At 36.3% G+C, this 71111-nt stretch overlaps 8 protein-coding genes across 10 annotated transcripts; 6 read left to right on the forward strand and 2 right to left on the reverse strand.

The window, feature by feature from the left end:
- Positions 1-4782: 4782 nt before the first annotated feature.
- Positions 4783-8398, reverse strand: LOC112775351 (uncharacterized). Its single transcript, XM_029295456.2, has 3 exons — positions 8260-8398; positions 6737-7141; positions 4783-5190 (listed from the first exon to the last, which is right to left on the reverse strand). The coding sequence occupies exons 1-3, from the start codon at positions 8305-8307 to the stop codon at positions 4978-4980; spliced, it is 666 nt and encodes a 221-aa protein (XP_029151289.2). The 5' UTR covers positions 8308-8398; the 3' UTR covers positions 4783-4977.
- On the forward strand, positions 8277-11378 carry LOC112775352 (ras-related protein Rab7). Its single transcript, XM_025818927.3, has 7 exons — positions 8277-8434; positions 8552-8578; positions 9162-9261; positions 9354-9500; positions 9935-10015; positions 10086-10231; positions 11008-11378. Exons 1-7 carry the CDS (start codon positions 8382-8384, stop codon positions 11072-11074), a joined length of 621 nt encoding a protein of 206 aa, XP_025674712.1. The 5' UTR covers positions 8277-8381; the 3' UTR covers positions 11075-11378.
- A 70-nt stretch (positions 11379-11448) lies between these two features.
- Positions 11449-15891, forward strand: LOC112775350 (uncharacterized). 2 transcript variants are annotated; one of them, XM_025818923.3, is made up of 9 exons: positions 11449-12390; positions 12543-12594; positions 12803-12876; positions 13097-13198; positions 13707-13853; positions 14377-14428; positions 14983-15056; positions 15355-15444; positions 15647-15891. In XM_025818923.3, the coding sequence occupies exons 1-9, from the start codon at positions 12257-12259 to the stop codon at positions 15687-15689; spliced, it is 768 nt and encodes a 255-aa protein (XP_025674708.1). In that variant the 5' UTR covers positions 11449-12256; the 3' UTR covers positions 15690-15891. The 2 variants fall into 2 exon arrangements, with proteins under 2 accessions (XP_025674708.1, XP_025674710.1); XM_025818925.3 differs by having other exon boundaries at positions 15355-15427.
- A 1620-nt stretch (positions 15892-17511) lies between these two features.
- On the forward strand, positions 17512-19377 carry LOC140181840 (uncharacterized). Its single transcript, XM_072227296.1, has 3 exons — positions 17512-17658; positions 17772-17862; positions 17946-19377. The coding sequence occupies exon 3, from the start codon at positions 18282-18284 to the stop codon at positions 18846-18848; it is 567 nt and encodes a 188-aa protein (XP_072083397.1). The 5' UTR covers positions 17512-17658; positions 17772-17862; positions 17946-18281; the 3' UTR covers positions 18849-19377.
- A 721-nt stretch (positions 19378-20098) lies between these two features.
- Positions 20099-20767, reverse strand: LOC140182408 (uncharacterized). Its single transcript, XM_072228604.1, has one exon. It carries the CDS (start codon positions 20765-20767, stop codon positions 20099-20101), a length of 669 nt encoding a protein of 222 aa, XP_072084705.1.
- Positions 20768-55197: 34430 nt separating this feature from the next.
- On the forward strand, positions 55198-59719 carry LOC112775944 (polyadenylate-binding protein 5). Its single transcript, XM_025819866.3, has 7 exons — positions 55198-55870; positions 56622-57400; positions 57496-57573; positions 57667-57756; positions 58210-58509; positions 58605-58814; positions 59164-59719. Exons 1-7 carry the CDS (start codon positions 55621-55623, stop codon positions 59386-59388), a joined length of 1932 nt encoding a protein of 643 aa, XP_025675651.1. The 5' UTR covers positions 55198-55620; the 3' UTR covers positions 59389-59719.
- Positions 59720-62285: 2566 nt separating this feature from the next.
- On the forward strand, positions 62286-65764 carry LOC112777695 (pentatricopeptide repeat-containing protein At3g26540). Of its 2 annotated transcripts, XM_072227206.1 has the most exons (2): positions 62294-64414; positions 65618-65764. In XM_072227206.1, the coding sequence occupies exons 1-2, from the start codon at positions 62376-62378 to the stop codon at positions 65637-65639; spliced, it is 2061 nt and encodes a 686-aa protein (XP_072083307.1). In that variant the 5' UTR covers positions 62294-62375; the 3' UTR covers positions 65640-65764. The 2 variants fall into 2 exon arrangements, with proteins under 2 accessions (XP_025677876.1, XP_072083307.1); XM_025822091.3 differs by lacking the exon at positions 65618-65764 and having other exon boundaries at positions 62286-64530.
- A 2065-nt stretch (positions 65765-67829) lies between these two features.
- LOC112779597 (uncharacterized) lies at positions 67830-69531 on the forward strand. The gene is made up of 3 exons (XM_025823917.2): positions 67830-68258; positions 68927-69091; positions 69247-69531. Exons 1-3 carry the CDS (start codon positions 67959-67961, stop codon positions 69343-69345), a joined length of 564 nt encoding a protein of 187 aa, XP_025679702.1. The 5' UTR covers positions 67830-67958; the 3' UTR covers positions 69346-69531.
- The last annotated feature ends 1580 nt before the right edge of the window (positions 69532-71111 follow it).

The following is a 71111-nucleotide window of genomic DNA, read 5'->3' on the forward strand; positions in this document are numbered from 1 at the left end:
TAGCCTTCTCCTAACTTTATCGAAAACTTCATTAAAAGAGGCTCGATTAACTCTGGAATGGTTGAGATTAATCCCAAGATAATTCCCTAAATCCTGCACAAATTTTATAGAGGATACACCTATAAGCATATCTCTTCTCTTTGCTAATACATTCTTGGAGCACAATGCTTTGAATTTTTCAACATTTATTTTCATCTAGAAGTTTTGCAGAACTTATTCATAATGGACAAAACATTTTTCACTTGACTTTTCCTTGCTTTACAAAAAAGAAGTAAATCATCAGCAAACATTAAGTGCAATATCCTAGGTCCTTCTCTAGAAACTGCCACTAGATCCTAACTTCCCATCTCAACCTGCTGATTAATAAAGCAAGCCAAACGCTCCATACACAACACAAAAAGGTATGGTGACATTGGGTCATTCTGCCTAAGGCCACGCCTAGGAGAGAAACCCGTCAATCTATCACCATTCCAAAGAATTGATAAAGAGGAAGCTGTGATCAATTCATAATCAGCCTGACAGTGAGGTTAGGAAACCCAAAACTTTGCAGAGTTTGCTCCAAAAATCTCCAGTCAACCCTGTCATGTACTTTTTCTAGATCAATTTTAAACGTTAAAGTACCTTTCCTCGACTTAGTATGCTTCATGAAATGAAGAATTCTTGTGCAATAATATTATCAGAAGACCCCCTTCCTGGTATAAACCGTCTTTGAAGAAGACCCACAATGTCAGAAAGGTAAGGACGAAGTCTATTAAGCAACACTTTTGTGATAATCTTGTATAGGGGTGAACGCGGATCGGATTGGATATAGCTAAAATTTCGATCCGATCCGCACTAAAATCATCGGATCAAATCCAATATCCGCAGTTTTTAAGTTTGGATCCGATCAGATCCGATCCACACATTTGCGGATCCGATTGGATTGGATAGGAAAAATATCCGCAAAACGTAAAAATATTTTAAAAGGTTATTTTTATTTAAAAATATCAATAAAATTTATTTTTTCTATTCTTTTAAATATGTTTACTCTTAAAATAATATTAAACACACTTTTCTTAAATAATAAGTTAAAATAATACAACATATATGATAATTATTAGTTGAAATAAAACATAAAAAAATATTTACTTATTAATTTCTTTATTTTTGCGGATACGCGGATATGTGGTTACCTACATAAAATCCGCGATCTGATCCAATAGCCTTGTGGATCGGATCCATATCCGCAATTTTTGGGTCGGATTCGGATAAACACCGCAGATATGCGGATTGGATCCGATCTATGAACACTCCTAATCTTGTAAATCACATTGTAAAGACTAATAGGTCTGAAATCTTTCATGGATGTGGCACTTCCACCTTAGGAATAAAGACAATTAATGTTTCTGTCATCTTAGGATTGATTGTATCACCTGAAAATGCCGGCCGAATCATGTTCCACATATCAACACCAACTGTCTCCTAGTACTCTTTAAAGAAAAAAGCTTGGAAACCATCAGGTCCAGGGGTTTTAAAGGAGCTCGTGTTAAAAACGGCTGACTTAATTTCCTCCATGGTAACCGGCGCTATAAAACCCAAACAAGCTTCTTTACTAAGAGAAGGCATAGGAGCACTGCCTAAGCTTCCCAAATCGACGTCCTCTATATGGCAAAATAAACCTCGATAGAAAAACTCTGCTTCACAACTAAGTACCTTTGAATCTGTTTTCCAAACACTATCATTAAGAAAAAGATCATGAATCTTGTTATTTTTCCAGTGCACTAGAGTCTGAATATGAAAAAAAAAAAACTTATATTCTTGTCCCCAAACCTACCCAGTGTTCTCTTAATTTCTAAAACTATAGAAGTTCTTGTACTAAAATGTTGTTATAAGCTTCATTCAACCTCTGTTCTTTCAATCTCAGAGATAGGCTATCAACCACTTCCAAGTACTTTTGAATGTAGCTAATTTGCCACTTCATATCACTTTTTCGAATAAAAATGTTGCCGAAAACCTTAGAATTAAACTCAGACGAATTCTTCTACACTTCAGACAATTTGTTATGGATCCCAGAATTACCTGACCGCCAAGATCGGGCCACAATCTCCTTGTATTTGGGGTGAGTTGTCCAAGTTGCAATGAAACGAAAGAGTTTATTCCCTTTAAGTTGCGAATGACTTTTACAACGCACAAGGATAAGACAATGATTAGATTGAAGTCTATTAAGAATTTCAGCATAAGCCTTCGAAAACCCAAATGACCAATCACCATTAATAAAAATTTTGTCTAGTTTTTTTGCCACATCAAGAGAATTTTGAATGCGGTGATTAGGGATGTCAATGGGGTGGGGCGGGGGCAGGGGATGCCTCCCTGCTCCCCGTCCCTGCCACGTTCCCCGCCATGAGAGAATAATTGTCCCCATCCCCATTCTCTGCATTCCCCGCATTTTCCGCGGGGCCCCATTCCCCATCTCCCTATGTTTAACATTCATATGAAAATTATAATAAAGAATATAAAAAAAACCAAAAAATAAACTACAAAATATTATTACAAACACACAAACATATCTTATCCAAGATTATAAGTCTAGAAATATAACATAGCAAATCATAGTTCATAAAATAAAATCTTGAACAATAGGGTTAGGATTTTTCAATGAATGAAATTACTAAAAGAACTCCTATATTAGAAATAAAGTAAGGGTTATTAAGTAAGTTAAAAAATTCGGGGAATTATTGGGGATGGGGCGGGAATCCCCGCTTGGATCCCCGCGCCTGTCTTGGGAGAATTTCGCTCCCCATCCCCATTTCCACAGAAAAAATTCTCCACCACTAAGGCCCCATTCAGGGCGATCCCCGCGGGGATTCCCACCTCCTAAAAATTTTTGACACCCCTAGCGGTGATATCACAAAAACTTCTTACCAATCAATTTCAGATCAAAGAGTCTACAATCACCCAAAATTTGACAACTTTTAACTTCATACGAGTAAAGAACTTTATTGAAATCACCAAGTAAAATCCAAGGTCTATGATAAGTTGACTATGAGAAACAAGGTTATCCCAGAGAAGGACTCTATTACTAAATTGTGAGCTGCCATAAATTCCATTGCACCTCCAAGTTAAATTGTCATACTGAACATCAACCGTCAGACATTGCTCAAAAACATCAATCACTTTACAACTGGCACCCTGCAAGGAGGATAGGAACCAAATTCCTCCCTTGTGCCTCACAGCTTCTACAATCCCAACCTGGAAATACCCAAGACGCTCCCAAAAAGACTTCAAAAGTTTCCATTGCAACCTTTCTTTGAAGAGATGGATGTGATTTTGCGGGCATCGGTGCCCCCGTTTGGGTCTTTTCTACGTCATGTGGAACGCTTTCAACAATAATCTTTTTAACCATCGGTAATTCTAGATTAATTTGAACATATGGCCTGTTTCTGGTAGTAGCATATCGAAAGACCCAATATCCGAATCCACACTAAAATTGAACCAAAGGTTTAAAAGGTCATTTCTCCTTTCATACCAAATGCACAAACTGTATCATTGAACCACATAATGATGCTTTACGTATCATCAGTCATTGCCCATCGTCCTCCTCTTACCATACGCATTGGCTCCTATTGAGGATGTTGTGTGGCACCGTTGCAAAGAATAATGAGCAACTTAGCCAATGCCGTCAAACGCCTTCCTCCGCCGCCACCAGTCCTTCTAGATGAGCTGATAGCTGAAATATTGCCGAGGCTTCCGGCAAAGAACGTCACGACACTCAAGATTGTCTGCAAGTCATAGACACCACCATAATCTCCGGCCCTCAATTCTCATGATTCTATTGCCTTTACTTTAACGATGAATGTTATGTTTCATGCAGTGATAGATGATCTTTTTTTTTTTTTTTTTAATTTCTAAAGTCAAATCCTCGTAAGATATACTGGTTCCATTGATTCAATTTATGTTTAAATTTAAAATAAAATGAATAACCACTAAATTGTGTTAAATTTGATTTAGATTTTAAAATTTTAAACAACAAAATCAAATGTTATAGAGTATTAATCATCAAATTCAAGTTTTTTAAATCTAAAATCAGTATTTTTTTTTTCTTGAATTTGAGTTATAATAGTTAAGAATAATCATTTTTACTGTGAATAGTTATTAACTTATATCTATACTTCCTATATAATGGGTATTGAAAAAGTTTTGATGCACAAATTTTTGTTCTTAAAATGTTATGTTATATATATCCATAAAAATTAGTTTTTGTAATTCTAAGATTTGAACCAAGCCCTCTTAATTATAGTGTAAGGTGATTTTTATCTTGACTAATCACAAATTTATTATTTTGATAGTAAATAAAAGAACAAATTAATAGACACATTACGCTGGTATATATATGTATATATACCTATTTGATTTGCACCAGGTATCCATCAAGTCGGAAGTCCAATGACTAATCCCTCAAGTACTACAGAAATACAAAGTGGGCGACCCTCTCAAGCAAACAAGTTTTATTGCCATTCCCTCAAGCAAACAAGTTTTATTGCCATTCCGTAGTGAATATCAAACCCGGGAGAGATGGATAAGAAAATTTTCATTTTCATTTATTTTCTCGCCATTCTAATCAAATAATTTGGCTGCATGATATAAATACAGAACCGATTATCTGTTTTATTTTTTGCTTACCCAGATCGTAACTTGGCTCATAAGTAAGATTCCTAACGTAAGATGCAGAGCACAAATACATTGTTTTCCACTCTCATCAGATATGCTTCTAAGGATTTAAAAAAATAACAAAAAAAAAGAAAGTAGTACAAAAATGGACAATTGTATGCTTGCTGAACAAGAGCAACTATTATGCAGTATCATCAGATAACGTGACATTTATCCTATACCATTGATGATGACACATTTCATCGTAAAAAATGTCAACTTCTTGAAAGAACTGAAAGCATAAACAGAAAAGCATGAAAAGCCTTACACAAAAGCATCCATCCCTTCCATTCACCAACCATACTTTTTCAGAAAATCTTTAGTTCTCTTCCTCATGCGGGTGAAAACAATCACTATACAAGCCAGCACCCATGGAGAGGAGTTTGTGCCCAAGATGTTATATTTCTTGATCCATTCTGGAGTGTCCCTTGAAACTAGGGCTATCATAAATGTTATTACAAGCACCCCGATCAAGATCCTGGTCACTGGTTTAAGTACCGAGTCCTGCAATTGAAGGTTACACAGAAGAGAAACACCTTTAGTTTGATGGACCTCAGTTAATAAGAAATGAAACAAGGTGCCTTATTACCATCTAAGTTCCTCAGAGTGCATTTAACTATAGAGATACTTAAGTCCCCATGCTTGTTTAAGCATTGCTTATTTTCAGAATCTTATTTCCTATCACCACTTACATAAAGAATCAATCACAACTAGGTGTGGTAGATTACATAGATCAAACAATACCATTGCGTCCTATCATGTATCATGTCCATATTGAGATTATATTTCCTATCACCACTGACATAAAGCATCCATCTAGAAAATGTAAAGAATGCTATATCTTATAAAGGTTTTATCTTGGACGTAGGAAACTCATCATCTCCTCCATCCTTCTTATTCAACAAAGATAAAGTCCAAAAAGGAATGGATCAACCGCACAAAAACCACATAAGCAATCCAAAAAGGTACCAACATAAACATGTATAGAGCACCCCCTTTTTTTTTGAAAAAAAAAAAAAAAACTGAACGCACAAACACACCTAGAAGAAAGATGTGCTGAGTCCATATGACATAATATAGATGAATCTTAAATCCCACGTTAAGAGAAACCTTGCAAGAGTATTTTTCTCATTAAAACCCGGAAAAAAAGAAATTGTTTTTTGGTCCTTAAGGTCAAGTACATAAATTTCTGTGGCTACCTTCATACATAATTGCTTGTTCAATGAAGCCTCTAATGGTGAATGTTGGCTATACACATTCTTCTCTATACTCTGATAGATAATATAGGTAGAACAACTCATGAGCCAAAAAAAATTGGATAGTTTTATTCATAGTAAGATACCAAAAGGTATTAAATACTCGCCCTAATGTATATGTATAAAAAATTTCAGAGCTTCAAAAGACCAACGCAATCTGTGTTTCTTCTCGTTATGGTAACCAATCGAATTCAAACTATTGAATTCCCCCCTCAAATGGATGAAACACACTTGAGGTTCTTCTTACATCCATTACCTATGAGCTTTTATTTTTTTCTCATTCCAATGAGTATTGCCATAGACTTATAGGCACAATTTCTAAGGAAGGGTGTACTAGAAAGAAGGGAAAACTAATTTGAGAAGGGCATGTAACATGTTTAGTGTGGTATGGCCAGCCTACTCTATGAACCTTCTCCAGTTCTCCTCTCCCTATTCTGAATTTTGACCATAGTTTCTCCAAATTACGGCGAATGCTTCTGCTTCTGCTTCTACCGCTTCCAATTTTGATCCTGTTTATGGAGAAGTACTTTTCTCATCACCACAACTAAAAGTAGATTTTCATTGTTCTGTTACTTGGATTGATGAATTGGGATGATCCCTGTCTTAACCGATCTGAATATAAGTTTCGTATGATTGGATTGTTCATCTTACAAGTTACACTAAAACAGCTAAATATCCTTTCTTTCCCCAATTGTTACCAACATAATAATAAAGCAAGCATTAAACTCAAACAAAAATATCAAATTTCCTTCTTAGTTAGATCCCAAAGCAATCACTCAGAAAGGAGAGGGTACCTTAGGTTCGCCATCAACATAAACAGTAGCACCGTCGTGGTAAGTGAGGATGGACCTCCCATTTCGGTGGAAGCGGATGGGGACGCCGCGACCGGACTGAGGGTTAAAGACGAAGATGGATTTGAGTCCGTACTTTTCGAGAATTTCACGCACTTCCAGCTGGTCCTGTTCCCAACCACCAAGGTTCGACTTGAACACCGCTATGGGTCCCTTCCCTTGCCGGTACAGATGGATCTCCACCTCCGGCACCTTCGTCCGCACCTGCTTCTTCGGCGACACCTCATCCGTCGTCGTCGTGGGGGCTGTGGCGGTTGCGTCTACTTCCTCGATTTCTCCGATCAAGGGTGCTTTCTCTTCCTCCATGGAGTTTATATATGTTTCCGTCGTAACGCTCTGATCTGAATTCTGAATTTTTGAATATGGAAGATGAGTATGATTCTATGAGTAATTAAGCTTCACACTCAAATCTAATACAAAATAGTGAAAATACAAAACCCTTTTTTTTTTTCCTCCTCAAAGTAAATATTTTAATCAAAACTTATATTTTAATTATTTTAATCAATATCGATGTTCTTTTTAGCTAATTATAAAATGTAAGTATATAAATTTTGCTAGTATTAATCATATATACTAATAAAGTTTGAGAGAATGGGGATTGGGGAAGGTTAGATGGAACAAAAGAATATGATTCTTTTTTTTTTTTTCTTCATAGAATTGAAAAAAAAAATTTAAATCATCATCATATATCATATATGAAATTAGATGGATGATTGTATGTATCAAAATAGACTATGTTGCTGTGTACGGAAAAAGGATTATGTAGCTATTCTTCTCTTCATTCTAACGAACATATAAAAATATTAGAAATGTGCAATTGAAATAATAATAAAATAGTCAAGATGGTAATTATTTTGTTACTTTAATTAATAGTTTTGATTAAAATTTTAAAAATTATAAAATAATTTTATAAATATATCTGTATTTTCATTTCATATATATATACACACGCATGTGTATGTTTTCTAATTTTTTTTTAAATTAATATATATATATATATATATATATATATATATATATATATATATATATATATATATAGTAGATAAATTTATAGATTGTAGGATGCAATATTGCAATTGAAGAATTAAAAAAGGGTAAAAATAAAAAAAGGGAAAAATATAGGGATAAGAATTCAATTATAATATATATAGTGATTTAAAATGATTTTATACTTCACCTTCAAAAAAAATTACTTTATTCTATTAATTATTGGATATAGATGGAGCCCAAAAAAAATATTGGATATACTAATATAGATGATTTGAAAGATTGATTATTTATCCGAATAGCAGGGGAAGCAGTTAATTATAAATGATTATGTGAGCTTTAAAAAAGCATTCTTAAATGCATATATAAAGTAAACTTTTATTTATTTTATTTTATTTTATTATCGTTTTTGGCTGTAATTTTTTTTTGAAAGCAGTTGAAGTGAATAGTGCAGAGACAGATCGAAAATGGCGTACCTTTTTCCCTTTTCTGCACGAAGTTGACCTTGAAACCAATCGCCCCATAAATACACAAACCCGCAACAACAATAACGAGCTTCAACGTGAATCCTCGATTTGGGTCCCTACCGTAACCAGCTATGTCTTTGCGCAGACGAACCTTGCTCAAGGTCATCGTCCTCGGCGATAGCGGGTACGTTTTCTAGGATTAGGGTTTTTTTTTTTCTTTTCTTTTCTTCATATTTTATTTTCCTCCCTCAAATGCATCCAAAAATTTAGTTTTTACAAACCCTTTTCGTTTCGTTGTTAGGGTGGGAAAGACCTCATTGATGAATCAGTATCCTGACCCTCACGTGCTCTTCTCCCAATTCCATTGCTGTTTGGTAATTTCATGCGTTATTGTTGGAGGGTTTGTGTCATTTCACTTCGTCCTTGAATCCCTTCGCCTGTTACATTGTTGCACCTTTGGCGTTATTACGCTTGATTTGTTATTTAACTAATTTACTTAACTTTTTGTTTACGTTATAGTTCTAATTCGTGTTAGTGTTAGTTACGCGAAATTATTCCAAAAGTGACTAGTCTTATATATGATTTTTTTATGTTGAAAGTAAACGTTTCACCTAAGAGTACTAGTGCACGTTTCATGACATTCACACAGTGCCTTATCTAAATTATTGCTTTAGTGAAATAATAAGGTTTCAGTTTGAGGTCCTTTTGATGATAATAATGTTATTTTCTTATTGGAGTTTGCATCTATTGACCGCTAAGAGTGTGTGTGCACAAGAAGTTAGTATTAGGAAGTATTAGTCAACATATTGTGTAGACTTTTTAGTTTTCTGTTTGGACAAGTTGTCAAAAAAGATTTATGGTTATTTCCTTTTCTTGAGTTATCCACTTTGGAACCTTAACTACTTACATAGATATGTGCACAAGAAGTTTAGTCAGCAATATAAGGCAACCATTGGAGCTGATTTTGTAACTAAAGAACTCCAGATTGATGACAGACTAGTCACTCTTCAAGTGGGTTTGTTTTCTTTCTCAATAGTATTTTTGAATCTCTATATATATTATGTGAAAATTGTGTGTATTTCAATTGTATGTTTGATTGGTAGATATGGGACACTGCGGGGCAAGAGAGATTCCAAAGTCTTGGCGTTGCATTTTATAGAGGGGCGGATTGCTGTGTTCTAGTTTATGATGTGAATATAATGAGGTCATTCGATACCCTTGACAATTGGCACGAGGAGTTTCTCAAGCAGGTCCTTCCTGTCCTTTTCTAGATGATAGTTTCATTTGTTGTCCTTCATGACCGCATCCATATTGGGTTCTGCTTGTAATATTTTCTCGATGTTATACTTTGTGGTTATTAGAAAATGGTAGGACTCCATTTTGATTTTCTGGTAATATACTGGAAGCATATTGTTATGATTATGATTGTAGTTTGTAGTCTAACATGGGGAATCCGGATTCTTTACCTCAACAAAGGGCAAGAAACACAGTTTTCAGACATTGTTAGTTTACTTGCATTCTTCCATCATTTCATAACCTTTTATCTGTGGCACTATCTCCCTGGATACAGAATTGCGAAATGCATTGTGATTTGATTTGTCTCACTTTCTTACGTATTACTTACCCTTATTAGATTTTTTACAAATAATGCTCTATTAAGACTTGTATTCTTATTGTGAGACAGGCAAATCCTTCTGACCCGAGGAAGTTTCCGTTTATATTGCTTGGAAACAAGATAGATATTGATGGTGGGAATAGTCGAGTGGTAGGCAAGTTTAATTACAGATTCATGATTCCTCATCTCATGCATAAATGACTAATTATCTTAAAAGCAGGTATCTGAAAAGAAAGCCAAGGATTGGTGTACTTCAAAAGGAAATATCCCCTACTTTGAGACGTCTGCGAAAGAAGATTACAACGTTGATGCCGCATTCCTCTGTATTGCCAAGACTGCCCTAGCCAATGAACATGAGCAGGACATGTAAGTTTTGCTTTTGAAAGATATGGACTTGCTGATGAGTTTTACTGTATGAATTTGTACATTATCATATGAATACAAGTCACCACTATTATGTAATTGATGAGTTTGGATGAATGCATAATAACCATGCTTAGAACCTGTTGAAAACTTTTTACATAGACAGTCCCAGTCTGGATAAAAGAGGATGTTGACTGGCTCTGCTGGGTCTTTAAAAGCCAATGTAAAACTTTGTTGAATATCTATGGCATGGATCAAACACTATATCATAGGACTATTGTCGTTAATTTATTAAGTTGTACTTTTGACTGTATGAACTTGTAATGGAAGAAGACATTGATGTTTCGTCCTCACGTTTAGAGGCAATGAAGATTCCTTAACCTAAGATCTTTGAAAAGTATTTATGAGGAAGTTTTTTATCTCTTTCTGATCTCCAAGTATTATTGGTATGTTCTGTAAATTCCTGAACTGTACCATTAGTAGTTTGTACAATTCTATTTCTAACTATTGGTGTTCTGACCTCTGAGCTCCATTTTATTATTGGTATCTGAAATTCTGATGCCTTCCAAACATTAGTTATTTGTACAATTCAGTATCTTATGTTTAGGGGAAAAAAGACGGATATCTCAGAATCCAGTTTTCCTGTTCTATACAATTTCATCGGTTTTGTGGAAGACATTTTTGTACTAAATAAGTTTCCTTCTTTCTTTTGGAGATTTAGATATTGACAGGTAGCCTGCTAAATTAACTTCTGAATTGTTTCAATTTCAATTGTGCAGATATTTTCAAGGGATTCCTGAAGCTGTTACACCAGAGAATGAACAGAGGGGTGGATGTGCATGCTGAGATGGAAACAATGAATAATTTTACGGACTCCCCCTAATGTCGTGGCTCAAATTCTTCAAATTCTTTTTGCTCAAATAGTGATATTTATTCCTTCTTGTATACTGTATGCTATGGTTCTGTGAGTAAATTGTGTTTGACTTTGTGCAAGTGTAGCTTCCACTATTGGAAATGTTTCATTCAGTAGAATGGCTACATCACTTTCGGCATGTAAAAGCAATGAATATACTAAGGTGAAGGATAACACGCAGAGTATGAATTAGAGCATTTGGAGTGAGTAAATTATATTCCAAATGAATTTATATAATTTATAAACCTTAAATTCTAAACTCTATTTTTTTTATAAAAAAAAAAAAGAAAAAAAATACTGGACGACAATAATTAATTACGTTTGGGTCACATTTGTGATGAATTAATATATTCGTGCATTAATTTAAAAAAAAAAACTAAATTCACTAATGATAAACAGTTAACACTTAGGCCTAGTTTGGGTAATCAACTTAATTAAGTTTTTTTTGATAAAATAATTTAAACAATAAATGACTCTATTAAAAGTAACTTATAAGTAAGTTATTTTGTGTTTGGATTTTTAACTCTAAAAGTGCTTATTTTATAGAAATATGATGAAAAGTAGAAGTATTATGAAAGAAGTCAGTTTTTTTAACTTCTCTATAAGCTCTTAAATAGCTTTTTAAAAAGTTACCATTTGGCTTTGAAAATTGTATCAGACATTAATATTACCACTTTTCATAAGTCAAAAATTAAAAAAAGTTATTTCTAGAGTTTTCCAAACAGGCCCTAAAACCCTGTATCTATGCCGCTAGTATATTTTAAATACTATGGAGTGAGATAGTTAAAAACTTAAAAGTGAATTCTATGGTCTGCGTTTTCCTATCAATTTAGAATGAAATTTACAACCGCCTCAATTACGTGTAGCATGAGTGGTTAATTGCTAAAATAAGTGTAATATATATATATAATTTGAGTATGGAGAGATTATATTATTTCAGTTATAATCTAGTTATTCAACTAGCTAGTTTGAATATTCCTTTTTAAATTAGATTGATATATTTCATGCATGCTTGTTTAATATACATACAACGTGGCTTCCTTAGGTCCCCATGTTTCTACCATTTTCTTTTTGCATCTTCTTATTCGCTTCTTCTCTGACAACAATTAGAGGCTATGGCGGAAAACACTTGTTCACTTGCAGTTGCTCTCAGAACTCTCTTCTCTCTCTTGGGAGCTTTCATGCTCGCCACACTTCTTTACACTCTCTTCACCGATGGTTCTCCTTTCCGCAAAGAACTTCTCACCCCGTAATAATCCCTGTCTCTCTCTTTCAAAATCTTACTTTGATTTTGTTGCCTGCAATTTACAATATTCGAGAATAATCCTTCATTAATCTACTAAGCATTTTATGTCGTTGCTAATTAATTATCAAACTTCTATTCTTGCCTCTATTTTTCAGGTGGATGGCAGCAACTTTGATTGATTTCTATATCAATGTTGTAGCTTTGGCGGTAAGTCAACTCAAAAGCATCATGTATATAGTGATCCATGGAATACCAATACCTGTTGAAGAGTCTTTTATTGTGCTTTGCTTTTCTTCTATAGAACCCTGCTTGTGATTTTGAATAATCTAATTAAAACATTGCCGATTTATTTAGGGCTCAGTCTCAAAATTCACTTCTGAAAACTAAGAAGTTCCACCTTTGTCAATCATATCAGGTATGGGTTGCATACAAAGAATCAAACTGGATCAGCTCATTTCTGTGGATAATTTTCCTTATCTGCTTTGGAAGGTACCACTATCTGTTATGATTCGATCTTATATCTCAGCTATGAGATGGAACTTACTTTTCAGCAAGACTTCATATTATTAGAACAACGCAATGGTGTTTATATGGATAAAAGTTAAGATTGATCAAGAGTTTGTGGTTGTTTCTTATAATTGTTTATGATCATTCAATGGAGTCTCGGAAGTGCTAACTTATTCTCACTAATATTTTTTGTATGTTCCAGCATTGCTACATGTTCCTATATTGTTTTACAATTTCTGAAGCTGTCACCTCAAGAATCTTCACAGGATCCTATGTATTATGTTCTGTTGCGGAATCCAAACAAGTATGTAAATTGAAACACAACTATAGAATCAGATTTTCTCTTCATGTGCCTATAATGGAATTACCCCAGCTTGTATCTTGTTTCTGCTTCAACATCTTTTATTAGTTATTTAATATGGGGTTTGACCAAGTTGCTTGCTTTTGATTCTCGCTATACTGATGTCTTATTCTATTCATAATAAGAAAATATTATTAGAATTCTTGAGTTTGATTAACAAATTGTGAAGCCTGTTTCATGTGAAAGAAGCAAATAAAATATATGCACCTTTCAACTAGTGATGCTCTATGGTGTTTTTTAAGGGTTTTATATATAAATGAATTTTAGGGTGTAACTAGATGTTGTTGTTTTCTTCTCACTAAATTTTATTATTCAAACTGCTATTTCTTATTCAAATTGTGTAAACTATTGCTATCCTTTTGAATTGGTCTTTCTCTAGAGATTCCAATTTCATCATGATCTAGGATATTATCCTCTGTTCTCTGATTGACTCAGAAGTTTTGTCATATAGGACTACTGCTGCAGAACCGAAAAGGAAGAATTCTTTTGTTGTGGCTCTAACAGCCCTTTTTGGCATCTTGGGTGTTTTCATGCTTGGAACTATAGTGTACACTATTGTCACTGATGGTTCTCCTTTCCGGATGGAGCTTTTAACTCCGTAAGTGCTTCATATTTGTTGCTGTGATCTTTATTATGGAAGTCATGATACTTTTTGTCAATATAAGCATGGTTGAGCATAAGCATGAATCAGTGAACTCTTTTTTGTAGTCAACTCTTTCTGTTATAATACATAAGCATGGTTGTCAATATAAGTCATGATATTTGTTAATAAATGAATGCTTGGTCACAGTTCTGAAACGTTCAACTTTCAAGCTTGGTCACAGTTTTTTGTAGTCAACTCTTTCTGTTATAATACATACTTGCAAGCAAAATGCATCTGTTGTTAAACATTTGAGGGGTTATGCATAATTAAAGTACATCATGAACAACATTGATTTTGAAATGCTGCAATATACAAGTTTGTTACGTTCATTATTTTCCTAAATTAGTGTTCTCAAGGCAAGAGCATACGCTTTCTGTGCTTGATATGCAAGTGTATTTGCAGCTCAGTGTAGTAAATTATTTCTAAAGTTTATGCTTTTATGTTTCTTTGTGAATGTCATATGCTCCAACATTTGCAGGTGGATGGCAGCAACATTAGTTGACTTCTATATCAATGTTGTGGCTATATCAGTAAGTTTGTATATCCTCATATCACAGGCTCTATAAATTATACAAAATCTAAATGTCTTGTCATCAACTTGAAGGATTTAAGGTTTGAGGAGGCTCTTTAAATTGTTTTCTTTTGTCCAAAAAGAGAGATCATAGAAACTCCTGTTAATATACACAGTTTTACACATATTTACAATAATAGGGAAATCTAAACTTTCATAAGCAAAGTTTTAATGGAGAGTGAGAAGCATACCCACACACTTTAAACTTAATGGTCTTAGCCTATACACGAAGAAACCAACCATCTCTAAGAGTACGAGTGAAATTTGAATTAACAAGTGAATCTTGCATCTTCAACAAAAAAGACTTGAATTATATCAGGAACACAGGCCATGTCATTGTGATGGTTGTGAAAATATTACTGGCCGGTGACCATTAAATAACTCTGGGATAATCGAAATCAAAATGTTTCAGCACGATCACATAATCAGTATTGAATACTAAAGAAAAATTTTGAGTTTACCGTACACTTTTTTCAGTCAACATGAGTATACTAATTATTCATACAATATCAGGTTTGGATAGCCTACAAAGAATCCAGTTGGATTAACGCAGCTTTTTGGATAATTCTATTGATATGTTTCGGCAGGTTAGTTCTTTAGCTTTGCTTCTTGCTTGGTGATTAAAACTAGTTGTCATTACTCATTAGAAAATTTCTCTATCAAGAATTTTAACCTCTTTGATTATTATAGTAGAGATTCCATCATCTATTTGCATTGTTTTTAATATTTCACACTTCTTTGTATCATCTTATCTTCTGAGAGTATCAGGTTTTTATATAGTAAGAAATTTTACAACTCAAGATCCTTATTTAATTTTATTTCGACTATTATTTGATCGATCATAAAATTAAGTTCAAACTAAGTAAACATTGTTTTCTTTATCAGCGCTGCTACAAGCACCTACATTGTGTGGCAGCTGTTCCAGATTTCTTGCCAAGACCCTGTCTACCTTATTTTGGTACGTCATGGTGACAGGCAAGTATATAGCACTGGTTTACAATGATGTTTAAACATTTGACATTTGATATTAATATTAGTTAACATGGCACTTGCCCTTTTTAATGTTATAACATTCTTCAACTCTTGAGTAGCTAGTAATGTTGTATTGGCGACTACTTCACCATTACTAGGATATTGTGGATAGTTTGCTTAGAACTTTAATAATTGCTCATGCTAGGGCAGAAAGCAAATATAAGGGGATTCCTAATGAGGCACAATAGCAATGGTGGTTATGAGCAAATGTTCTTGCAAATCTCACTCCGGATTCAACTATGTAAAATACAAGAATCATATTGTTTCTCCAAATGCTAGAGTAGCAGCTTTATGATCTAGTTATCCATGTAGTGTGATCATGTAAAAAAAACTGGTAAATACTATACCATTGGATTTTACACAATTGAATAGAACTACATTTATTTAGAAGAGCTTGTTGCTGTTTCTCCTTTCACATTAAAAATAATGCGTGAGTGAGTTTGTATATTGTGTATGAAAAAAAAAAACAGAAATAACCGTCCTCCAAAACAAGTATCGGACAAAAAAAAGAAGAAGAAGAAAGTATTGTTATATTACAAGTTTCTAAGACTATGAAGTAATAGTTTCTTCATTCACACGTGAAGCTCTGATCCCTCAAATATTATATATATATATATATATATTAGAACTTTTAAACTGTAAAATTTGACACTTTTATGATTATTACATGGTCTTTTTATTACATTTTCTTTCCAAAATACTTTTATTAAGGGATAATTTTATCAATGAAGTCTATCATACGTATTTTAAGAAAGTAAAATTGTAAAATAGATGCAAAGTATTATAAATGAAAAATAATTTGAAGTTCTAATTCATCTTTTTAATTTTAAATTATTTTTTATTTTATTTTTTAATATTTTTAATATATACATATATTAAGTTTTTGCTTATTTAAAAATTAAGAAGATGAATTAATATTTTTAATTATTATTCATTACAAATATATATACATCTTTAAGGAAGTAGATAGCAGATTTTTTTATTTAAATTAAATAAATATAGTATTTATGAAAATGAATAGATAGTGAGGTAATTACAAAAATACATTTTGGGACACATCTCGGATGCTGAGGGAGTAATTACAAAATGGGCATATCTCGGATGTTTTGACTACTGTGATATGGTTTAGGGTTTAGGGTTTTGTTGGTTTCTTTGGTATACCTAGGATCGATGTATACGTTGTATAATTGATTGTGATTACTTAAGTTAAATAAATAAAATAGGTACCTAATTGTGAGTTAAGTTAAATAAATAAAATAAGTAACTCTCATTTAACCTGTTAGTCCAATAAATAGTATCTGTTACATTTAGCATAAATGATTATCTAGGTGGATTATAAGTTTTAGTAACGTTTAGCAACAATTAATGGTTTAGATGTAATTAATATGCGCTAGTAAATGTTTTGAAAATTGCAAAGACCATGATTACTGTTGCCACGCCGTGTGACCCTGGATCTCTCGTCGCCGGCCATCTTGTTGCCCTGTATAAGGGAGGCTGGATTTGGACATTAAATAGAGTTGAGGGATTTTATGTTTGACAATTCCTTGATCTCTGCACTTGTCGAGCAGTGGAGGCCTGAGACCCACACGTTCCACCTTCCATGGGGTGAGACCAGCATTACGCTCTAGGATGTTGCCTACCACATTGGTCTGCGCACTGCTAGAGAGCGCGTTAGGGGTTGTACCAGAGACTTTCAGTGATGGCATGGACACTCGATATGGGAGTGGGTTGAGGATTTACTAGGCGCCAGGTCGCCACCACAGCCGAAGGGAGGTAAGCAGGTTTTTGGGCTGAGGATGACTTGGCTCAGGGACCGGGTTGCACACATGCCTGATAGGGCAGCCCCGGATACATTCTGTCAGTATGTCCGATGCTACTTGATGATGCTGATTGGGGAGTTTCTGTTCACGGACAAGTCTGCTACACTTGTGCCTTTGAGACGATGGCTACCGCTGCTGGAGGATTTTGATCGTTGCAGCCAGTTGCCATGGGGTCTACACTGCTCTGTCATACCTACCACTTATTGTGCACCACGGTATCGCGTGATGTGACGGACATTGTAGGGTGTATGCCGCTCCTTATCTCGTGAATCTATCATAAGTTCCCGTCGTTTAGTCCGGCAGGATACGACGTCGTCAGGTTTCCACTTGCTTCTAGGTACGTACATATTGTAAATAATTTTTAACTTACCAAGTAGTACACATTGAACACGTGTTTTGTTATGGAATATAATTAATTAAATTCCGTTAAACTATTTTTGTTGTGCGTAGGTTGGCAGGGCTAGGGCAACAAAGCAGAGATCGTCATGATGGCAAGATCCAGAGTTTGCGTCGTCGCATCAATGCACTGACATTTGACCATGTACAATGGAGTCTAGTTTATGTATTTTTTCCATGCATTGGTATATTATTTATAATTAAGGTACTTTAACCTGATGTGAACAGTTTCGGTGTGCACCTTACGATGATATCCAGCTATGTCAGATTGCGCCCGACTGACTTATGGGTGACACAGAGCTTTATACATGGAGGGCTATCGTCCCTATCGTCTGCTTTCACTTTGTAGAGTTTCATCACGTTGACAGAGTGAAGAGGCAGCTAGGAGGCAGCAGCACAAGCCAGTGGATCCGGTGAACGTCAAGGACTACCTTTTCAAGACGACCAGAGGAGATGACACATGGTGGCCTGAGCAGCACCGTTTGTGGTACCATCTATTCAGGGGCCGTTACCAGGCACAGCACTTGATTACCATCAACGGCCATCCGGACCTTCGCCCGACACATGAGTACCTTACCTGGTGGCAGCAGACTTGCAGAGTCAAATCTCTCGGGGGAGGAGGTCTTTGCCGATCCCAGAGTAGCAGCCCCACCAGACGATATCCTCCCTGTGGCTCCTGGTCAGAGAGATGAGCTACAATTACCACGGGATGCCCCAGATCAGAAGCGACGGGTGAGGAGGCAACCTTGCGATGATGTCCGGAGACTGACACGGAGGGCACGCGATCAGCGCGTCAAACAGGACGGTGGAGATCCTCAACACGGTAAGGGAGACCAGCAGTTGTTAAACGAGGAGGCTGAGTATGCACGGCAGAAGGATATACTTAAGGGTGACATTCTAGCTGCACATGTAGAGCTTTCCACCGATGCATTCTTTGTTGACCATGAGGCCGACATGACTAGGAGGCTTATGTCGGGTACCTCCATCCCCAGTCACCACTCGGCTGATGACACTGCCTGGGACCAGGCCCAGTTCAACATTGGATCTGATGTTGAGATAAACATCAATGACATGTTCCAGATTGTAGGTGCGACTGGGGATGCGATGGATGAGTTGGCCAGCCGTTATTGATAGCGAAGAGATGATACCGACATACCTGAGTCATCGAGCGGTAGGTGTATCCACCCAGCATGGTAAACTCCGTCATTATATTACCAGACTCCTCCTCCACGACCCCACTAGTCTGGATCCACACCATCACTTTACTAGAAGACTCCATCCTTACCACCACAGCCACCTTTGTCGGGATCCGTCTGGCCGCCACCTCCTCCGCCTCCTCCTGTGCATGGAGCAGCTCCTACACCACCACCACCCCAACTGCCACCACCCACTGCGAGCCACCCAACTGTTCGTCCTTGGCCATACCGTCCTCTGAGGGTGTCTCGTCCTCGTGGATGTGGGACTAGATACCATTTGGATCCCGTAACCGGGCGGCGTTAATGGTCATTATGACTATGTATTTTGATCATTACTTATGCTTTTAGTTGAGTATCCATGTATGACTCTTTTAGTTCATTATTCATGTATGACTCTAGTTGATTATCCATTTTCGTGTATTTTTTTTACGAAAATATTGCAAGTTGTTTATTCATGTACAACTATGTATTAGCCAGTATCAAGATTACTAGTGATGCATTCTTAACGTTAATGATTGAAATTGGTATGAAAGCAACGAAAGTAACGAGTAACAGCTACACTAGTTATAAAAAAAATCATGTTTCATTGCACATTAAATACAGACATAATAGATAAAAACACAGATTGTTTCATTATATATGAAACTTACAAACTTGCAATCCAAAGTCCTAAACCCTAAATTGTATGCATCGTCATGGATCCGAGTGCAGCGCATTGGAACACCCATGTTTGGTGTGACCTTCTCCATGGCAGAGCCCACATCTCTTTTCCGCACGCTCAACGGCATCCATCTCATTCCGGATCCGAGTGGATACCGGTCTTCCCGATATCTTCCGTTGCATGGCTGGGTTGGGCTTCAGGCAGCACCGTACCATAGAGACCACATCTTCTCATCTGGTATCGGCGGAAACTCCCTCTCGTAGACGTTGAATATAGGTACCATTGTGTACACGGGATCGACGAATTGGCACCACTCGATACTCGTAGCTGCACATGCCGCCAGGGCGTGTCGACATGGGTAATGCAATGACTAGAACAAGCCGCAGTCGCATGTATGCGCGTTCAACCGAACGCGATATGAAGTCTGCGACTAACCATCCATCGGCTCTAGCTCCTCTACAATGAACATGGATTCCCTACGATCACAATGAGTGACTCGCATCATCGGCAGGCTCTCTCTGTTCTTATCTATATCTATCAACAGCCACTGAGTATATCTGTCCACCCTTTAACTGAGCATGTGCTTCGCGACCCCTGCACACAAATAACTGTTGCAAACGCTCATATGTTGCCCAAACAATTGCAGCTACTGGAAGATTCCTCGTTCCCTTCAACACCGTATTTATGCACTCTGATAGGTTCGTCATCATGTGACCATACCGACGACCTTCGTCACAATGTTGCAGCCATAAATCCTTCCTGAAACGAAGAGCCCAATCTACCATCTCACGGGATAGTGTACCCAAAGCATCCAAGTACCAATCGCAACCCTCCTTACTTGGACTGTACGCAACATTTACAAGGTACCCCTTACCCTCGGCTGATTTGAACCATAAATTGAAGTTTGAAGCCATTTGCCGGATGCAGTAAACATGATATGCCGATGGAGGATGCCATCCACTGTGAGGTGCGTTGATGGTGGTGCGAATGGCCTGTGATCTATCTGATATGATAAGGATTCCTGGCTGTGGAGTAACATGTTGTCTCAAATTCAAGAGAAAAAACGTCCATGTCTCTGTTGTCTCAAACTCAACTAATGAGAAAGCTATAGGAAGAATATTGTTGTTACCATCTTGAGCCACAACAATTAAAAGCATGCCCTCATACTTTTCATACAAGTGTGTCCCGTCCATAGATACAAAAGGCTTGCAATGCTTAAACACTTCAATACATTGAGGAAATGCCTAAAAAACCTTATCAAACTGACTCCACTCTTCGTCAACCATGTTTCCGTTGTAATAAGGAACAACAATGCATTCGTGAATGGTATCTGGGAGGCACTCCTGCAAAGCTTGTAAGAGCACAAGTATCCTGTTGTACGACTCTTCCCAATTGCCATAGATCTTGGCAATCTCTTTCTGCTTTGCCATCAATACATTTCGATACGAGGGCTTGAAATGGTAACTCTGATACACATCACTTTGCAATACTTGGATAGACACCGATGAGTCAGTCTTTATCATAGGTAACATGACCTTGCAAATCAAACCACTATCCAGTTGAGTATGGTCCTGAGACATGGTAGGTGCCAGACAGGTATGTGATCCACCAAACCGACGCACCGCCACCGCTGGGAGTCTCCGGCACATACTCATCTTCGGATGCTATATCGCTTGACGACCTGGACCCGACAACATAAGCTGAATCGCCCTCACTGTCGTCCTCGTCGACACTATCATGAGGCTAGGCATAGTGGATCGGTGTCGCCTCGAGCGGCACAACTTCAGTAGTCGAAGGAGACGGCCCACCATCAACTACCACATCACAGACCGCAGCATACAACTCCATCACAAGTTGCGGCATTAGCCGTACATGTACGTCGAACATTACCCTCACATGCTGATCCCATCAATCCAAAATAACCGGTTGGTAAATCCACCATTCGGAAGGGCATGCAGAAATCTATATGCAACCCGTCCAACCTCCTTCGTACTTACTCCCTCCATATTGCTCAGCATGATTGTCTTTAGTGCATCCAGGCTATCAACCCGGTAAGTGCACAACATGACAGTTTTTTCAAACTAAAAAATCACTCATTCATCAATGTGTCTGACTATCCCATTGGGATAAACCACAACAAAAAAGAATTGATTATTCTCCATCAAAAAGAAGAGAAAGAAGAGATTGGTTTGTGAAATATGTGAAGGGAGGTATTGGGATGAGCTCTATAAATAGACTTATTTTCCAACATATCTTAGGTGCATAAACATCTAAACCATAATACACATATCTCGAGTGTTGAGACCCTAGTTATATCCTTGACTATATCTCGGATGCCGAGGAAGGAATTAGAAAGTTGCTCTTATCTCAGATGTTGAGATCCCATCACAAATTGCGCATATCTCGGATGCTCAGTATTCGATATCAGCCCATAAACATATTCTGAGTACATTCAGGATGTGATTCGCTATGACCCTATCATAGTACGATGTCACAGCATTCAAAATATGTCCATTTTGTAATTATATTCTCAGCATCTAAAATGTATTCTAATATACTTTTTATAATTACCTCACCGGTTATTCATTTTCGTAAATATTATATTTATTTAATTTAAAAAAAAAATCTAGTAGATAGCTCATTTTGGATTTGGATCCTCTAAAATTTGAATTTTACTTTAGAGAATAAAGTGTGATCTCTCACCATTGATTTCATAGGTGGGACCAAAAATAAATATGAAAAAGAAACTATTTAAGGGTAGAAGATCATACTTTATTCTCTAAAGTGAAATTCAAACTTTAGAGGATCTAAATCCGCTCATTTTAATCAATTTCAAAGGGCAATAGTTATAGAACTTTTCAAACAAAACATGACATCATCTTTTAATATCTCATTCAAAGCTCCTACCGTAGAACTTACCAAAAAGCTCCCCTGGCCGAAAGCGACCTTCCAACACGTGTCATCCAGCAATCATTCCAAAGTCCAAACCCATTAAACAAATGACAAATTTCATGCCTTTCAGTGCCCGATAAAACGGGAATAATAAATTAATACTCACCACAAAATTTGATTACAAATATTTTTATGAAATATAAGTGCACATTAAAGTTATTTAAAATGATATATATATATAACACAAATTATCCACTCTTAAATTTTTACTTAAATTTAAAAGTAATAAAAAATGTGTTATAAACATAAAAATTTCATAAAAGTTACCTCTTAAACTCATAATAATTTCCTTTTCAATTATATTTTTTTTTCAAAGACGATATTAATTAATTGGTGATACTAAATGATTAAATTATTTTAGTAACTAAATTTAACAAATTGGTCTAATAACTTATTGATACAATAAAAATTAGCCAAAAAAATACATAAAAAATAGAATAAATTTGATTATAAAAATAATTTATTTATCTAGTTTTTAAATTAATTATTTTAAGCAACTTCAAATATCTACCTGAAATAATCTCTTAAAATGAATTTTAAAACAATAAAAGAATATATTTGAAACTGTTCAACACTGTTATTAGTATTCTTTTCTTATTTTTTAATGAAGTATAAACATTGACATGAATACAAAATAGAACACAATATAAGATATGCAAACATATAAATTTTAATTTTTTTATAAGATATAAGGACATTGTATATATATAAAATCTAAGTTTAGCTAACATGTGTCATAAGAATATATTTTAAAATTCTTAATTAAAAAGTTCGTATAAAATTTACAAAGTTTAAATTTTTAATGTATTTATTATTTATTTATTAAAATAAAAAATTTAAAAATTTCTACTAATGGTAATTTTAGTGCTTATTTAGACGTTATTAAATCGATAAAAAAAATTTTAATAAAAAAATCTTTTTATTTTATAATGTGTTTAGAAAATTTTTAATAGTAAAATTAAAAACACTAAAAAAATAAAAAAGATTTTATTAAGAAGTTACAATTTATGTGTTTGTTTGGACGTTATTAAATTGATAAAAAAGATATTTTTTCAACGAAAAATATCTTTTTTTTTTTAATTTGCAGTGTGTTTGGCAAGTTTTTAATAGTAAAAGTAAAAGTACTAGAAAAAAACATCTTTTGTGGCAAATTTCTAATAGTAAAAGTAAAAGCACTAGAAAAAAATTTCAACGATTATGTGTTTTTTCTTCTTCTTTGTTTGATTTTTTTTTGTTATTGTTAAAAGAGTAAAATAAGAAAAAAACTTAAGAATGTAAAATAAAAAAAAAAGATGAATAAGAAAAAAAGAAGAAGAAGAAGATGGTGATGATGATAAGAAAAAGAAGAAGCAGCAGCAACATAAGATGAAAAAGAGGAAGAGAAAGAGTTTTGAATTATGCATAACTTATCAGCACACATACACCGAAAATTCTTAGATAATACTCTCGAATATCTTTGTGTTACACCCAAATTTGCTGCAAATACAGAAAAATATTTCCTCTAATACTGCATTTTTTCTTCTTTTTTTTCTTATTTCTTTCTTTCTTTTAGTTGAATGAATATAAGTTCATCATCTTCCAAGTAATTTTGCAGCATTATATACTTTTTTCTTCCTTGTTTAATTTTTTTATTTTTATTCTTGTTAAAAGAGTAAAACAAGAAGAAACCTGAAAAAATAAAACAAGAAAAAGAAAAGTTGAATAAGAAAAAAAAAAGATGATAATGATGATGATGAAAAAGAAGAAGAAGAAGCAGCAGAAGATGAGGAAGAGGGAGAAGAAGGATTTTGAATTATATATACAAAATGTATCAGCATGCATATACCGAAAATTCTTAAACAATACACTCAAATATCTTTGTGTTATACCCAAATATCTTCGTGTTACACCCAAATTTTGCTACAAATACAGAAAAAATATTTTTTTAATGCAAAACTTTTACATTACATTCAATTCAAACCATCAACGATGAACATTATTCACCTACAGAATCATAAACTACTAATGAAAAAATTAACTAGAATTGAACCACACCTCAACCACTTGATTGGATTCAAAACAATAATTATTTTCGTTCTAGTTCAATTGACAATCTGACAATGAAATAACTGATGATGTAGGAGAAGGAATAAGAACGTGCGCACGTAAATATAAATAACTTGTAAGGACTTGTATAAAAAATGACTTGTATGCAGAGAATAACTCTTTTTTTTTATATGAGATATCCAAACATAAAATCACTTTTACTTTTGTAAAAGATCTTTTAAAAAATATCGTTTTAAATTTTTTTTTTTTGAGAATAACGTCCAAACAAATCCTATATATTTTTTTAAAAGATATTTTTTCTTAAAAAAATGTTTTTTACATAATAAAAAAGTACTTTTAACTTATTTTATCCAAATATAATTAATAAATAAAAAATCTTTTTACATAAGATATCCAAACATAAAATTACTTTTATTTTTATAAAAAATCTTTTAAAAAAGATCATTAAAGATATGTATTCTTAAAATATAAGTTAGCTAAATTTTAAATTATAAAATATTTTTTAGATAAAATATAATAATATTTTAATATTTTTTAATTATGTAAAATATTTAAAAAAATATTTTATTTTAATAAATAATAATATATATTATTTTTAATTTTATTTAAAAAATATAAATTAAAAATAAAATTATATATAATGATATTTAGATATATTTAAATGTATTTATTTATTTTTATTAAAATATAATTAAACACAAAATACAGATATGTCAGAGAATGTTAAATGAGGGTGGTTCTTTTTAGCTTATTTTCAAACACATCTATACAATCATTATGTGTTTTGTCGATTTTTAGCAAATCGATAGTGGTTCGATTCTAATGGTCTGGGAGCGAAATCCACTCCTCTTTGCAGGTACCAATTCTTCTAAAAATGCATCAAAGTGTCTTCTATTAGATAAGTTTTGAGAGAAAGGATAAATTAAACCTTGTAAATTGAAAAAATAATATAAAAGAAATAAAATTTTCAAAAGGAAAATCGCTTACATATAGAAAATAATTTGCATTGGAATTTAAAAGAAAACAATAAAATGCCTTTGATTGAATCGAAGGGCTTTAACATGCGAAATTAAGATGCAGAAAGATAAATTGAACAAGGAAAATAAAGAACACTTGAAAAATAAATTTATTTGAAATGTTAAAATTTACAGAAATGTAAATTGAAAGAATAAAAAGATGGAAGGAACCCTACAGAAAAGATACTCGATTGCAGACTCAGAAATTTTCTGGGATGTGAGTGTGCTTGAGTGTTTTTCTGAGTAAAAGTTCCAACCCCAATTTCCTAACACTTCCTAGTATTTATAATCTATCTTACATAACTGACAATTAATTACAATTGATTACAACTTTGAATATAATTCCTCTTGGTAACCGTTCCCGCCGCTTGATTATAGCCATTTCCCATAATTTCCTCATGTGATAATAGCCTCTAACCGTTCCACTACCATGACTATTCGACCCACCTGTCAAAGGCCTTACTCGATTATGCATATCGAATATCTTATTCAATTAGACTTATCTGATTAACAAATCATTTGAGATCCGATTTTACGCCAGTCACTTTCAACCTCACGCTTATGCGTACATCTTCTTGAGAAACTACCACTGGCTTATTCTGAATCGACTTATCATCATCGAAAATATTTTTTCGATTAACAAATTGCCCTCTTGAATTAATGTGTTTACCTTCGAAAATATTATTATTAGAAGATAAAACACTTAATCCAAAATTGAAAACGTCAGTTCTTAAGTTAGTAATAATTATCATTTAAACTCCCCATTAATACCGACCCACTCGACACGTTTTCTGAAACTTGCACTCTCTCTTTCCACCACTTCATCTTCCTCATGAAGGTACCTCTATTTGCATCCCTTTCACACTAACGGCTACAGTGCTACTTTAAATTCATCATTTTTCCCTTTGTTCAAATCTTTCGAATACCCATTACTCTTTGAATCTTCCTTACATTAAGAATTTCCTCACCAAATCCTCAACCTTTAGTCTTCTTTCTCTGTATTCAACAATGGCTGGTTTCTCTTCTCATGCTGCCACCCAAGACAAGGGTAAAGAACTTGTAATAGCACCGTCATCTCCACCAGCTCTTCGCATTCTCAATCAAGTCAATGATAAAATCATTGACGATCCCCATTTGCAAGTTAATGATACCAGAATCTTAATCCCCTTCACAATCGGTGCGGATACACACTATTTTCTCGGCCCGATTGAATCTCTTGAGAAAGCAAACAAAAAACTTTCTTTCTTCTGAAGCACTGAAGGGGAAGATTTATTAATAAACCAAGATTTTAACATCTCTCATTTCATTAACCAGAAATCCTTCAAAAATAATCCAAAAATCAACCCTCGAGAATTCGATTTCACAGCTTGGTACCAACGCCTTGAACTGACAAAAAGTGCTACCTGGGGAGCCCTAGGAATACAGGCACTACTAAGGCTCTCTCATTTCTCACTCACAACATATCATTGGATGATTGGAGCAGTGACTTGTTTCTGGAATAGCACGACCAACAACTTTCATCTTCCTTGCGGAATGATCAGAATGTCTCTACTCGATGTAGCTGCCATTACAGGACTCCCAATAGATTCTCCAAATTGTACCCCTGACATGCAATCTAAACACTGGTATAATGTTGTCTTAACCAACTCTTACAGCGACTTCATTGCCCATAACATGGGTGAAAATGGTACAGAAATCACAGATAGTGAACATGTAGCCTTTTTGTTTTATTGGTTAAATGCAGTCCTGTTATGCTCTCGAAGCGTACAAATGTCAAAGTTCTTCCTTCCCTTGGCTACTCTTCTTCATGAAAGGAAAGTTCTCAACTTGGCCAAACTTTTTCTAGGGCACATTTTCAAAGAGCTTGGTCAATTTATTTGTGACCTCCGAGACAATAAGATAATCAGTATAGGAGGTCTTCTGTGGCTCCTTCAATTATGGCTTAATGCCATTTTCAAAAATTTTATGACAAAACCTGAAGGTGGCAGTACTGACAAACAACACATTGAAGGTTTTCGAGATTCCAATTACAAACCCACTTTCCTAAACACCCAATCAGATGAAGACAGATTCTGGGCTGTTTTCTCCCTTTTTCATTCTTGCAAGGATTTTGACAATGATCAACTCAACTTCACTCCCTTTTTGTGTCGCAATTGCGGTCCTGCCTGGCTTGATCGTTTACTCTTTCCTAATACCAATGAGGAAAGTGAACTTGCAAATCGAAATTGGGCGAACCTACTGGCTGTTCAGGTAATACCGATAGGGCTACCACAACACAAAAAAGAAAAGTTCAAAATAACCCTATATGTTCCTCACTTAACAGCCAGACAGTTGGAGTTTTCTCAAGCTATCCCAACACCACAACCTCGACACAGTGATCCATTCTGCCACATTGTTTTAACATCTCAAGAAGATTTCAACACCGGTCTCTTAAAAAATCAGCAAAGTAGAGACCGCTTGAACTTCTTGATCTATGAACGCAGTTCATTCATCACCAAATCTTGTTTCGAATGGTGGACTGCTTATTATTCAAGGTACACCCGTACCTTAGAAGAAATTCAACAAACTACTGTTCGAACGGTCCCTATCGTTGAAAGTTCCCCAAAAAGAACTCATAAAAGGAAAGCTGACACTGCTCGACTACCACCACACAAAAGCAGAAGGACTCCTACCAGAACCTCTCGAAAAGTAACTATTTCATTCATAAATTTTCCTTTTAACCTGAAATGTTCTGCAAATTATATTTTCTTAAACATACTTAATTCTGAACTTTTTTGCCAGTTACTGCTGCCATCATCAAGCGAAATCTGATGAAAGTGAACCAACCAATAAGGATACTCTTGCTACCTCTTCTCAATAAGAAGATGCAGCCGATTCTGACCCTGGCTCTCAGCTAGTACGGAGATCCAGACTTCCTCAGGTAACACGATTATCTCTATACATATTTCACTTAGTTTAAAATAAAATTCAAATTTATAAATGTGTACCTTTTATACCAGCCTACCAATGTTGCTCATTCAATTTCATCTACTGGTGCTCTTGATCAACCAATTCTGCAACAACAAAATGACCTAGAGCACTCCACATCACATGATTCAATTCAATTCACATGGCCCATTCAGTCGATTCCAGTTGTTTTTCCACCTCCTCTAACACAGGTGGTTGATCTGACAACAAATTCCTTGTAGCATTCTCCAGAAGACACCCACATACTTGAGTCAATTTCACCAAACAATCAAGTTGCATTGTCTGCAGAAAATTAGGCAGCTCCAGACTCTGACTCTGCTTCTAGAATTGCTGACACCACCAATTCAGATTCTTCTCGATCCAGGATCTTAGAAACTCCTCCCAAACTGCCAAGTCCTTCATTCCAAGTTGATCTTCAGACTTTTCCTGGACCAAGACCCGGAACATCGAGTGCTTCTACCACCCCCACAAGTCCTACCTTGGTCGACTTGATTTCTGTGTTAAATAAAGTTATCCAAGAAAATAAAGTACCAGTGTCTGTGCCAGCAATCTCAAGACCTGCTACAACATCAAGACCTTCATTTGAATTAGATCCTGGCACTCGAGAACAACTTCGATCACTCATCAAGCTCTTGGATCATCCACTACCACATGGGTTAATGATCCAATTCTTAACCAACTCCTGGCTGATATTTTGAACTCCCAACTAACACACCAAATTCTGCCTAAATTCAAGAATTCAAACAACTCCTCAATGAGAGCGTTACATCTCAATTTCAACTCCAAGAAACTGAGACTGAAAAAACCAATATCAAAACTAATATAGAAAATTGTTTTGCAGCCGCTCAACTAATCCAAGCTTCTCGTGAGGAATTTGATCTGAGAATATCCCATGCTATTTCTGTTCAAGCTTTTCATGACCAAGAAGAAGCAAGACTTGAAGCAGAATTAGCTCAGATTAAAGAAAAGCTTACCACAATACGCCAAAATCGAGCTACTATAGCCAAACCTCTGGCAGCAGCCCAACAAGAACAACACCACCTTATTCAAGAACTTGTTTCAATTGATACCAAGTGGGGAGAATATGAAAAACAACTTGAGAAAGTCCAAGCTGACAAGTTCAAACAAATTGAAATACTTTCAATTCTGGACAACAAAAGGGCAAAGCTACGCTCCGATTTAGTAAAACTAGTGGCACCTTGAATTTCTTTTCATCTCAAGTTTTATTTATTTATTTATTTAATAATTTCCATCTTTTCTAGACATATGCATGTTGAACTTATACTTTTGCCAACAATAGTATTGCTTCAAGTATTTTCCATTAACCGAATTAATTACTCTTTCTGATTCAATATCTTTAATCTGGTAAGCATTTCCAGAATATGTTCCCATCACTTGGAACGGACCTTCCCAGGTATGGGACCATTTACCAAGAAATTTCGATTTCTTTTTCATTGGCAAGATAACTTTCAAAACCAATTCACCTACATTAAAAGACTTTTCTTTGATTCGACGATTATAACTTCGAGCAATACTTTCTTTTTGTCGAATCATATTATCGAGTGCCGAAATTCGTTCTGAGTCTAATTCATTTAACTCATCAAATATTGCATTCCAATAATAATCAACTGGCAAATTATTCTGTCTTAATACTCTTAAAGTATTCAAATTAATTTCTAATGGTAGTATTGCATCATGACCATATACCAATTTATATGGCGAAGTACCTGTCGAACCCCTTGGTGAATTTCGATAAGCCCATAACACTTGACTTAAAGTTTCATGCCATGTTCGAGGCTTATTTCTAATATGCTTTTTAATCAAACTTATTAAAATTTTATTTGCTGCTTCTACTTGCCCATTAGCCTGTGCATAATAGGGAGTCAAAGTAACCATACTAATATTTCTCGAAGATGCAAAATTTTTAATCCGCTGACCAATAAACATTGTTCCTTGATCAGTACTTAATGTTTGAGGGATCCCAAATCGATGGATAATATGTTCCTCAATAAAATCTATTATCTCACCTTGACTTACTTCTATCAGGGGAATCGCTTCAATCCATTTGGTAAAATAATCAATTGCTACTAGGATAAACTTATGTTGTTTTGATGAAGGATGATGAATTAACCCAATTAAATCCAAAGCCCAACCTCTAAATGGTCATGGCTTTATTATCAAATGTAATTCAAATGCTGGAATTTGTTGAATCGAGCCATATTTTTGGCATTCTAGACATGCTTTTGCATAATCAATACAATCTTTAATTATAGATGGCCAATATACATGATTGCGATATAACACCCATCTCATTTTCTTTTCAGCCTGATGAGCACTGCATATCCCATTGTGAACTTCACCCAAAGCAATATTTTGGTCATTTTAACCTAAACATCTCAATAGACTTCCATCGATACCTTTCTTATACAATTCGTTAGCCATTAAAACAAAATTCATTGCTCGCAATTTCATTTTTCTATCAACTGGAATATTGGGATCTTTCAAGTACTGAGCAATAGGCTTCCTCCAATCAATGTCCTCCTATTCATCAACACACAAAATTTCCCTTTCACTTGCAGGTACTAAGATCTGATGAATACCTACCAAAAACTCAAAGGTTCCTGAGCCAATTTTATACTTCAAAGTAATTTGGGCTAATTCGTTAGCCATTTCATTCTGAATCCTTGGAATATAAACTAGAAAAACTCTTCGAAAAGAAGTTAACAACTCCCAAGCAGTTGTCAAATACTTCTGTAACCTCTTATTATTACATTTAAATTCTTTGGACAACTGCTTTAAAACCAACTGGGAATCCCCTAATATCTGAACTTCCAAAACTCCTTTATTAATTAAGATTTCAAGGCCCAAAATCAATGCTTCATACTCTGCCTCATTATTCGAACAAGGATATTTTATTTCAAATAGAAATTTTGACAAAATTTCTTCTGGTGAAACAATTAAAATCCCAACTCCTGCACCATCTTTATGTTTTGATCCATCAAAATACAACTTCCAATAATCGATTTTTACTTCGATTACATTTGCCCCCTGGTCATTCAGATCTTTCGAATTATCCACAAGAAAATCTGCAAAGACCTGTCCTTTTACAGCCTTGGCTGGGACATATTGTAAATCAAATTCCGTCAACGCCAGCATCCATTTCCCTAAATATCCCCTTAACATAGGGAAACTCAACATATACTTGATTAGATCAGTTTGCGCTATAACTTTCACCGATTTAGCCACCATATAGCACTTTAATTTCATACAAGCATGATATAGAGACAAACACAATTTTTCGATTGGGGAATACCTTGTTCGATATTAGTTAAAACTCGACTAAGGTAATAAATTGTCCGCTCTTGCCCATGTTCATCATCTTGGGCTAACGTACACCCTATAGTATTTTCAAATGCTGCAATATATAATTTTAAGGGTTCAGATGGTCGAAAATTTGCCATAATCGGAGCTTTAGACAAATAAGTTTTAATCGAATCGAACGCTAATTGATGCTCCATAGTCCATTCAAATTGTGAATCATTTTTTAATTTCACTAAAGGTGCAAACACTCTAGTTCGATCTGAAAGATTTGAAATGAATCTTCGAAGATAATTCACCTTACCCAAAAATGATTGTACTTCTTTCTTCGATTTCGGTGCAGACAGCGCTAATATCGCATCTGCTTTGTTCTTATCGATGGAAATTCTTTTTTTATGAATAATAAAACCCAAAAAATTTTCAGCCGACACACCAAAAGCACATTTCAAAAGATTCAATTTTAACCCATTCTTCCTCATAGTAAGGAATGCCCTTCTTAAATGATCAATATGCTGGCTTACCAAAATCGATTTAACCATAATGTCATCAATATATACTTCTATAATCTTTCCAATAAACTCATGGAAAATAGCATTCATTGCCTGCTGATATGTTGCTCCAGCATTTTTTTAAACCAAAAGGCATAACTACCCATTCATACGTACCCAATGCCCCAGGACAACAAAAAGCAGTTTTAGTCACATCATCTTCTGCAATGAAAATTTGGTTATACCCAGAATAACCATCCATAAAACTAAGTATTTCATTTCCTGCTGCAGAATCGATTAACATATCTGCGATAGACATGTAGTATTCATCTTTTGGAGTAGCATTATTTAAATCTCGAAAATCGATGCATACTCTCAACTTCCCATTCTTCTTCATAACAGGGATGATATTCGACACCCACTCAACATAGCGTGCAGTTCGAATAAATTTTACTTTAATCAAGCGTTCAATCTCTTCAATCTTTATATTAATTTCAGGAGCAAAACGTCTTGGAGTTTGTTTCATAGGTCGAGCATTAGGTTTCAATGCTAATCGATGTTCCACCAGTGAACGATCGAGACCAGGCATCTCATGATAATCAGTGAAACAATCTTTAAACTCATGTAAAAGATTAAAGAGTTCAATTTGAAAAGGATCAACAAGATCTTTACAAATATATGTAATTCGAACATCATCAGGAGTCCCTAGATTGATTTCCTCTAAGGGATCTTGAGATTCAAACCCTTTATAATAATCATCATCATTTACTGAGTATTTTTCAAAACCCAATGGTTCTAGATCATAAATGCAATCAAAAGTGAAATCAATGGAATTATCAGAAACAGAAAAGACTTGATCATTGATAAAAACATCATTACTTCTATTTTCCACGCAATGAGCCTCTGCTATTAAATCGGCAGTTCGGCTTGCATCATTATTTTTATTACAAGAAATAAGGAAATCATAACTAAATTCGACTGAAGACGTCGAATCAAACACATTATAACTAATAAGATTACTAACCCTATGTGATTCAACTTCATCAGAAGAATCAACTTTATTTTTGAGTAACTAAAAATTATTTAAATAATTATGTAATGTTACCAGGTAGTCAGAAACTTCCTCAACCTGGTCCATAAAGCAGTTCCTTTAAGGTCTTCAAGAAAGACAATCCCAACCAGTCGGCTCTAAACCCAACTCTGGATAGCATAACTTCACCGAGAGGCCTTCCGAGGACAAGTAGCACCCTTCACAATTATAAGGGCTCAATGATCGATCAACATTTAAAGGCTTTAACTTATGATTAAATATCCTGAAATCAAAATGTATTTGTTCGACATATAAATTCGAATATGCATTGACGGTTTCAGATTTAGTCTCCTTAGTCCATAGAAGTACGCTCTGATGTACAGTAGAAGGTATGACTCCACACCGTGGATCCAATCTCGCCCCAACAAAGCATTATAACTTGCTCTTGAGGGAACCACCACAAAGACAGTATTACGCTCAGATGAGCCGACCTTCACAGTCAGAGTAACCAATCCTCTGGCTGGGGTCGAAGTTTCACTAAAATCTGTCACAGCAATGTTTGTAGGAATAAATCGTCAGGATTCTTTCCCACCTTGATTAACATCCTCTCTGGCAACAGACTAATTACAGCACCACCATTAATCATAACTTTATTTACCTTTTGATGAGTGATTTTATGCCGGTGTAGAATTTATCAATAAATCCAATCGTAGTATAGTCTAAACTGACACGTAATTCCACATCAAACAATCTAAAATCAATAACCGAGAGTATAAGTCCCGAGTTGTTCTCCCTAGGAGTGATCCAAGATGCACATTGTTGATTAGAGAGTGTATTGATGTTTGGAGTTTCATATAAGAAAAGAACAAGCTAGCAATGTGAATGAAAATCAAATGATATAAAAGCCTTGGTTAGAAGTGAGAATTAGACTTTCTATCATCATTATTTCTATCAATTGTAATCACAATTAGTTATTGCTTCACTTAGTTAACCTATAGTATAAAGGAAAGTCAAGTGAAAGTAATCAATTTAGATTCACAAGTCCTAGCCTAACCCTAGGGAAGTCTAGCTTTAGTGACATGCAAATCAATTAGCAGTTTCCAATTGATAATCAACAAAAGACATTAATAATTCAAGTGTCTCCAATGTCTCAACTCCCAAGCCAAGTAGGAAAATTCTACTCCATAGTTAAAGTTGGCATTTTCTCAAACACTTGGAAAACAATGATGAGAGACATTGTAAAATTGAGAATGAAATTGAATTCAAAGATGTCCACTACAAGAGATTAACAACAAGCAACAATTAAAATTAAGAACATGAAATTACCTCAATGTATTAATGGAAATAGAAGTAACAACATCCAAAAGCTAAGATCCACAAGTAACTTGAACAACAAGAACTAATTTGAGAGTATGTGAATCTAGATCTACAGTTGGAAGCAAAGTAGAAGTGAATTGACAATAGATCTCACCAATGGATACAGAAGAGTTCCAAATTTGAGAAGCTAAACCCTAGAGAGAAGCTAGAGAGAAGTTGGAGTTTTTCTCTCTCTACAAAATGTAACTTCCAACTAAAAATATCTAAAAATGAGTCAATAGATGAGAACCCCTTCATCCTTGGTCTTCTTATGCCTTTTCCCGCCAGAATTCTGCTCCAAACAGGGTCTGTAACTACCCTGAAATCGCTAGTCATGTTTTCTCTTTAAAAGTCACGTGCGGCATCGACACGTACGCGCACAGCACGCGTACGCGTCCCTAAGGTTTTCACCATCCACGCGGAAGCATCAATTGTGCGTGCGCGTCCATGAGATTCTGGCTGAGCCACGCGAATGCGCCGGCTTCTAGCGTTGGCTTTTCCGCACCGATCCAGTGGCGCGCATCTATTCATACGCGCAAGGTATGCGTGCGTGTCGCTGCTCAAGCTCCAAAACTTCATTTTCCATGCTCCTTCCTTTTATGCATACTTCCTTCTCCTCTTCTAGGCCATCCTCGCCCTAAGAACTCTGGAATCACTTAACAAACGGATCACGGCATTAAATGGTAATAGGAGATGATTCAAATATGATACATTTAGTGTAAAAGAGGCATGTTTTCATCCATGAGGCAAAAATCGGGAAGGAAACACAAAACTATGCATTATTTATGAATAAGTGTGAGAGAACATCGATAAAACCCTTAAAATCCATACAAGATAAACCCTGAAAACGGGGTTTATCAACCTCCCCACACTTAGACCAAGCATGTCATCATGCTTGAAGGAAACCAAAGATCAAAGATTCACAAGGGATTGGGATTTATAAGATGCAACCTACCTACATGAATGCAGCTAAAATGAATGCTATTATTTTCTTGGTCAAGAGCAAATTATCCTTCCAAGGCACATCTATAAGCAAGCAGGGCAAGATGATAAACAATATATGAACTCTACCAATTTCAATCATCAAAGTGAAGTGCGCATAACTTGCATGAAGAATGATCGCGAGAGCCAGGAACAAGGAATTGAGCCTCGAACCCTCACCGGAAAGTGTTTGCACTCTATCCGCTCGGTGTATAGGATTGATCACTCGATTCTCCTCTATTTCATGCTTTCCAAAATTTGTTCTTCCTCTACAAATGAACACTTATTCCAGGCATGCATACACACAGCATGAGGTCTTTTTTTGAGTTGTAATGGGATTAGGTCAAGGTAGGGATATATATGCACGGATAAGTGTGATAGAATTTGAATCTTTGATTAGCCTAAGCGTCCCACCTAACCTATTTACAACCTATACATTCGAGTACTAACCTTACTACCCTTTCCTCACTTTTCCATGTACTCACGTGTTCACCTTTGGTCACTACACATATGCATTGATGGTTATTGAATCTTACTTTGGGGCATTTTGTCCCTTTTTTCTTTCTTTCTTTTTCCTTCGTTTTTCCTTCTATATATATATTTTTTCTTTTTCATTGTTCATTTTTCTTTTCTTTTTGTTTTTTTTTCTTTTCTTTTCTTTTGACGTATTTATATACAAAAGTACCAATGCATATGGTTTACATATTCAATAGACACATGAGTACATACCTGCTCCCCAATATTTTCTATGAAACAAAAACATGCTCTTACCTCAACCAATGTCCCCCCCCCCATTTCCCACACTTGAATAATGCACATGCTAGCCTAAGCTAATCAAGGATTCAAATAAGGACATTTATGGTTTTCCACCTTAGTCTTGTATTGTGCTAAAATTTAGAACAAGTGGGTTAATCATAGGCCCAAATTGGCTAACAAAGGTTGTTGTAAGGTCAGGCTATTTGGGTAAGTGGTTAAGTGTAATGATGGCCTCAATCACATACATGCATTCATACACACAATAATGGATATATAGAGTCAAGCAAATCAAGGATCACAATCATAGAAGGAGAACTTTGCACACAAGAAGGAGGATAAGTGGTTATAAGATGTAACCACGCAATTGGCTCAAGTCTCACTTGCTTGTATTCTTAACTCTAAAACCATGTTCAAAAATACATTTCTCAAGCAATTTTAGCATAAAAAAAATGTTCAAATTGGTAGGGTTGTCCAAAAATTATGCCAAAAAATTATAGTTTCTTGGAAAGACAATCATGACATTAACCAAGTAGACCTAACAAGAGATAACTAACATGCAAAATGTATTCAAAAAGCAAAACCTAACCATGCAATCTATCTTAATTTCCTAAAGAAAAATCAACGTTTATTCGGGTGTTACATACGGAGGCCGGTCGAACGACCTCCCCACACTTAAGAGTTTGCACCGTCCTCGGTACTATTGGTGAGGCGCAAGGGGCGATCGGCCTTGTAGCTTCCATTGTCCACTCCGTCCAAGCTATCTTCACTCACGTTCGAGGTAGAAGTAGAAATCTCCAGTTCCTCCATAGGTGGGGTCGTACAACTCAAAAGCTTCTTTATGTAAGCAAACCGGCGTTGGTTCCGCCGCTCGTATCGGTCCATCTTCTTATGGAGATCCTCAAGGCGTTGGCGGGATGATCTAGGTGGTACGGATGAAGTGGCGGAAATGCCAATGGGATTGGTGATGTCAAGGTCTCCGGTGTACGTCGGGGGCTTGAGATATTTCCCGGATGGGACGATATCGCCATCCATCGGAATTAGTGCCTTCCGATTCTTGGTCTCCCGGGGAACACCAACGGCAGCAACTAACTCAGTCACCAAAGCCGGGAAGGGTAAGTTTCCCCTAGCATGGACATGACCCATGGCTTGTCGGATGAGAAGGGGGACATTGACCGGTTTCTCTGTAAGGATACACCAAACCAACAAGGCTAGCTCCGCAGTGATAGATGACCCGTGGGTGCTTGAGAGCACATAATGGGATAAGATTTGGGCCCAGGCTTGGGCATCCACAGTGAGGTAACGCGCGTCAATACCCTTGGATCGGGATCTCATTCTCCTTTGGATCCAAATTGCTCCCGATGTGGCAATTACCCAGAGGACAGCATCGCAATCGAAATTAAAACCAAATTCACATCGCTGCTTCAAGACCTCTTGGTAAGCGTCTATCCCATCCACCAATGGTCCGGTCTTAAGCACTCCTTGAATGGCTTCCGCCGAGATGGAAACTTGCTTTCGGCGCACAAATACGGATGTGAGAAAAGGTGAGTGGAAGTTGGAGTAAAACTCCACCACCCATGAGAGATTAGCCTCCTGCGGTCTTCTCAAGAGAAACCCTCACTGCCACCGCTCAATGCGGGGTGTGACAAACTCAATAACGTGGGCCGGAGGGTTGAAAAGAGGTTCCGGGTGATAGTTCCTTTCAGTCATAAGGGGGAATATGAGCTCACAATACCGGTTGAAAAACTTAGTAGAGTCCCTCACAGGGTTTTCCTTCTCTTGTTCATCAATCTTAATGATGCTCCTCACTTTTTTGAGGAGGGGCTTAGCCGTCGGTGCTAGGTGTGCCTTGGTGATGGATCTTTGAGACGCCTTCTTGGTAGGTGGCTTCTTTGGTGCCTTTCCTTTATCTTTTGTGATAACCATCCTAAAAAGAAGGAAAGAGCATACATCAAACTCAAAGAAACACATATGGAAAATGTCATGCAAGTGATAAAGAGAGCTACAAAAAGATAGGTGTCTTGGAGACATGACAGCTGCAACATGTAAGCAAGACAACAATAGAAAATAATGACATGTCACTTAGCATGGGATGCAAGAGGTGTATAAGCATGCAAAGAAAAAGCATGAGAAGTATGTACCCAAGCATCAATAACAAGAGGCAAGTCATAAAGAGTGAGCGTGTGAAATAAGAAGAATGAAGAATAAGAGGCTCAACGCGCATAGGAGTAGGCAATGGAGTGAGAAAGGGAACTAAGTTGAAAGTATTATGTCAAACTTGAAATAAAAACTCATAGGTACCTTTCATCAAACACTTGGTGTGTAAGTTTAAAGTGATAAGCAAATGGGGGAAATGTAACAATGTAGTATCCCATAAGGCATTAACAATCATTATATAGCACCACATAGCATAAGGGAAATCAAAACATAGTAAAACAACCCACTAAACCAAGAGAGGACTCCACCCTCAACACCCATGGCAAGTAGAAAAGAAGAAGCAAACAAGGAAACCAAAAATGCATGAAAGAGAAGCTAACTAAGAAGGAGCAAGAAAATGTAACTAAAGAGAGAAAAATGAAACAAAACAAAGGGGAAGAAAGTGAGTGTTACCTCAAAATGGAGAAGAAAGTGATGTAGAATGTAAGGGAAGAGAAATGGGGGAAGAAATGGGAGGAAGGGAGGAGAAAGAGAAGTGTGGGACCGCCGGAGGTGGTGGTTGCCAGAGGTCAGTACCACCGGTGAAAGGTGGTAGAGGTGGGTGGAAAAAAGGAGAAGATGGAAATAGAAGAAGAAGAGTAGATTATAAGAAGAAAATTTGAAAAGAGGCGCGCTGCAGGTGAGTGATGTCGTGGTAACGACGCGCGCACACCATCCACGCGTACGCGTGGATAGGCATGAAGACAGTAGGGACGCGGAGGCGTCGCCCACGCGTACGTGTGGGCAGCAGAAGAAAATTGGACACGTGCGCGCCAGGTGCGCACACGCATGAGAGGTAGTTGTGCTAGTGGCACAATGCGGGCCTGAAACTCGCGCAACTCTCTAGTCGAAGTACCAGGAGTTGGCTGTAGTAAGAGCGACGTGCACGCGCACAGTGCGCACACGCGTGGAATTTGCATGTGGCATATGGACGCGCAGGCGTCATGTACGCCTGTGCGTGAAGGGGGGTTGTGCTCCCAGCACAGTGTAGGCGCAATGTTTGCGCAACTCTCGGGAAAAATCTACCAGGAGTGCGAATTGCACGATCAACACGGACGCGGCAAGCATGCTTACGCATTGATTCGCAAACCAGCAGAGGGACGCATACGCGCCAGGTGCGCGCACGCGTGAACTAGGTTAGGCACAGGGCATAGTGTCAGCCCAGAGTTTGCCTAAGTCTCTGGAAAATGTGCCAGGGGTGCAGGTGGTGCAGTCGACGCGGATGCGTCGTCCATGCGGATGCGTGGGTTGCACATTCAGAATCATAGACGCGTACGCGCCAGGTGTGCGCACGCGTGAGTGGGGTAGGCGTGGGGCTCAGTGCTGGCCCAATGCTCGCATAACTCTCTGGATTTTTATACCAGGAGCTGTGAAGACCATCGACGCGTACACGTCTAGCACGCGCACTCCTCCCCCCCCCCCCCCTCTTTTTTTCATAGACATGAAGAAATGCATTTTTATCACAAATTTCATAGGCAAGCAAGCCAAAGGGTACAAAAACACCCTAACTCCATATAATACCCAAAATGGCAATAACTCTACCACACTATCAATCCACCTACTTAAAATCAATGCAAATTTTCATAAACAACCTGTCTAAGGCAATCAAAATCAAATCTATGCAAACACAATCCCTAAAACTAAGCATTTACCAAATCAAGCGAGAGTTCAAAAGTATGTACAAAAGAGAGAAAAAGGGTAGATCTCACCATGGTGAGGTGTCTCCCACCTAGCATTTTTGTTTAATTTCCTTAAGTTGGACGGTTACTAGCTCAATTTTCTTTGCTATTAGGTGCATCTTTCAAAAGGAACACCTCCATCTCCTTGTTGCTTTTCATCTTTTCACCAAGATACAACTTTAGACGATGCCCATTAACCTTGAAAATGTCGAAGCTTGAAGGATGGCGCAAATGATAAACTCCGTATGGCTCTGCTTTTTCTACTCTATAAGGTCCTTCCCGCCTTGACCTTAGCTTTCCGGGCATCAATCTCAATCTTGAATTGTAGAGGAGGACTAGGTCACCGGCTCTAAATTCTTTTCCTCTTATGGTCTTATCATGCACGGCTTTCATCCTTTCCTTGTAAAGTCTAGAGTTCTCATAAGCTTCTAAGCGCAGACACTCCAATTCTACTAGTTGTAGCTTTCTCTCAAGTCCGACCCCTCCCAAGCTTGAGTTGCACTCCTTGACGGCCCGATATACTTTGTGCTCTATCTCCACCGGTCAGTGGCAAGCTTTGTCATAGACCAACCAAAAGGGGCTCATGCCAATTGGTATTTTGTATGCCGTTCGGTAGGCCCATAGTGCATCGGTGAGCTTAGCACTCCAATCTTTCCGATGAGGCTTCACAATTCTTTCCCTCGGAGGAGTGGTAAGCTTCCAAGATTAGTTGAAATTCGGTTTGTGGAATGCACATCCGAATTACTTGATCTGCTCCACATCTCCAAAGGTATGGGTCATCCCATACATAGTATTTGAATTCGCTTTTTAGCTTATCCTTTTGATGTTTGGAGAGATTAGGAGGGAAGGTGCGGGATACCAAGTAATTGGCTATTGGTGCATACCAAGGAATGACTATCGAGATTGCTTGCAAGCCCTCAAGGGGGAAAGAATCATTAATAGGAGTGGTATCGCCTTTGGTGTGTTCAAGGCGACTTAAGTGATCTGCCACTAGGTTTTGCGAACCACTCCTATCTTTGATTTCCAAGTCAAATTCTTGCAATAATAAAACCCATCTAATCAATCTCGGTTTGGATTCCTTCTTAGCTAACAAATACTTTAACGTCGCATGATCCGAGTACACTACCACCTTGGAACCAAGTAGATATGCTCGAAATTTATCCAAAGTGAAAACTATTGCCAATAGTTCTTTCTCGGTGGTAGTGTAGTTGGATTGGGCTCCATCCAATGTTTTTGATGAATAAGCTATGACATACGGATTCTTACCCTTGCACTGTGCTAACGCGGCTCCCACGGCAAAGTTTGAAGCATCACACATTATTTTGAATGGCCGACTCCAATCCGGCCCTTTCATGATGGGAGCTTGGGTCAATGCCACTTTGAGCTTGTCAAAAGCCTTCATGCATTCTTTGCTTAGATCAAATTCAATATCTTTTTGCTACAATTGAGATAGAGGCAATGCTACCTCACTAAAGTCCTTTATAAATCTTCGATAGAAACCTGCGTGTCCAATGAACGAGCGGATTTTCCTCTCGGATGAGGGGTAAGACAAGCTAGATATAACATTGATCTTTGCCGGATTCACAGAAATACCATCTTTGGAAACAATATGTCCTAGAACGATATCTTGCCTAACCATAAAATGACACTTCTCAAAATTTAGGACAAGGTTCGATTTAGTACATCTTTCCAACACTTTTGCAATGTTATCCATGCATTGATCAAAAGAGTCCCCATAGACGGTGAAGTCATCCATGAATACCTCCATGCATTGCTCTAGAAAATCCACAAATATGCTCATCATACACCTTTGGAAAGTTACCGGTGCATTGCAAAGGTCAAATGGCATACGCTTGTAGGCATAAGTTCCAAAGGGGCACGTGAATGTTGTTTTTTCTTGATCCTCTAAAGCAATGTGGATTTAAAAATACCCCGAATAGCCATCTAGAAAACAATAATAAGGTTTACCAGATAATCGATCCAACATTTGATCGATAAACGGTAACGGGAAGTGATCCTTCCTAGTGGCCGTGTTCAAACGCCGGTAGTCGATACATACCCTCCAAGAGTTTTGCACCCTCGTAGCTATAAGCTCTCCGCTCTTATTCTTGATTGTGGTCACCCTGGACTTCTTTGGCATAACTTGGACGGAACTTACCCATTCACTATCCGAAATGGGGTAAATGATGTCCGCCTCTAGTAACCGGGTTACCTCCTTCTTGACAACCTCTAGAATGGTAGGATTCAATTGCCTTTGAGGTTGTCGAACGGGTCTAGCTCCTTCTTCTAAGAAGATTCGGTGCTCACACACTTGGGGACTTATGCCCACTAGATCCGCCAAGTTCCATCCTATAGCTCTTTTGTTCTTCCTCAAAACATCAAGTAACTTCTCTTCTTGTTGAGGGGTGAGTTCCCCTGCTACAATTACTGAGAACTTGTGAGCTTCATCAAGATAGGCATATTTTAGATAGGGCGGTAGTGGTTTCAACTCTAAATGTTGCTCTTGACTTGGCATTTGAACTTCTGATGGGTATGATGTTTTCTTCACATTCGTGGGGGTTCCCCACACTTGATTCTTTAGTCTTCTCGTCAATATTTGCACAATGCACTTCGGCCACAACATTGTCAATTAAGTCACACCGGAATATGGAATGATTCTCCGGTGGGTGTCTCATGGCCTCATCAAGGCTAAAGCTAACAACTCTTCCGTCGATTTCAAAAGAATAAGTTCCTGAATAGACATCCAATTTGAATCTAGAGGTCCTCAAGAATGGCCTCCCAAGTAGGATAGATGATGTCCTTTCGGATTCACTAGGTGGCATCTCAAGGATATGAAAATCAATCCGAAATACCAAACCTTTTATGTTTACCAACACATCTTCCACAATACCCGTCACAGTTATTATGCTTTTATCCGCCAAGACAAACCTAGCCGCCGACCGCTTCAACGGTGGGAGCTTCAATATATGATAAACGGAAAGAGGCATAATGCTAACGCATACACCGAGATCGCACATATAGTCAATGAATTGAACTCCATCTATGGTACAAGAGACTAAGCAAGGGCCCGGATCACCACACTTTTCCGGTATTGCTCCCATCAAAGCCGAAATAGAACTCCCCAATGGAATAGTCTCTAGCTCATGGATTCTATCTTTGTTCATACACAAATCCTTAAGAAACTTTGCATATTTAGGCACTTGATGGATAGCATCAAAGAGAGGGATAGTTACCTCAACTTTCTTAAACATCTTTACCATTTTGGGGTCAAGTTCTACATGCTTCTTAGTCTTTCTTGCCAATGTAGGAAATGGAATTGGTTGCGCCACTTCCTCCAAGATTTTTTCATCTTTAGAGGCTTCACTCCTTGGTTGAGGGACTTCATCTTCAACTACCTCCTGTGCTTCATCCTCCTCTTCAATTTCTTCTATCTCAACCACATCCTCCTCTTGAGTAACTATCATTGGGCTAGGTGCCTTTGGAATCCTCTCTTTCAATTGAGTTTCGGACTTCAAGGTGATGGCATTGATACCACCCTTGGGTTTGGGTAGGGGTTGAGAGGGTATGGCACTAGAACTTGAGGCTTGAGGGGTGGAGGTAGAAGGTGGCTCCATGCGAGCAATGAGGACTTGGAGGGTAGAAGTAAGTCTGGTAAGGCTTGAGGTAAGTGTGTTTTGGATTTCTTTCTGCCCTTGGAGTATGGACCGAAGTGTCTCGTCTTGATTGGAGGGAGGGGAAGGATAGGTGATTTGAGGTGCTTGTAATTGGTTGGGTTGGGGTGGTTGCCTATGAGGTGGTAAGTAGGTTTGGTAGTTTCTTCCTTGGTTTGGTTGTTGATGTGGTTGGTTTTGTGAGTATCGGTTTTGTGAATTATTGTTGTTCCTTCTTTGGTTTCCTCCATTATCCCGACCTCCTTGTTGATAATTGTCCCGCCAACCTTGGTTGGAATTATTTCTCCAACCTTGGTTAAAGTTGTTACTCCCTTGGTTGTAATTGCCTCCTTGTTGATGGTATCCTTGATTAGGACGATCATAAAAGGGGCGATCATAGAAGTTATGGGTAGCCGCCAAAGTGTTATCTTCTTGGAGACTTGGGCATTCATTCGTGTAATGGGAGTAGCATGAACAAATACCGTATACTCTTTGGGGGACCAATTATTGGATTTGTTGGTGTTGAGGAGGTGGTGGTTGTTGTTGATTCACTTGGAGTTGCTTTAGAAGACTTGTCATCTCACACAAGGTTTTGGTAAGGGTGGATGTTTCACCACTAGAAGAGACTTCATTAACGGCTCTAGGGTGATTGCTTCTTTGTCTAGCATGCAAGGTGGACTCGACCAAATCGGAGATTAATTGCCATGCTTCCTCCACCGTTCTATATTTTTTCAAAGAACCATTGCTTGAAGCGTCTAGGAGGATCTTGTCTTGTGGTTTCATTCCTTGACAAAAATAGCTTATTAACACTATAGTGTCAATCATATGGTTGGGGCATGAGTCAAGAAGCTTTCGGAACCACTCCCAATATTCATATAGAGTTTCCAATTCACCTTGGACGATGCATGAGATTTCTTTCCGCAACTTATCGGTCACCACCGCGGGAAAAAATTTGTCTAAGAACTCTCTTCTAAGCAAGTCCCAATCACCAACAATCTCACTTGGCAAAGAGTAGAACCACTCCTTAGCTCTCCCTTCAAGAGAGAAAGGAAAAGCATACAACCAAACCGCAACTTCACTATAGCCTTCCCGCCTATTAGAAGAACATACACATTGGAAGTCCTTAAGGTGTCTAATAGGATCTTGTGCGGGAAGTCCTTGATACTTGGGAAGAAGATTGATTAAAGCTGTTTTAAGCTCAAAATTAGCATTCAAGTTCGGATGACGAATGTGAGTAGGTTGAAGAACAAAATCCGGAGCACCGGCTTCCTTGAGAGTGACTCGCCTTGGGGCGGCTATGTTGTCCGTACCTAGATCAATAAAAGAGTTATTAGTCGTATCTATGGAAGAGTAAACAGTGCCTTCCTCGAATGACGATTCAGAATCAACTTCGGATATGGTAGGTGAATTGGTAGGAACCTTTTCACCACCTCCAAAGGCTAACCGTCTCTGAGTTTGTCTAAGGTGAAGCAAAGTTCTTTCTATTTTCGGATCAAATCTAGCCAAGCTCGGGTCGGGTAGAGAACGCGTCATTCAAGGAAAGAGATAATGAGCTCATGACAATAAGGTGAGCTAAACAAAGAGTAATCCTAACTAACACAGACAATCAAGCAAAATGCAAGTATGTACATATTCACATATCTACACTAACCAACAACATGGCACTCATGTGCAACTCCCCGGCAACGGCGCCATTTTGATGAGTGATTTTATGCCGGAGTAGAATTTATCAATAAATCCAATCGTAGTATAGTCTAAACTGACACGCAATTCCACATCAAACAATCTAAAATCAATAACCGAGAGTATGAGTCATGAGTTGTTCTCCCTAGGAGTGCTCCAAGATGCACATTGTTGATTAGAGAGTGTATTGGTGTTTGGAGTTTCATATAAGAAAAGAACAAGCTAGCAGTGTGAATGAAAATCAAATGATATAAAAGCCTTGGCTAGAAGTGAGAATTGGACTTCCTATCATCATTATTTCTATCAATTGTAATCACAATTAGTTATTGCTTCACTTAGTTAACCTATAGTATAAAGGAAAGTCAAGTGAAAGTAATCAATTTAGATTCACAAGTCCTAGCCTAACCCTAGGGAAGTCTAGCTTTAGTGACATGCAAATCAATTAGCAATTTCCAATTGATAATCAACAAAAGACATTAATAATTCAAGTGTCTCCAATGTCTCAACTCCCAAGCCAAGTAGGAAAATTTTACTCCATAGTTAAAGTTGGCATTTTATCAAACACTTGGAGAGCAATGATGAGAGACATTGTAAAATTGAGAATGAAATTGAATTCAAAGATGTCCACTACAGGAGATTAACAACAAGCAACAATTGAAATTAAGAACATGAAATTACCTCAATGTATTAATGGAAATAGAAGTAACAACATCCAAAAGCTAAGATCCACAAGTAACTTGAACAACAAGAACTAATTTGAGAGTATGAGAATCTAGATCTACAATTGAAAGCAAAGTAGAAGTGAATTGACAATAGATCTCACCAATGAATACAGAAGAGTTCCAAATTTGAGAAGCTAAACCCTAGAGAGAAGCTAGAGAGAAGTTGGAGTTTTTCTCTATCTACAAAATGTAACTTCCAACTAAAAATATCTAAAAATGAGTCAATAGATGAGAACCCCTTCATCCTTGGTCTTCTTATGCCTTTTCCCGCCAGAATTCTACTCCAAACAGGGTCTGTAACTGCCCTGAAATCGCTAGTCATGTTTTCTCTTTAAAAGTCACGTGCGGCATCGACGCGTACGCGCACAACACATGTACGCGTCCCTAAGGTTTTCACCATCCATGCGGAAGCGTCAATTGTGCGTGCGCGTCCATGAGATTTTGGCTGAGCCACGCGAATGCGCTGGCTTCTAGCGTTGGCTTTCCTGCGCCGATCCAGTGGCGCGTATCCACGCGTACGCGCAAGGTACGCGTGCGCGTCACTGCTCAAGCTCCAAAAATTCATTTTCCATGCTCCTTCCCTTCATGCATGCTTCCTTCTCCTCTTCTAGGCCATCCTCGCCCTAAGAACTCTAGAATCACTTAACAAACAGATCACGGTATCGAATGGTAATAGGAGATGATTCAAATATGATACTTTAGTGTAAAAGATGCATGTTTTCATCCATGAGGTGAAAATCGGGAAGGAAACACAAAACCATGCATTATTTATGAATAAGTGTGAGAGAACATCGATAAAACCCTTAAAATCCATACAAGATAAACCCTAAAAATAGGGTTTATCACCTTTATGCCACTCAAAGTAGTTGTTATATGAAGTGGGCAGAGATGAGACATTTGTTTTTCAGTAGGCCGCAATAATTATCCCGGCTCGTCTTCAATTCGGATAAAGGAAAAAGCTTCCTCATCCTCCGAATCATAATCTTCATTGGGGTCACCTTCATACTCCCCCAAATATTCGGTTGGAATGATCGAAATCGTCCCTACCATGTCATCATGCCCTTCATCAAAATATTCCTCATCAACATCGACATCCTTATTTTTATCGACTCCAGAAGATTGGGCTATTGTTTTGCCCTTTTCCATCTTTGCAGGTGATGGAATCTCTTTGGGGTAAGTCTCTCCATCAGAAGGAAAAATAATTCGAGAATACACAGAAGGCGTTGCCCCCTTGCTTAGCTCTTTGCCCGCCTCAATCGAAAGTTTCTTGTTCTGACTGAAACTTCTCCTTCCTCCTCTTCCTCGCGGATAACCCCTGGCACGACCTCGATAGTAGGAATACTGGTTTCGAGAAGGTGCTCGATGCCCCATTGTGGATTACGTCGACACAGATGATCACGTCTCTGGAATTCTTGGCAATTCCTAATCCATTGAACATCTATGTCTTGGGACCGGCTTAAAGGTGTAAACACATTTTTTTGAGGGGTCTATGAGCTAGAACCCTCCATACGCCTAATCGGCTGCCTCTGGCGTGCTTTCTCTTATCTATGAGCCAATTCTTTCTTCATCCTTTCCTTTTCAAAGATTGCTGCTGCTTCAGCATCAAAAACAGCATTGCACCGTGAACACAGAGATACGTCCCGGTCTTTGATCTTTTGCTAAACCAAGAAATCCAGCTAACCATCCCCTGTTTTGGGGGGGTATACAGACCTCACCTGTGACTCGAAATCATCAAGAGCCACTTCAAAATCATAGGACATGCCAACTATGTTCACTCCAAAACAAGGTTCGACATAACTGGCATCAACCTCGAAAGGATCCACATCAACCTTCATCTCTTTCTTGCCATCGTCGAATTTCAACCGTCCTTCCATTATCGCTTCTTGAATCAAGTCCCTAAAACGGACGCAACTGTTAGTCGAATGGCTTGTTGCTTGGTGAAATTTACAGTAAGGTTTTTCTTTTAAATCTTTCACGGAAAGTAAAGTTCTACCCTCAGACAGAATTAATTGTTTATCTTTAAGCAACACATCGAAAATATGATCAGATTTTGAAATATCAAAACTATATTTCTTTCCACTTTTCAGTTTTGAATCATTCGACTTTTCATTACTTGGAAGTTTCTTCAATAAATAACAAACATATGGAGGACCTTTCTTAAGTTCGGCCAAATCGACTTCTGTTTCGAAATCGAATTCCTCCTCTGAGGATTCCATGGTCACATAAGAAACCTTTTCTTTTCGAGTAAAGGGTTTATTCTTTGATCTTTGTTCATTTATATACTTTTCTTTTTCTTTTTTCATGAGTTCGGTCTGTCGAACCTTTTCAGCCAAATGGGCCAAATCAGGAATATACTCATTAAGCAGTTTTCTGCGCATATAGAATCCTAACCCCATAGTTGCTATTTTTACTACCTCACTTTCGAGTAATGACACATAGCATCTACTTCTAGCATTTTTGAAATGTATTAAATAATCATCAATGGTTTCACCATCTTCACGTTTCAAAGCCACTAGATCAGTAACTGCTACATTCATCTCCCCTCGATAAAACTGAGCGTGAAAAGCAGTTTCTAACTGATTCCATGTTGTGATGGAATTTGGTCTGAGATTTGAAAACCAAGTAAATGCATTCTTCGTTAACGAAGAAGAAAAAAACTTCATTTTCAAATTTTCATCATTGGCTAAGTTCCCAATCTCGACCAAATGACGAGCAACATGTTCAATAGTTGATTCTCCGACTTCACTAGCAAATTTTGTGACTATTTTTGGATTCTTCACCCCTCTTGGCACTTCAGCCATCTGAACAACTTGGGGAAAAGCAGACACAAAATGTGGTCGATTCATAAAACCAACATTGGGCCCAACTCGATTTAAAACTTCTTCCACAATTCTAGTGACTTGATAACGTTCACCACCATGATTAGCACGTAATCTGGCTAAAACGCCATAAGCATTTTGACCTTGGGAAACTACATAAGGGTTTTCTTGATTCAAAACATTATCTGCATTTTGAAAAACATTTTCTACTCCTTCATTATTTCCCCTGGCGTTATGCCCTTCACCTCCATCATAATCAACAATCCGAGCAATCTTTTCGACTTGTCTAGCAAGACGCTCGAATTTTGATTGATGATCAGCCATCATAGGATTCAGAATTGTAGTCATTTGTTGGGTCAATAAATTGACTAAGTCATGGTGATTCTTTTCCACTTGGAACCCACATTATAATCACGAGAGTACTCAGAGTACTGTTGTGAATTTTGAGTATTATTCACTCCATTTGCATTTCCAAAGCAGATAGGTGGGATAAAACCACCCACCGATGGGGTATAACCAGGAGGAAGACCATAGGGAGGCCAACCAGCGGTTAATGGAGGCTGATACGGCAGCGCAGGACCACGTGGACGGATATTACGTCTAACATTTCCAGTCTGAATAGTCGTGACTGCTATACTTTCAGTTCCAATTGCAGCCTCCGAATGTGAAGACACGTCGGCCTATTGCACAGATACTGGTATGCTATCATTAGTGGATGAACCACCATTCACAATCGATATCTCATCAGTCATGTGAATGATTTTTCCACTCCGTAATCGCATACACTAAGTAATACTGAAAAAAGTTATTTGACACACTTCAATTTAAAAACTGTCCCACCGGGCGTGCCAATTTATTTTTTCAATTTTTAGCAAATCGATAGTGGTTCGATTCTAATGGTCTAGGAGCGAAACATACTCCTCTTTGCAGGTACCAATTCTTCTAAAAGTGCATCAAAGTGTCTTCCATTAGATAAGTTTTGAGAGAAAGGATAAATTAAACCTTGTAAATTGAAAAAATAATATAAAAGAAATAAAGTTTTCAAAAGGAAAATCGCTTACATATAGAAAATAATTTACATTGGAATTTAAAAGAAAACAATAAAATGCCTTTGATTGAATCGAAGGGCTTTAACATGCGAAATTAAGATGCAGAAAGATAAATTGAACAATGAAAATAAAGAACACTTGGAAAATAAATTTACTTGAAATGTTAAAATTTACAAAAATATAAATTGAAAGAATAAAAAGATGGAAGAAACCCTATAGAAAAGATACTCGATTGCAGACTCAGAAATTTCTTGGGATGTGAGTGTGTTTGAGTATTTTTCTGAGTAAAAATTCCAACCCCAATTTCCTAATACTTCCTAGTATTTATAATCTATTTTACATAACTGACAATTAATTACAATTGATTACAACTTTGAATATAATTCCTCTTGATAACCGTTTCCGCCGCTTGATTATAGCCATTTCCCATAATTTCCTCATGTGATAATAGCCTCTAACCGTTCCACTACCATGACTATTCGACCCACCTGTCGAAGGCCTTACTCGATTATGCATATCGAATATCTTATTCGATTAGATTTATCCGATTAACAAATCATTTGAGATCCAATTTTATGCCAGTCACTTTCAACCTCACGCTTATGCATACATTAATAAAATTGTGAAAGAATAAGAAAATAAAAGAATTGTGAAAGAAAAAGATGAAGAAATTTTATTGATTGTTGATTGAATGAATTGTAAACTATAAAGGTAAAACTAAGTATATAAAGAGTATTGGCCTATGAAAGATAAAAGTAAATAAAGATAAGATAGAGATAAAGATAAAGATAACTATAAGATAAGATAAAGACTAAATTATAATTTAATTTGTGTATTCTGTTGGGCTGAATTTGTGGGCCGTGAGACGTCTTTATTATTGTCATGGGATAAGGTGGAAGAGTGGTTTAATACGCCCCCGCAAGCTGGAGGATGAAAGATGTCAAGAACACTAAGCTTATTCAAATTAAGATGGAAGGGTTGAGGAGACAAAGGCTTGATGATGATGTCAGCTAGTTGCCCAGAAGAGGGAATTGGGAGAAGTTTCATCACTCCAGCTTGAGCTTTTTGTCGAATCAAGTGACAATCAACCTCTAAATGTTTGGTCCGTTCATGAAAAACCGGGTTAGCAGCAATATGAAGAGCACTCTGATTATCACAATATAAAACTGGTGGGCGGATAGGAGAGATGCGTAAAAATTGTAACACATTTAGTATCCATTGAAGTTCACAAGTTGTGTTGGCAAGTGCACGATATTCTGCTTCCGTGGAAGAGCGGGCAACGGTGGTTTGTTTCTTGGTCTTCCAAGAGACTAAAGAACTGCCTAAGAAGAAACAATAACCTATTAAAGATCATCGAGTGTCAGGACATCTGGCCCAATCAGAGTCACTGAAGCCGAGAAGCTGAATTTCTGATTCCCTTGGAAAGAAAAGTCCTTTGCCGGGACTAGTTTTCAGATATCGTAACACATGTTTGGCAGCTTGAAGATGAGATTCAGTAGGAGATGCCATGAATTGACTTAATTGTTAAGTGGCATACATGATATCCGGTCGAGTAGTGGTGAGATAGATAAGACGGCCAACCAAACGACGATATACAAAAGGGTCGGATAGCAGGGGACTTTTGTCTTGATATAGTCTTGTGGTACTATCCATTGGAACAGAGGCAGGTTTAGCACCTAATAAACCAGAATCCTCCAAAAGATCAAGACAATATTTTCTCTGAGATAAGCAAATTCTCTTCTCTGATTGAGCAACTTCAATACCCAAAAAATATTTTAATGGGCCCAAGTCTTTAATTCGGAAGTGTTGGTGCAAAATAGACTTAATGGCAGCAAGTTCAAAAATGGAATTACCAGTGAGAACAATGTCGTCAACATAGACTAAAAGGATAGAAATTTGATCACCAATGAATTTGACAAATAAACTATAATCAGATGAGGTCTGCTGATATCCATGAGATAGCAAAAGATGAGAAAGTTTGTCATACCACATACGACTAGATTGTCGTAAACCATACAGTGACTTTAGTAGCTTACAGCATTGATTCGGTTGAGAAGATATAAATCCGGGTGGCAGAGTCATATAAACATCCTCAGAAAGATCCCCATGTAAGAAAGCATTATTGACATCCAACTGATGTATAGGCCAATGCTTCAAAGAGGCCAATGCCAAAACTAATCTGATAGTGGCAGGCTTGACAACAGGGGAGAAAGTTTTCAAGAAATCAACACCTTCAGTTTGAGTGAACCCTTTTGCCACAAGGCGTGCTTTATATCGATCAACTAAACCATTAGGCTTGCGTTTGATGCGATAGACCCATTTACAGCCAACCGGCTTAATCCCTGCAGGGCAATCAACAAGACGTCAAGTTTTGTTCAGCTCAAGAGCATCCAACTCATCTTTCATAGCACTACGCCAATTAGAGTGTTGATTGGCGTCCTTAAAATACTTTGGCTCAGTGTCAGAATGTAGAGATAAAAGAAACTTTTTATGTGAAGGTGAAAGAGAAGAAAAAGACATGACTGAAGATAAATGATACTTGCACTTTGAGGGAGATTGATTTGTAGAGATGAGAGAGGAATTATACAAGTAATCAGAGAGATATGCTGGAGGTCGGTGAGGCCGGTCGGAATGACGAGGATGGGGTTGCTCAGGTGGTGAAGAAGGTGACGGTGGATGAGAAGGTGATGGTGGACTGGTGTCTAGTGTTGAAAGTGATTCGGTGGTCATGGGTTCAACTTGGTTAGGAAACAATAGTGAGGAAGAAGGAGAGGTTGTTGGATAAAATAAAGAACTAAGTGGAGTTGGGTCAATGGGTATAGGTGAGGGTTCAACTGGAAGACTAACTGAATCTTGTTTTTGAGGTGTGTTTGGCAATGTTGGGCTGAGTGTCTGGAATTGGACATTTTTTGTGACTAAGGGCAAGATTTTTTCATAAAAAATCACGTTTCTAGAAATCTCAATTCTTTTATCTTCTAAAACATAAACAATATACCCTTTAAAACCATATTGAAAGCCAATAAATACAGCATTTTTGGCTCTTGGATCAAATTTTGATCTGTTTGCCATTTGGGTAGAAACAAAACATAAGCATCCAAAAATTTTAATGTCATGATAATTTGGTGGATGATTGAATAAAATCTCAAATGGTGTTTTAAAATTAATTACGAATGATGGAACTCTATTATGTAAATAAACAGCATGTCTAACAGCATAAGACCAAAAAGATGATGGTAAATTAGATTGAAACATAAGAGCACGAGCTATATTCAAAATATGTTGATGCTTGCGTTCTACCCTTCCATTTTGTTGAGGAGTTTCAACACAACTACGTTGATGAATAATGCCCTTTGAAGCATAAAAATCAGGTAAAATAAATTCTGGTCCATTATCGGAACGAATAGTTTTGACTTTGGAGTTGAATTGTGTTTCAATTAAAGTAATAAAATTTTTTATTTGATTTTGTACTTCTCCTTTTGATTTTAATAAAGTAACCCATGTAAAGCGGCTAAAATCATCAACAATAGTAAAAAAATATTTATGATTATGAATAGAATTTTGTCGAAACGGACCCAAATATCAAAATGTAATAAATCAAAACTTGCACTGGCTTTGTTAAAACTTTGAGAAAATAAAAGTTTCTTTTGTTTAGAAATATAACAAATGTCACAAGCCTCGTCATGATGCATAGAGATAAAAGGAAATTGTTTATGTAAATGATTAAGTCTTTGCCTAGAAAGGTGTCCTAAACAAAAATGCCATATATTGGAAGGTGTAATGGGTGGAGATTGGATGGAATTTATGGAGTGTGTAGTGGATGAATTTTTACAGGTTCAAAGACATATAATCCCTCTCTCATTCTGGCCAAATCAATTGTCCCCAAATTGTTGCTCTGTAGAGTGTAAGAAGAAGATGAAAAAGTAAGTTCACATATGAGTGCTGAAGTAACTTTTGAAACAGAGATAATATTAAAGTTGAAATGAGGTAAATAAAGAATATCATGAAGAACCAAGGATGGTGAAAATTGAACGATGCCTTTATAAGAAACAGTAGTTCGAGAACCATTTGGTAAATGAAAAATAATAGGAGAAATTTGTGTGTAAGAAATAAACCAAGACAAATTTGATGAAATGTGATCTATGGCACCAGAATCAATGATCCAAGTATTCAAGAATGAATCTCGATTTGAAGAATTGTTAACAGTAGAAAAGGTATTGAAAGAACAAAGATAATGAGTAGTTGGACTTGGCAAAAGCTCAAGTTGGTTTGAAGGACGAGCTTCTTCATTGAAATGAAGTGCCATGAAAAAAAAGTGTTGGGCTGACGAAAAATTCAAAAGAGGCTCCGGATGAAGTTGCTGGTGTTCCCTTTCTCTTTGATCCATGGATGTCAGCAGAGCTCAAGAGGAGCTCTGATACTATAATAAAATTGTGAAAGAATAGGAAAAATAAAAGAATTGTGAAAAAAAAAAAGATGAAGAAATTTTATTGATTGTTGATTGAATGAATTGTAAACTATAAAGGTAAAACTAAGTATATAAAGAGTATTGGCCTATGAAAGATAAAAGTAAATAAAGATAAGATAGAGATAGAGATAAAGATAAAGATAACTATAAGATAAGATAAAGACTAAATTATAATTTAATTTGTGTATTCTGTTGGGTTGAATTTGTGGGCCGTGAGACGTCTTTATTATTGTCATGGGCTAAGGTGGAAGAATGGTTTAATATACATCTTTTTGAAAAACTACCACTTACTTATTTCGAATGGTCCAAAATTTTTTTGGATCAACATTATGAAATATAAACACGTATTCTTCCTAAACCTTTTTTATAAAAAAAAAAATAATGATTATCTTTTAAATATCATAGACATTAGCAAAAGAATATATATAGAGAGAGCGCGAGTGAGAGGAATACAGGAAAAGGAACAGAAAAAACCGCGACCAACGGCAACACGCGGGAGTCCGTATTAAAAAAAAAAGTGCCACGTCATCATTCTCCAAACGCGAAACCTAGAACGAAACGAGAGCGTTTTTCACGCGTGCACGTATATAAACTCCCCACTCTTTTTATTTCTTCCTTCTCTCCAACTCTCTGTTCCGTATTCCTCAGAAGCACAACTAGGAAAAAAAATAAAAATAAAAAAATAAAAAAGGAAAAAATATAGTAATTAATACTCCGAAATCATAAAAATAGGATTTCCTTAATCATAATTTTGTTTGTCCCTTCTAGATTTTCCATTCACAGCAGAAGACACAATCGCAGTTGCTGCCACTCCTCGCTCTCACTCTCTCAATCTTTTTCCGGTTTCTTTCTGATTGATTTCGCCGGAAGAAGGTAATGGCGGCAGCGGCAGCGATTTCTGCACCGGTGGCTCAGTCTACGGCGGCTCCGGCGGCGGCATTGGGCGTAGGGCCATTCTCCAATGCATCCCTGTACGTAGGGGATCTGGAGGGGAACGTGAACGAGGCGCAGCTTTATGATCTGTTCAGTCAGATTGCTCCGGTTGTCTCGATTAGGGTTTGCAGGGATCTTACGAAGCGATCCTCTCTTGGTTACGCTTATGTCAACTATTCCAGCTATGAACATGGTTCTCGTTCTCCTCCTTTCTTAATTCTTTCGTGTTTTCATACATTTATTCTTTGTTGGTGGAATTGCATGTAGATTGATTTCAGTTTATTTGATCTTCGTTGATATTTTCGTATTGATGGTTTGTTTTGCGTGTTTAATGTTTTATCCTATTTCCTTTTTCTATATATATAGATTAGTAAAGAGAGATCATTCGCTAACTGTAATGGATCGTATCGGTTTATCATTATCATTATTATTCTAGGTTCAAAATCATTATTTTTATAAGAAGAGTCCATTGAAATTTACGATATTTTAGTGAATTTTGTATATAATTGAGTAGTAGGAAGGGGGGGGGGGGGTAAGTGTTGGGTGGACAGATGTTTGATTCATTTTTCTTGGTTTTACTTTAGTGCATATATGATCTTGATAACAAGATATTTTGTTGCACTGCATGTGTTTGAAGATTCATGTCATATCTGCAACCGAAAATGAATTTGGAATGGACAAGTTTATTATAGTTTGAGAAATGTTATAAAGCACAAAATTGCCTGTACATAATGAAAGATTGTGACAAACTTCATTTACTCTTACTCCTTAATTTATAGTTATATTAATTAATTAATTACTTAATTAATGTTAGTACGAGTGAGATAACGACGGTTTATAGGTATATCTTCATTGAATAAAGAGAAGGTTCTATTTGCCGTTTTGCTGTTATATGCGTTTATTATCCTCTAGTTGCTTCCCTGATTATATTACCTATATTGTAGCTGCAAACGCCATGGAGCTTCTGAACTTTACTCATTTGAATGGGAAACCCATTCGAATTATGTTTTCCCAACGTGATCCTAGCATTCGGAAAAGTGGATTTGCCAATGTGTTCATCAAGAACCTTGACACGTCAATCGACAACAAGGCATTACATGACACATTTGCTACTTTTGGAACTGTGCTTTCTTGCAAGGTTGCCATTGATAGCAATGGAAATTCAAAAGGCTATGGTTTTGTACAATTTGAAAAGGAAGAAGCCGCTCAAAATGCCATCAAACAGTTGAATGGCATGCTGATAAATGATAAACAGGTTTTTGTGGGACTCTTTGTTCGACGCCAGGAAAGGGCTCAAACAAATGGATCACCAAAGTTCACTAATGTGTATGTGAAAAATTTGTCTGAAACACAAACTGATGACAACTTGAAGCAACTGTTTAGCCCATATGGTACAATAACAAGTGCAACAGTTATGAAAGATATGAATGGGAAGTCTAGATGTTTTGGTTTTGTTAATTTCCAGAGTCCGGATTCAGCGGCTGCTGCAGTTGAGAAGTTAAATGGAACTACGATCAATGATGACAAGGTTTTATACGTGGGGAGAGCTCAGAGGAAAGCTGAAAGAGAGGCAGAGTTGAAAGCCAAATTTGAGCAGGAAAGATTAAGCAGATATGAGAAGTTACAAGGTGCAAACTTGTACTTGAAAAATCTTGATGACAGCATCAGCGATGAGAGGTTGAAGGATCTATTTTCTGAATTTGGAACAATAACATCTTGCAAGGTAAATTTCACTTTGTGAGTGTACATTGTACATCCAATTAGCCCCTGATACTGGTTCATTTTATTGTTGTTGACTTGTTGTTCTTCTTTCTTTAGGTAATGCTTGATCCACATGGACATAGCAGGGGGTCTGGTTTTGTTGCATTTTCTACTCCTGAGGAAGCAAGTAAAGCTGTAAGTTATTAATTTGCTGCTTTAAAAAAAGGTGTGTGACTACTCTACCTCTTTATTCATAGATGCTTGAAGTTTGAATTGTCTTTTGTTCAGTTGAATGAAATGAATGGGAAGTTGGTTGGGCGGAAGCCTCTGTATGTTGCTGTAGCCCAGCGCAAAGATGAGAGGAAAGCTCGTCTACAGGTGATGCTCTTCTTAATGTTCTAGGTCTCATATGATTCATTTCTAGACTACTTCCTTATGAATTAGTTGTAGGCTTGTAGCTTATACCTAAGTGGGAGTGGGAGTGGTTCAATTATAATATTGAATTTTTTGATGCTTTCTGATCTTTGCAATTAAATTTTATGGACCATTAATATGGTTTCGTCATTTCCATATTTTTTGGAAACATTTTTCTTTTGGTTTGCAATTTGCATTCATAGGATTGCATTAGATATGAATTGTTTAAATTGTGTTGTTTTGCACTTTCTGTCCACATCCCATCATGGATAGAAGTCTTTCATGTTAGATTTGCCACCAAACAAAAGGAGATTCTTTTCTTTTTGCAGGCATAAAATATCATGGTTGTTTGAATGTGATTGGGAGTTCCTTTTTGTAAAATTAATGGGTAATTTAACAAATTGACATTCTTTTCAGGCTCAGTTTGCTCAAATGCAGTCACCTGGTGGAATATCACCTTTGCCCTCAGGAATTCCTGGGTATCATCCAGGAGCACCAAGGCTTGCCCCTCAACAGCTGTATTTTGGTCAAGGAACACCTGGCTTCATGCCGCCACAACCTGCTGGCTTTGGTTTCCAGCAGCAAATCTTGCCTGGAATGCGGCCTGGCGTTGCTCCAAATTTTGTTATGCCATACCACCTTCAGAGACAGGGTCAACCCGGGCAGAGGATGGGCATTCGACGAGGGGGAAACCTCCAACAAGTGCAGCAGAACCAGGTAAATTCTACACATCTAAGCTTTGAGTGTCTTTATAAATAATCTTATCCATTATTATTTTTATCATTTGATCACACTTTAATTTTTGAAACCAGATGCTGCATCGCAACTCCAACCAAGGGTTTAGATATATGGGCAATGGCAGAAATGGTATGGATCCATCCGTTCCTCAAGGTCTAGTTGGTCCAATGATGCCCATGTCCTTTGATGGATCTGTATCTCCTATTGATAACCAGCGCCCTGGAACATTGTCTACCACCCTTGCCTCTGCTCTGGCTTCTGCAACCCCAGAAAATCAGCGAGTGGTATGTTTATAAGTTTATAGCTTTGCATGAAGGACCTGTTTATTTTCCTTATTGCAAATTAGAATTTTGGTATGTGAATAAGTTTATCCTACGGCATAGTCTTTCATTTAAACTAGGAATATTATGTTCTCCTTTCGCTATCGTTAATAATGATCTACATAAAATTTAAAATGAGTTCTAACAATACAAGGAATATAACCATTTTGCTAATTCTGTATAGAGCTGAGATAAATGGAGTTGAAATAATGCGCAGATATTTTAATTTGTAATTACTTGTATTTGACTAAATTTATGACAATCATTTTTACAAGAAATCTAATATTTGTCATATATTGGTTGGAAATAACAGATGCTGGGTGAACATCTGTATCCTCTTGTGGAGCGTCTTACTCCAACTCAACACACGGCAAAGGTGACGGGCATGTTGCTGGAAATGGACCAGTCAGAGGTAATCCATCTCATTGAGTCCCCTGAGGACCTAAAGATTAAGGTCTCCGAGGCAATGCAGGTCCTTCGCGAAGCTGCCACGGGTTCTGATGTTGGTGATCAGCTGGGCTCATTGTCATTGAATTAATGAATGAAAGTCATCGTAGATACATTGCTCCGTATCATATTTGAGCCACTCTTTTTTGGGGCTCAACGAGGCAACATTATTTTTGGGATCCTGTGCTATTTTAATTTTATTTTTTTCCGGGAATGATCATGAGTCAATTCTGAGGGATTCAAGGATTTATTTTTGGTAGTCTTTGGTAGTACTGTAGCAGTTTTACTTTAGCGTTTTCAAACTATCTTCATGATTTTGTTTTAGTTAGGATTGAGTTGCAGTAGAGGATCTAACTTATTGGCTTTTTGACAATAATTATTTCTTGAGACCTTATATTATTTTGGACTCGGATTTTGATATAGTCTGTTCTTGGTCTCTTTTAATGTTGCTTCTTATTAAATTCTTTTGATTGTGTATCTAATTTTGGTTCGGGGTTGTGAGCACTAGTCGCGCACAGCATTCCTGAATATGTTCTACCATTTAATTCGATATACTATAAATGATAGTTCATGTGGAAGTACATTACTAATTTACTATTATGTCAAGTATAATTATTTCTTGAAATAAAAGAAAAGTCGGGGCATTTGGTTGATTAATTCATATATGCAATAAGCTTGAACTTTTGTTGTTTTATCGAGTGTTGCTGAATATGATGGTTATTACTTCATTCGTTTATGGAAGGTACGCCTGCAAATTATTGACCTCTTATGGTTCAATCATCACATTCGATCAAAATCTAAAACATGATTCCCTCCTTGGTTCTCACTTAAATGTGGGTGATATCCAGGATAAAAGTTTTTTTTTTTTTTTTTTGAAAGAAAGAAGGAGCTCAACACTCAGTGGAGCATACATAGAAAAGATAAAAAATGAACAATTACTCAGTTCTTATGTCATTTCCGGCATAGCCATCAACAATATGAGCTAGTTTCACACCATTCCGTAGCACAAAGCATCGATTGTGTCGCACACTCCACAATTCCTGCTGTTTTGTTCTGGAAGATTACACCATTTTTCTGTAGCCAAATATTCCATATAACTGAAAAGAATCCCACTAATCAGTACTTGCGTACCTCCTTTTTCATAGGCGTGGATCTCCAACTCTGAAAGTGATCTTTCAAGGTGCCCGGGGCTATCCAGGATAAAAGTTATTTGGACTTTCAGTATGGTATTAAAATTAATCTCACCACATCTAAACAATCAACAAATTTTTTTTCAGTTGTATGTTAAATGGTTGGATCTAGAGTTTCATAATTCTTTTTTATATGCTTTGCATTCCAATCATTTAGCAATGCTCATTCTAGAATTCATTCACCTGGATACTTGCCGTATAACAATATGATAATAACATGAATTATGCATGGCTATTAAAACAAAAACGTTTAATATAATAATTATCAACAACAAACGTGGTGTTTTTTTTGTTGTTGTCTAACGTGTTAGTATTTTCTTTCTTCTTATATTCCCGAAAGAAAAAACCCAACCACAGAGTACAATCTCAAAATTTTTTTCAGTTCTCTGACCGATAAATCCTAGTTTATTTGCACGTCATTGTAGCCTACACATCCTCCAAATAAACATTAATTGTGTTTATTCCGGTTTTTGGTTTGTTCCAAAATGTTAAATTTTTTCTCTCAAAAAAGAAAATAAATAAGTAAAATAATAAGCAAATGAAAAATGCATAATATTTGTGCATTTATAACCTCCTTCTTTTCATCTGACAAAATTAAAAAAAAATCCAGATTGGGTGATCTTAGCAAAGTTGATGGACTGGAGCTGTAACATCCTGTCAATTGAACTATTGAAGGCTCTGCCTCTTTCTTCAGTTGTTGCTTCTTACATAGTCTAGTTCAGTTTTGTGATATGAATTCCTCAGCAAGATTTCCAAGTGAGGTTTTCTTGTTCTAAGTTATAATTCATTATTGTATGGACATTGTGTAGAGAAGAGTAAAAACTATAGTCTCTAGCAACAAATTGAATGAGAAGAACAGCATCAAGTCTGAGAAAGAATTATGTTCACTCTTTAGTACTTTATATTTGCATGTGTCTCCTTTAACTCATACAATCACAATTCACAACAAACCATAACATACTAAACAAAATGTAATCAATGAATTTCCTTTTATGATCAAATGACAAATCTGATGGACATGAAGAGTTAGTATACTCTGTTACTCAAAGTGTTAGTTATTTACGATGTTACAATTTATAAAATTCCTAATAACCTTTCACTCTAAAAAAAAAAACAATATGATGGACATCATGATCATGCAAGAGTGTAATAAATAAATAAAAAACTAGAAAATGTTGGGAGGAAACAAAACTATGTAATTTAATACAACATTGTCACATTTAATCGAAAAGAAGACATATCTTTAAGTAGGCTGTTACCTAGATTATTTTTTAGAGTGAATACTCCATCCGACTCCCGACTCCTGACAATTATCTCGAAAGGACAATGAGGTCCTTAAGAAAAAAAAAAAACACCAAATCCGGTTCCTGATCTTTTTTTTTTTTGGGACTGGTTAGCCCCTGACATCGACTTTTTTTTGGCACAGGGACCTCGTTGTCCTTTTGAAGTAATTACCAGGGGTCGAATTGAGTTTTTTTTGTCAAGGGCCACGTTATCTTTCGAGATAATTGTTAGAAAATGTTTTGGGTTTTTCTCTATTTTTTATTAGCAATAATATAAATTTAATTATAATTAATTTTGTAGTAAAAATACACATAAAATATAATTACCTAATAAATATTTTTTAGGTTTTTTTTCTTGAAAAATTTTTAAAATAAAAATCTAAAAAATATTTATTAAGTGATTATACCTTATGTATTTTTTATTGACTCTTACAAAAATTAATTAGAATTAAACTTATATTATTGCTAATAAAAAATGATCTAAGTAACATAGAATCTCTCCAAATCCTGTGTGTGAGAAGTACGGTAAAATAGAATAGATAGATTAGCTTCAAAGCAACACATAAGCCGAACCAAGTCCTTTGGTCTTTCCGTTGTGCCCTTACATGGGTGTAAGTGCCGCTTCCATACTCAACCACCTCCTCCACCCAAAGAACCTCAAGCCTCAACCACGCTCCACCGCAACCAACACCACCAAGGCGGCCATCACAACCATCCTCTCCCACGTCAACGCCGGTCACATCTGTAAAGCCGCCTCCGTCCTCTTCGCATTCCCGGCGCCTTTCCCATACTCCCTCTACGCCCATCTCTTCCAACACTGCACCTCCCCACGCGCAGTCGTTGGCCTCCGCAAGGCCGAGTCCCACCTCGTCACCTTCTCCCCCGCCCCACCCATCTTCCTTCTCAACCGCGTAATTGAGGCTTATGGAAGATGTGACTGTCTTCAGGATGCACGTGAATTGTTCGATGAAATGCCGCAGCCAGACGGTGGCTCTTGGAATGCGCTCATCAACGCTTATTCCCAGAGAGGTTTCTCGGATGAGGTTTTCAAGCTGTTTTTGAAGATGAACAGGTGTGGTGTTTATCCCAATCAGATAACTTTGGCTGGTGTTCTTGGGTCGTGTGCTGTGGCTTCTGAGATTGTTTTGGCCAAGCAGGCTCATGGGATTGTTGTGAAACTTGGGTTTTATCGCAATGTGATTCTCGGCAGTGCCCTTGTTAATGTCTATGGAAAATGTGGGATCATGGTTGATGCTCGTAGAATGTTTCAAGAGATTCCAAGTCCCAATGCTGTCACTTGGAATGTCATTGTGAGGAGGTATCTTGATGCCGGCGATGCGAGGGAGGCCATTGTCTTGTTTTCGCGGATGTTTTTGGTGAAGGTTCGACCATTGCATTTCACATTTTCAGCTGCTCTTGTTGCTTGTGCGAGTATCTCTCGGCTGGAAGAGGGGATGCAGATACATGGGGTGGTTGTGAAGTTAGGTCTTCACGAGGATAATGTTGTTTCAAGCTCACTTATTAACATGTATATGAAGTGTGGTAAGCTTGAGGATGGCCGTGAGGTTTTTGATCAGATTGGTTCCAAAGATTTGGTGTCTTGGACCTCGATTGTATATGGATATGCAATGTGTGGGAAAACATGGGAAGCAAGAAAGATTTTTGATGAGATGCCAGAGCGAAATGTGATCTCATGGAATGCAATGTTGGCAGGGTATGCTAGATTTTGTGATTGGCACGAAGCGTTAGACTTTATATATCTGATGCTTGGTAAAATTAAAGATATCGATCATGTAACACTTAGTCTGATGTTAAATGTCTCTGCAGGTCTTTCAGATCACGAGATGGGTAAACAAGTACATGGTTATATATATCGACATGGTTTCCACTCGAACCTGAGTGCCGGCAATGCTCTTCTTGATATGTATGGTAAATGTGGGAACTTGAACAGTGCCACAGTTTGGTTTAACCAGATGAGTAATTGGCGTGACTGGGTTTCTTGGAATGCTTTGTTGGCTAGCTATGATAATCATCAGTTGAGTGAACAAGCACTAACAAAATTTTTGGAGATGCAGTGGGAGACAAAACCAACAAAGTATACCTTTGGAACCCTCTTGGCAGCATGTGCAAATAGTTTTTCTCTTAACTTTGGAAAACAGATTCATGGATTCATCATTAGACATGGATTTGAAATGGATATTATAATCAGAACTGCTTTGGTCCACATGTATTCTCGATGTCGATGCCTTGAGTATGCTATCGAGGTTCTCAAGGGAGCAATTTCCAGAGATATAGTCATTTGGAATACCATGATTTTGGGATATTGCCACAATCATAGGGGTAAAGAGGCGCTTGAACTTTTTCAACTGATGGAAGCAGAAGGCATCAATCCAGACCACGTGACGTTTCAGGGAATTCTGCTGGCTTGTGTTGAAGAAGGCTTTGTTGATGTAGGTACTGACTGCTTTAGATCAATGAGCAATGAATACTATGTCCTGCCCCGGCTGGAGCACTATGATTGCATGATTGAACTATATAGTCGGCATGGGTATATGGATGAGCTAGAGAACTTTCTCAAAACAATGCCAATAGAGCCCACTCTTTCAATGTTGAGAAGGGCCTTTGAAGCATCTCAGAAAAATAGGTACTCAAGACTAGGAGAATGGATTACACATAAACTTAATGAATTTGAACACTAATTAATTTCAACCAACTGCATGTGTGATTATATCAGAGATCTGATCTCTGTTTCAGATTCTAGCTTTGATTTGCCGGACGACTTATAATCACATTACATTATTTATTTATTTATTTAGAATGAAAGTGTAAAATATATTTATTTATAAAAAAATTACATTATTTTAAGAATAAAATTATAAAAAAATTAATTTATTCAGAATGAAAGTAATATAATTAATTGTTATTTACTTAGATGTGATAAAAAAATTAATTGAATACTATGTACGGTAAAAAATTGATATTATTGAAGGATAAAATTAAAATTTATTTCTATGTATCGTTTTTTCTCCAACGTTTTTCGTTCTATTTAAGTCTCTAACGTTTCAAAATCGTCTCAATTTTGTTCTGTGTTTTATTTCCTAATACATTTGGTGTCTAAGAACACACACAGCGACACAAATTTCTGATATAGTTTTTGGGATTTCTGCAGCTATTGGACTTTTTGGACTAAAATTCTTGTTATTTCCTGTATCATAAACAAAAAGGTTTAGTTTTAAAAAAATATATTTATTTTTCTTTGATTTATCAAAATTTCATATAAGTAATATATTCTAGATATCAATTGTAAACATTGTACTCTGTCAAAATTATTAATGAGTGATTTTTTATTTTACTTGAAATATATTATGTTAAAAAATAATTTTAAATAGAAAAAATTCTACTCCTTTTTTTCTAAAAAATGCTAAAACCATATTTTCCTCTTCTCTATAAAATGTACACTTTTTTCTTTAATAACTTTTAAAAACTTCTTCTTTAACCCATTTTAAATTTTGTGTTAAATATGCTAACTTTATCCATTTTTTAAGAAAAAATATTTTTTTTTACATAAATACTCTATAACAAAAATTTAATTTTTTGTAATTAAATTTTATTTATCAAAATATCATTTAACAAATTATTTTCTTAGTGACTAAATTATATTTTTACCAAAATATCCTTCAAAATATTTTTTAAAGATTAAATTATTTTTTACTAATGAAAGCATCCATAACCACATTGTTTCCGAATATGAGCTTAGACAAATAATTACTCATTCTTAACTTTATCTTTAGTGCTTTAATATTTCGTACTCCAAGATCTTGAAATTGGGCTATCTTTAATTTTTCAGCAATTCAATCAATGAATGTTAGACGGGTTGATGATGGGTTAGTCCACACTAGCATTTGAGAAACATGAAATGGTTTGATCTGACTATTGAGTTTTAATAAATCTGCATGAGCCGGGAGTTATATATAAATTATATATACTGATTCTGTTTACATTACATGTCTCTCTTCCATGATTATTTTGTTGTTGGATATAGTTAGATTTTGCAGAACTGTGCAGAAACTTACCATGCATCAGTATCTTGAAGCCTGAACATTACTAGTGATTTTACAAGTTATTAGCAATGGTTGTTGTAAGTGTTTTTCTTGAATTCTTTTAATTCCACTTGATTGATTAACAGAATGTGAAATAGTAGCAAATGAAAACTAAAAAAAAATTATAAAAATAAGAATTTGCTATGCATTTTGCATTGGTATCATAAAAGTATATATAGTTTTTTTTCTTATGAATTGAACTGTACAATTTCATTTCATACATCATCAAAATCTAAATAACATTGTTTGTTGAATAACATGGTTTACTCTCACTCAACACACAGCAAAGGTGACGGGTTGCTCGAAATGGACCTAAAGTCTCTGAGGCAATGCTGGTCCGGGTTCTAATGTTATGTTGTGATCAGCTGTGGGCTCATTGTCATTGAATTAATGAATGAAGTCATCGAAGATACATTACTCTGTATCATATTTGAGTCACTCTTCTTCCGGGGCTCAACTAGGTAACATTATCTTTTAGGTCCTCTTCTATTTTAATTTTATGATTTATTTTTGTTAGTCTTTGTTAGCAGTTTTACTTTTGCATTTTCAAACTAATTTCATGATTTTATTTTAGTTAGGATTGGATTGCAGCAGAGGGTCTAACTTATTAACTTTAGATCTTATATAATTTGGACTCGGATTTTGATATACTTCGTTCTTATTGCGTCTTATTAAATTCGTTTGTTTGTGTGTCTGCTATTTAAATTCTGGTTCATGTGGACGCTAACATCACCGTTATGTCATGTATAATTATAACTAATTATAATTATCACTTAAGAAAAAAAAATTTCTTGGGATTTGGTTGATTAATTCATATATGCATTAAGCTTAAACTTTTTCCTGTTTTGTTATAACTCCATTAGTTTATGAAAGGTATGCAAATCTCCTACAAATTATTTGATTACTTCTATGTTGACGAGTGTATTCTAAGAAAATGAATAACGATCTCAGGATAGATCTTGTTTATCATTATAGTACTCAAATTAATCTCGCCAATTTTTTCAGTTGCATGTTAAATAGTGGGATCTAAAGTTTTATAATTGGTTTTTCAATATGTTATTTATATACTAAAATTAGTTATTAAAATTAATCACTAATATATTTATGTATAAATATATATATAATTAATTTATTTTTAATATATATTTATATTTTAATTCATATTTTATATTATTGACAAATTTTGATATACAAAGTCTTTTTTTTACATGCTTTGCATTTCAATCATTTAGCAATACTCATCTTATAATTTATTCAATCAAGAGGATACTTGCCGTGTAACAATATGATAATAACATGAATTATGCATGCCTATTAAAATAAAAGCGTCTAATATAATAGTTAGCAACAGCAAACGTGTTGGTGTTTTCTTTCCTATCGTTCCCAGAAGAAAAAACCCGAAGAATATAATCTCAATATTATTTTCAGTGCTCACCGATAAATTCTAATAGTTATTTATCAGTCATTGTCGCTTACACAGCCTCCAAATAAACAATAACAGTGTAGACAGGACATAACAAAAGCAGAATCGAATATTACTTTTCTACTCATTAATAATATTAGTCAAGTACAAAATAATACAGGTGATAATTATTTAATTATTTAAATGTCATGTCCCAAACTTCGATCTTAGGATAGTCATGGTTGGTGTGAGCCACAAGTGTCGCCAACCCTAAATTTTCATGGTTATTGACAAAAAAACAAATAATATTAATTAAATTTAATGCACAAAAAAAGTTCAATATACATTATTATTTAAAAAAATATAAATAAATAATTTTTACTTGATTAAAAAAAGTCCAGTATATATTATTATTTAAAAAATATAAATAAATAATTTTTAATTAATGAATTTTAAATAATTATAATTAATCATTATTAATTTCATATTTAAAAAAATTAAAAATTATTAATTAATAACAACTAATTAATATAAAATATAATTTAAAAATATTTGTTAGTTTGGTATGAGCTAAACATACCTATCGAAAATGTATTTATTTCTATTCCAGTAGTATTAAACAACAAATTTCAATCCTCTAAACCCTATTCTTTCTCTTTCTCTCTCTTTCTTGCCACCCGGATCTGATGGCTTTGGACTCCCACATAGAGAGAGTCTTATGGAGCGAGGAGCAAATCACTCGCCGGGTTGCCGACCTCGCCGCCCAAATCTCTGCGGACTTTCGTGCAGTTTCTCCGCCGCCGGTGGCCGTTGGCGTGGCCACCGGTGCTTTCCTCTTCCTCGCCGACCTGGTTCGAAGGATTGAGCTCCCCCTTGCCGTTGATTTCGTGAGAGCCGAATCCTACGGTTCAGGAATACAGTCCAACTGTGCGCCTACCATTTCTTTGGATTTGAAAGTTGATGTCAAAGGTCGCCACGTCATCTTGGTATCTCAGTTTCCTTCTTCACTTAACCCTCTTATCTCTTGCTATATGCACTTCACATTTGTGCATAGCTTTTCAATAGCATGTAATTTCAATTTAAAGTTGATGTATTTTCTAATAAACTACAATGATAAATTAAATTGAATTAAATTAAAGTTGTACCTTCACTAAATATAATTAAGAAGAAATTTTACTTCTATGAAAGATGTTCCATAAAACGGTTTTAAGTTGTCACGTCCATTATTGTGAACTAATTATTAACAATCTAGAGTATTTGTTGACTTCATTAAATAATTTTTTGTTTTGCTAACTTAAAAATAATTATAATACACAATTATTTTTTTTAACCAAAAACTCGACACAATAAGGCGAAGCAGATAGAGTACATAGAGTACATAGATGTCACTAGTCAAACAAATACAAATTAATCTAGAGTGATTTTCGCCTTTGCCATCAACAACAAAGGATCGAGATCAATCCATTCTTTGTAGTTCTTAATCGACCTGTTGATAACTTTGGAGACACCTGTTTCTAAGTTTTTGAAAATTCTGTCGTTCTTTTTCCACCATGTATTTCAAATGATAGCAAAAAAAATCAATTCAACTACCTATTACTTCTTAATTAATAACAATGATATTTTTATATGAATAATATTACTGATTAATTATTAGGTTGAAGACATCGTAGATACAGGACATACTTTATGTAAAGTTATTGGACACTTAAAATCAAAAGAAGCATCCTCTGTATCCGTGTGCACTTTCCTTGATAAGCCAGCAAGGAGAAAAGTTAATGTTCAACTAGTGGGTGAAGGCAAATTCTACCGGGGATTTGAGGTAACAAAGGACTCTCTTGTTCTCATATTAAATGATTGTCTGTGATTTTCATTAACTCAAAATTATGTATCCAAAGCAAGCAGCGTGAGTTGGGAGTTACATATATAGATAAACTAATTTTGTTTACATTACATGTTTCTCTCTCTTCTATGCAGTGTCCAGACTATTTTGTTGTTGGATACGGTATGGATTTTGCGGAATTGTACAGAAACTTACCATACATCGGTGTCTTGAAGCCTGAACATTATCAATGATTCTACACATTATTAGCCATGGTTTTCTAAGTGTTTTTCTTGAATTCTTTCGATTCTACTTGATTGGTGAACAGAATGTGAAACAGTAGTAGATGGAAACTAGAATATTTTTTTTGTTATGCATTTTGAATTGTACAATTTCATTCATACATTATCAAAATCTAAACAACATTGTTTGTTGAATAACATGGTTTACTGTAGCTAGATACTTACAATAAAATATTAGGTACATACTAAGTTTGCAGCCTTGGAGCCTTGATGGTATTGGTAGTAATGACCCCAATCATAGTTGAGATAAAAACTATGACTTTTTACGCATTGGGGTCACCAGAGAGAATGACATGGTGTTAGTGATATTCACATTGCCAATTCCACCCATTCCCAAGACCTTCAACTTAATTGTTAATACTTTGCACCTTAGAGCCTTCATAGTTTCAAAATATCCAACATGTATTCATGTGAGTTAACCAACATTTGAAGCAAAACATCCTTTATATTGGAGCCTTGGAGGGAATAATATATACTTAGGTAGCCCAAAATGTGAAGTGATGTACATTCATACTCTATGCCTTACCCCAAATGAAAAGTAACTTCAAGATATGGCAAAGAAGATCACAACATTAACTTCCTCATTAAATCTAAGATTTGATATGCATCATATCACAGATTTTATACAGATGCCCTCTCTATTTGGAAAGCTTTGAAGCCCTCTTAGGTGGCCCAATAGTTGCCAAGTGTACTTTTAATTACTAATTCAAATCGTTATTCATGTGTCAAGTCTATGGGAGCATACCTCAACTCTTTGAAACCCTTCTTAGCTTCCGTCTCAAACTGAATCTCTAGTAATGTTTTATGGCTTTGTTATAATTGAATCAAGGCAAATTCGCATTGTAGTTTCATCATTCATCTGCCACAAAATATTTTTTTGTTAATTAATTATCAATTTATGGTGAAAGAATCTGAATGCTAAAACAAAAATCATATTGAAATGCAAAAATAATAGATGTCAATGCGAAGTAAAAGAGCTGGAGTTTAGAGAATAATTTCTGTTGGGAATTACCACTATTTAAAGGTAATTAGGCAATTTGATATCCGATATTCCAATGTCAAAATTGTGTTTTTGGTGTTCAAAAATTTCCAACAAAGGAGAAAAACAGACAATCAGCTAATTATATTAACATCCATGTTAAGAATAGTAACAAGTTTTTTGGAAGGGACAATCCAAGTAATTTTAGCACTAGTTTTTCGAGCTTTTGTTAGATTCCCTTGACCCTTGAGATCCATTCAAAATGCACACACCAAGAACAGATGAGAAGCTCCTGAATTTTGATAACAAGATCTAATCAGAGAATAACTCACATCTAAACACATTTTAGCAAGAAAGGGTCCTAGGACAGTCCATAATCCATCCCCCATTTAAATATCTGAAAATACAACCAAACCAAGCTAAACTTTGATCAAGCACCACACTAAAAAATTTATTATTTACACACAAAAATAAACTTATTTGCAAATTTAAAATTCCACTACCAAATTATATAATTGATAATCATAATAAAATTTAATAATTTATTTTTCATGCTATAAGACTATAATAATAACATAAATAAAAAGTATTGATACCTACTATTTCACTGAATTAATTCAGTATACAAAAGAGCTTTTTATAGGATTTTTTTATAAATCTTTATTTTTAAATAAAAGTTATTATAACTTTAATTTCAAAGATCTAATTTTTTTGGGCATCTGGAGCAAGTTCGTCGCTC

Source organism: Arachis hypogaea, chromosome 19 (genome assembly GCF_003086295.3).
Source record: "Arachis hypogaea cultivar Tifrunner chromosome 19, arahy.Tifrunner.gnm2.J5K5, whole genome shotgun sequence".
In the NCBI taxonomy this organism is placed as follows: Eukaryota; Viridiplantae; Streptophyta; class Magnoliopsida; order Fabales; family Fabaceae; genus Arachis; species Arachis hypogaea.

What these genes read in the sequence shown, in the direction of transcription:
- LOC112775351 (XM_029295456.2), bottom strand. Translation starts at nt 8,307, where the DNA reads ATGGGGCGATTGGTTTCAAGGTCAACTTCGTGCAGAAAAGGGAAAAAG. An exon ending in CGTGCAGAAAAGGGAAAAAG is followed by an intron (nt 7,142 to 8,259) that starts GTACGCCATTTT and finishes TCAAAAATTCAG; the next exon opens with AATTCAGATCAGAGCGTTAC. An exon ending in ATGTTGATGGCGAACCTAAG is followed by an intron (nt 5,191 to 6,736) that starts GTACCCTCTCCT and finishes CTTCAATTGCAG; the next exon opens with GACTCGGTACTTAAACCAGT.
- LOC112775352 (XM_025818927.3), top strand. Translation starts at nt 8,382, where the DNA reads ATGTCTTTGCGCAGACGAACCTTGCTCAAGGTCATCGTCCTCGGCGAT. An exon ending in ATCGTCCTCGGCGATAGCGG is followed by an intron (nt 8,435 to 8,551) that starts GTACGTTTTCTA and finishes TTTCGTTGTTAG; the next exon opens with GGTGGGAAAGACCTCATTGA. An exon ending in ATGGTGGGAATAGTCGAGTG is followed by an intron (nt 10,016 to 10,085) that starts GTAGGCAAGTTT and finishes TCTTAAAAGCAG; the next exon opens with GTATCTGAAAAGAAAGCCAA.
- LOC112775350 (XM_025818923.3), top strand. Translation starts at nt 12,257, where the DNA reads ATGGCGGAAAACACTTGTTCACTTGCAGTTGCTCTCAGAACTCTCTTC. An exon ending in CGCAAAGAACTTCTCACCCC is followed by an intron (nt 12,391 to 12,542) that starts GTAATAATCCCT and finishes TCTATTTTTCAG; the next exon opens with GTGGATGGCAGCAACTTTGA. An exon ending in TTCCTTATCTGCTTTGGAAG is followed by an intron (nt 12,877 to 13,096) that starts GTACCACTATCT and finishes TGTATGTTCCAG; the next exon opens with CATTGCTACATGTTCCTATA.
- LOC140181840 (XM_072227296.1), top strand. Translation starts at nt 18,282, where the DNA reads ATGAGTACCTTACCTGGTGGCAGCAGACTTGCAGAGTCAAATCTCTCG.
- LOC140182408 (XM_072228604.1), bottom strand. Translation starts at nt 20,767, where the DNA reads ATGGACGGGACACACTTGTATGAAAAGTATGAGGGCATGCTTTTAATT.
- LOC112775944 (XM_025819866.3), top strand. Translation starts at nt 55,621, where the DNA reads ATGGCGGCAGCGGCAGCGATTTCTGCACCGGTGGCTCAGTCTACGGCG. An exon ending in CTATTCCAGCTATGAACATG is followed by an intron (nt 55,871 to 56,621) that starts GTTCTCGTTCTC and finishes CCTATATTGTAG; the next exon opens with CTGCAAACGCCATGGAGCTT. An exon ending in CCCCAGAAAATCAGCGAGTG is followed by an intron (nt 58,815 to 59,163) that starts GTATGTTTATAA and finishes TGGAAATAACAG; the next exon opens with ATGCTGGGTGAACATCTGTA.
- LOC112777695 (XM_025822091.3), top strand. Translation starts at nt 62,376, where the DNA reads ATGGGTGTAAGTGCCGCTTCCATACTCAACCACCTCCTCCACCCAAAG.
- LOC112779597 (XM_025823917.2), top strand. Translation starts at nt 67,959, where the DNA reads ATGGCTTTGGACTCCCACATAGAGAGAGTCTTATGGAGCGAGGAGCAA. An exon ending in AAGGTCGCCACGTCATCTTG is followed by an intron (nt 68,259 to 68,926) that starts GTATCTCAGTTT and finishes ATTAATTATTAG; the next exon opens with GTTGAAGACATCGTAGATAC. An exon ending in AATTCTACCGGGGATTTGAG is followed by an intron (nt 69,092 to 69,246) that starts GTAACAAAGGAC and finishes TCTTCTATGCAG; the next exon opens with TGTCCAGACTATTTTGTTGT.